General features: G+C 30.1%; 3 protein-coding genes and 1 long non-coding RNA gene across 7 annotated transcripts in view; 2 read left to right on the forward strand and 2 right to left on the reverse strand.

Annotated features, from left to right (window-relative positions):
- The window catches only part of LOC111621688, a 3,254-nt gene extending 2,195 nt beyond the window's left edge, over positions 1–1,059 (forward strand). The window contains exons 2-3 of the long non-coding RNA XR_002756127.1: positions 415–502; positions 635–1,059. This is a non-coding gene — a long non-coding RNA (uncharacterized LOC111621688). The remainder of the gene's footprint in view (positions 1–414; positions 503–634) is intronic.
- Positions 1,060–8,793: 7,734 nt separating this feature from the next.
- LOC111621705 (lipopolysaccharide-induced tumor necrosis factor-alpha factor homolog) lies at positions 8,794–34,020 on the reverse strand. 4 transcript variants are annotated; one of them, XM_023363926.1, is made up of 5 exons: positions 33,795–34,020; positions 32,983–33,018; positions 14,069–14,118; positions 11,269–11,422; positions 8,794–8,998 (listed from the first exon to the last, which is right to left on the reverse strand). In XM_023363926.1, exons 3-5 carry the CDS (start codon positions 14,079–14,081, stop codon positions 8,896–8,898), a joined length of 270 nt encoding a protein of 89 aa, XP_023219694.1. In that variant the 5' UTR covers positions 14,082–14,118; positions 32,983–33,018; positions 33,795–34,020; the 3' UTR covers positions 8,794–8,895. The 4 variants fall into 4 exon arrangements, with proteins under 4 accessions (XP_023219694.1, XP_023219696.1, XP_023219697.1 ...); XM_023363928.1 differs by lacking the exons at positions 32,983–33,018; positions 33,795–34,020 and adding an exon at positions 22,073–22,149; XM_023363929.1 differs by lacking the exons at positions 32,983–33,018; positions 33,795–34,020 and adding an exon at positions 14,241–14,881.
- Positions 34,021–35,247: 1,227 nt separating this feature from the next.
- On the reverse strand, positions 35,248–37,788 carry LOC111621703 (lipopolysaccharide-induced tumor necrosis factor-alpha factor homolog). Its single transcript, XM_023363925.1, has 4 exons — positions 36,982–37,788; positions 35,722–35,770; positions 35,493–35,655; positions 35,248–35,398 (listed from the first exon to the last, which is right to left on the reverse strand). Exons 2-4 carry the CDS (start codon positions 35,738–35,740, stop codon positions 35,302–35,304), a joined length of 279 nt encoding a protein of 92 aa, XP_023219693.1. The 5' UTR covers positions 35,741–35,770; positions 36,982–37,788; the 3' UTR covers positions 35,248–35,301.
- A 31,479-nt stretch (positions 37,789–69,267) lies between these two features.
- Positions 69,268–72,089, forward strand: part of LOC111621706 (chloride intracellular channel exc-4-like) — a 9,752-nt gene continuing 6,930 nt past the window's right edge. Inside the window, exons 1-2 of the mRNA XM_023363931.1 lie at positions 69,268–69,584; positions 70,073–70,174. Of these exons, the coding sequence (XP_023219699.1) occupies positions 69,534–69,584; positions 70,073–70,174 (153 nt within the window). The 5' untranslated portion in view covers positions 69,268–69,533. The remainder of the gene's footprint in view (positions 69,585–70,072; positions 70,175–72,089) is intronic.

Genomic DNA, 72,089 nt, shown 5'->3' on the forward strand with positions numbered 1-72,089 from the left:
AGAGGGGTCTACTGGTACTTATGCCTAGTAAAGCCCCTCTAACTGTTTATTCAATATACATTTATTACACATCGTTGGAAGATAAATGCCTCTTATATACTATAGCTTAGGGTCTCTAAGGATGTAAATACTTTATTAATTATTATTTATTACATTTTTTTTTCTGTTTGTTTTATTCTATTTATTTTATATGGTTTTTATTTAGTTATGTTCTTATGGGAACAATCCGTTTCAATCTGACTCCAGAGATATATATCACTGCTTTTGTAAATTAAATATTTTCTGCAGAATTCAATTTGATTTTTAATAAAATACAACTATNTTTGTATTTTCAAAAAAAAAATTTCTTGAAATTTAATATTATTATTATTATTATTATTATTACTATTTTTTATTTTTGAAATTCTTCAACAGATGGCGACACGTTGAGACTTCATTTGAAATTTACATTAGTTTCTTCTGATTGGTTTCTACTATTAACAACGGCCATTTTTATTTCGAGGTAAAATGTATTTTTGGCTCTGTACTTATTTTTATTTTTCAAATTTAATAGAATTTTTTTTCTTTAATACAAAAATCAAAGTTAGAAAAAGATAACTTTTAATCTTTTTTTTTCCTCTCATTCTTGCCAAAGATCTGAATAGATATTGTCCGGAAACTGAGGAGACTAAGCGTATAATGGGATGAAAAGTCATTCTATCGATCCAGATAGAGAGAGAACTATAAATTGATTCAGTAGAATATGACATAAGAGTATTTATTTATTTTTTTCCCCGTGCATAAAATAAAATAGGTCACGCCACTTAAGAATATTTTATGTTAATACATCAAAAATTTATCTAGAATGTCGAGTTATCTGCATATACTCCATGTTTGTTTTTTTTTTTTGGAACATCGTGAGGATTTTACAAATAAGGAGGTTTTACGTGCTCGATATATCACCTTGCAAACCGTCCTTTAATTTTAAATTCTTCTAAAATTATATAATGTATTCAAATTCGTGTCTTTTAATAACTTCAGATATCATTCGTCAATTAGAAATAAATTCTAAATACAGTCGACCCCCTATAACACTGTTGATAATTCCGTTTTATATGAATTTCATATTGTACGAGTCACTTAGATTTTACAAATACGTGTGCCGGGTTGTGAACGGCTCACGTATTTGTAAAATCTAAGTGACTCGTACAACATGAAATTCATATAAAACGGAATTATCAACAGTGTTATAAGGGTCAACTGTAATATAAATCAACGAGAATGTTACCCTTATTTGAATGAATTGGATGAGAGTCAGAGGTTCGAAAGTTCGATAATTTTAATGGTAATTACCAGAAAACTATTTTTATAGGTTTTTTTTTATGGGATTAAAGAAAGTACGTGACGTTTTTAATAACGAGTCACGAGTAGATACTGTAGTAATACAGGATAATAGCTAACTAAACTGACTTAACTCGAACGTTGTCCAGCAGAATAAGAGACTGCTATCTTTTATTACCTAAACTATTCCTCAAAAATAATTTGTACTTAAATTATTTACAATAAATGACAGTTAAATACTGAAATTTAGCAATATAGGAAATTCCTCGTTAGTACGAAATTCAGGGGACGACTTCGAATTATCCGAGATTTACATACACGTCTGTATAATATTCCAAATGTCACATAAATGATGTAATTTATTCTGAAACCCAGCCGTATTTTATAAAATAAGAGATAAAAGGGGTAGTTCATATGTGAGGTGACATCCGAAAATATGTTACTGTAAAAGCAAAGTCATACTGACCAGATGTTGTTCTTGGTCTATTGTTCTATGGAGGTGTGAGGTATCAGACAGAAGCCGCTTTGAAGGTCCGAAGGTGACCACTCTATCAAGAAATAAACATCTCCATTTTCAGACACGAATAGGGAGATTTAATGTCCTGATTGAACAATAAAAGTTTTTTTTTATAATTAAAATAATATAAAAGATTAAAGTCGAGGGAAACAGGGATGGAGAGGAGTCATATTTAGTCGCGAAACTGACCTCTTCTGCGGTTTCGAATTGTCACCATGTGACGAGTAGAGACCAATGAAAAGGCGGCTTCAGGGGCAAAACTTATAAAACTGCGAGAATCAAGGACGTGACGTTCTTGGTTCGCAGTGTTCCTCTCAGGGATTCTTGTCATCCGGACGTTCTCCCACGAAAGCTTGTTAGACATTCGGGGAACTTGTCTTCGCCCTCCCGTGCCATCAAGATAGCTCAAATACACCTTGTAGTTAGAAGACATCGGTTCAAATAGTGCTGTGCGACCCGTGGCCGACGTCTTCACGCCACCATCGCCGGAAGAAAAACTACCGTCAGAACAGTTGAACTTTTTGTGTACGGACTTGTTTCCCGACTTTGGAGAGGTGTTACGCCTTTTTAAGGATTTGTTGTATGAGAAATTTTTATGTTTATTAAACGGTTTACGATGGAAAACCTGCCTTAGTGAGTCATTCCACTCTCGCTCGACTGTCCTCACATTTCCACCCCAGTCGGCTAACCTCTCAGAAACACTTCGAACTAACGGAATTCCTTAACGTGTAAATATCTACACCTCGACCGGTATTTCAAACTATCCGAGTTCGAAATACCGGTCGGGTCGTATTTCTCGACCCGAGGTCGAGAAATACGAACTCGGATAGTTCGAGTTAACAAGGATTTCCTGTATAATTTTCTAAACTCTAACATGTAATATAAGATATTATATTTTAAAATATTAAATGAAGACAATAACACAAAGAAAACTAGGATAAATTAGAAACACAGGGTCTCAAGAATGAAGACACATGTTTATGTTAGCTTTATTTAACAAGTTACCAAACATTATAATAAACATTTAGATTTTCATCCACTTTCTTCAGATGGCACCATTTTTGATCTCGCGTATTTTGGCGAGAAAATCTCACAGAACCCCACAATCCTGAGAGAACCCAGGATTATGGGGCACTTAACTTATTTTAGGGCTCAATCGAATTGAAAATATATTATTTAAAAATATAGGACTTCCAATAACTAGTTCGAGGAATGTCCTTTAGATAGCTGGCCGACAGTTATTGTTTACGTCCCTGCTGGGAAGTGTGATATTTGTTTCCCTCTTATTTACTACAGTAAAGACTGTGTGTCTTTTCATATCTCGTATAACGCTCGTTTTATAATCGACCACGACATCGAATATAACAGAAAATCGTCTCCCTCTGTTATATCGAGAATCGCGATATTGTAATTTATTTCTTTGTCGCTAGACGATAAAGTAATAAATTATAGTGAAAGCTCGAAATTCGCGGGGGATTACGTTCGAACGTTTACAGAAAGTAAACGCTTTGTGCCTTTAATGACAGAGATGGGACCGCTACTCGATCAGAAAAATAGAATTATAGTCACTCGTTCAAGACACGTCCAGTAATTAGTCGAGCGGCAAGAAATTTAGTAACGTACCGTGTGAGGAGAGTGAAATTTAGTCCATCCATTTAATTCTATTTTCTGGTCAAGTAGAGGCCACCACTACGTTCACTAACCAACCAAATACATCCGGACAGAATTGCTTTTAGTCGAGTCCATTAATTCAATGATTTGCTTCAATGACACTGAATACGTCTACTTCTGTCCATCTGTCCATCTTGCAGCTCGCTACTACTAATCCGGACACTTTTAATGACTATTAATTGAAAAAGCTGTTTGGTTTCAAGTATTCTGATGCTCATTAATTAATGCTTGTTGCACTAAATATGGATTTGTTTTATAAAACAACTTAGCACGTGAGCGACGCAATTATCCAGCTAATATACAATGACATAGTCTATTAAATTCTTCCTATACGGATTATTTTTGTATTCGTTACAGTTAAATACTTATAAGGTTCTTTATCTTTAAGAGGTCAGTATATGGAATCGTCCAGGAATTACGTAATTCTATTTTTATACTTTTTAAATACCATTCCATCCTACCGAAACACTCCAAAACACATCGCACGTACCCCACAATTAGGTAACACATATTCTCGGTCAACCCCTTAATTGTACTAAGGAATAATACCCTCGTGATCAAAAAGTAGCACCACAAAATATGATGTAATATTGAATCAGTTAAGAAAAAATTTACTAATGGGGATCCGAGATCGAATCCGAACGGTCTATGCATCTCAGGGATTTTTCGTGAGCGGTCTTTCCGTGTTCCTTCCATCTGGCAGCCTCTATTGTGAGTCTGGCCGAATCTATAATGGTTATCATTAAAAAGTCCTCTTAGTGCTCATAGGAAACACTTAAAAAATGAAATAAAAAAAATTTACACACGCCTTTATCACTTCTGCCATTGGTCTGATCTCTTCAATTGTTATAGAACCAAGCATAACAGTTTAAAAAAAAAAACGATATTATCGAAGTATAAAATCCATAAATCATCTACACGTTCATACGTTACAATGCTTATTTTCATATGTATTTTATCTGATTTAATATAACTGTATTACCAATAGAAAAATAATAATTGGACTAAATATGGCGGATGGGTGCTTCAAAAAACGAGGATTTTCGAAATACAATAATTTGATAATTTTGCGTGTATCTAACTTGTTCAAAATGCTTGCCTTTTCTGATAATCATTCATGATTCAATATATTATAAAAGGATATTTCAGGCACGCGATTTATTGTCATCCGGCGATACTGCAATAGTGACGTCGGCGGCTTGACAATTGTTACATCCTCAATCTCGAGAACGGAGTTAGATAGGTGAAAGACGAGATTGGGGACAAAATGCCACGGTTCTTCTCATATCTGGCCGGAAGTTACGTTATTTCAATTCAAAAATTTGCCCCGAAAGGTGTTAGATGACCAGCACGACTTATATCAGAGACAACGATCCGCCTTATATCAGAGACAAAGAATTTACACCAAGTATAAAGCAAAGCACGAGAATACAACGAATAAGTTAATGTCGAACAAATTAAATTTAAAAGATAAATCAATTTCGAGATATAATGCAAACAGTAATTCTAATGATAAACTGATAATACCATGGCTACAGTTACGTCTATACAGATAATGTTAGTTACTATACAAATAATGTCGAGCACCTTCAATTACGGTAATTAATTTCAGTAGAAGGAGCTCTTATTATCAGAAAAATTTCGGAAATAAGTTAAATAGAAAATTCATTCTGTTATAGCACTTTTACCTTTATCGGCTTCTTGTATATAACAGAAGGAAAGTATGGCAATCGGTAAAACAATGACCCCCAAGAATTTTACATTTTTGGACTTGGGACATTTTGAAACATCGAGAAATTCAAAAAAAAAGAAAAAAAAATTCCGGCGTAATTTCTGTATGTATGGATGTTAGTGTGTGTGGGGGGGCACAATTTTTTCGCCCTCTTTGAAGTTTAATAACTCCTGTGTTTCTTGTCGAAATTTTCTGAAAACTTGCACGGAGGTTTGTTTATTAGGGGGGATTGATTTTATTAAATGTTGATGATTAAAGGTCGAGGAAGTGAAGAGATAATGGAGGTCGTGTGTATCTCGAGTATGGTCGAACTTAATGACGATTTTACTCGTTATTATCATTTGCAAGCTTTTATAAAACCCATCCCTACCCTTAAAATTAAGCTTTTTTGCCGTTTTATAATAGTTAAAAATATAAGATGCTTTTTACTAAAATATGATAACGGATGGCGCCACCAAAATTTTAAATGTTACCGGAAAACTCGTTTCTGGTATACAATATTCTTTGTCTATATATATTTTTAACAGTTTATTTTGTTTTATAAAAACTCAAATAGTTATTTATCTAGCTAAATATATAAATGAGAATGTTTGTTCGCTATACACTCCTAGGCCGTTCGACCAATTGCTACGAAACTCGAAAGTTACGTTTACATACTTTTAACTTAGATAATGTCGTACATCACACACCAAAATATCTCTTGCATTTCTGTACATCAATTAATTTCTATCTATTGATACATTCGATTTGCTGATTTACACGTAGCGCCATCTGTTGGAAAAAAATCAACAAAATAATAAACTAAATATAATTCTTAGAAAAAGGATATAATTTAAATATATATATATATATATTATATTCACTTAATTACTGCGACAATGATGCAGCGCGAAATAGACGCGCTATATACTTACTGAGACAGGTATGCATAGCACTTTCCTGTGTACAATCGAAAGGTGTTACCCTGTGAAATCTCTAAGTATTTAATTTTTTCATTTCTGAATGGTACTTTCTTAATTCTAATAAGCGCCTTCCAGTAGCCGAATGTATAAAACCACCGAACACCGATAGTTGTGGGTTGGGCATGGCCAACAGGCTGGCTACATGCAGTTTTCGGGGTTTTCTTCACGTTAGTAACACCTTAATAGGGTCCATCCTCCCATAAAAGTCTTCCAGGGATGCATTCCCCTTGATCCCAGATCGCTCGCTTAAGTTTCGATTTAAAAATCTGTTGTTCTTGGTGGGTTGTTCATTTATTAATACTTCTTCAAAAACTTGATCGCATCTATTTTTTACACTATTTCCTCAAGTAATGATTTCAACTACTAAGTGCAATCTGTGATTACTGCATTTGACTTCAATAATTGCCGCAATGGACGTAAACCATTGCAATAATTATTGTTCTATTCAATTTTTTCCTTGTAGTAACGCCTGAACATCTCCTTCATGACAGGTGTTCCATTGTAGCACTGGAAATTTTTTGAAACTGTTTTCAATACTTGTTTATATATGCTGCCAAATCATATTTAAATAATTTGGTGGAACCTCGTCTCGAGTTTGCTCAAAATTAACAATGATTAATAATATTAAATAATACTATAAATAAAATGAGTACAAAACGATAGAAAAATATTCAAAAATTAAACATTAAATATTGATCATTTATATTTTTTGGATAATTAAATAGGCTGTACAAACATACTTTTGCCATTTGGAACAATGGACAGGAGTGGCTCGAAATTTTCTAGGGGTAAACGATCCCCTCTGGGGGAATTCACAACAAATGATTGTAAACCAAAATGTGTCCTGACGTGGATGGGTCTCCCCTATAATAATTTTGTGTATAAATATGAGAATGCCTTCGCTTAAGATGAATCTTAAGTGAATGCATCTTAATGTACATAGTGTGTCTCAACCTAGAATACACCTAAGTGTATGTATTCTATATTTGAGACACACTAGTAACTGAGACACTATGCAAGAAAGAGAGAAGAAAGTTATCTTAACTTTCTTGCTCTCTTTCTTATATTTAAAATTAATGTTGATGGTTCCTATCCTGTAACATAAAAATTACATTTGTTTCAAAAGAATGCATGATGGAATGTTTTCAAACATTGTATAATACTTGAAACATTCCATCGTGGATTATATGTAATTTAATTATAGTTATATCAATCGATAGCACTTTATCATGTATTTTTTTTATTTAGTTAAACTATTAGAAACTTAAACAATTACATAAAAATAATTTTAACAACAATATTAATGCATTGATTACATTTATACAGTTTCCAATTTAGCTTTTTAAGTACTTGAAAGTACTGTACTGTACATTAGTAAACAAATTATTTCATTAATTCCATTAAAGAAAATATTCAATTAGTATTAAGTTGTTTTTTAATTAATAAAAATTAAAACGTTAAATAGCATTATCAGATTACATAAATTGTTTTTAATTTTAATAAATAGTATATACCATATATCACAACTATACTGCATAATTTGATTTAACAATATTGTGAATCAGTTAATTACAAATTATTATGAGAATATATTATGAAACAATTAATGGATGCATAAAACAATAGTTAATGAAATATTTTTCATAATATAAATTATAATAATTACAATTATTATTAGTAAAACACTGTAAGAAAATATAATTTTGTTAAAGTAGGAGCAAACTGAATTCATTAATTAGAAAATGATTTAGCTAATAATACAAAAATAGCAAAAAATTTGATTATATTTATTAATTATTGTTCTAATTCAGAATTCAATTTACATCAATAGTAATTTAATTAAGTAGATTTTTAATTCCAATTGGCTGTGAATGTTTCTAATCTTTGGAATAATTTTAATGTTAATTAATTTTTGTTAGGTTTTCACATATTGACAATTTAATAACTATTCAGTAATGCAAACTTAGAAAAATTTATTGATAAATATGATTTAATTTCATTGTATTATTTGATATAAGTTGCATTTTGTATGACCTTAAACTTTTATGATCACGTATAATTTAGTATACTGGTATTTTAGAATTATTATGTTCTTGAATAATACAAATTTAAATATCAAAATGTAATGTAATTTTTTGATTAAAAAACAACACTTTTGTATATTGGAGATATATTAATGTTAGAAAATATTAAATAAAAGATCCTCTATTAATAATATATTTTACTTTAAATATTGTATATTTATAGTACAAAATACTGTATATTTACAGTATTTTGTACTATATGTAGCCAAAAGATTCTATATACTGTATTTGGAGCATAAAATCTGAAGTAAAAAGTATAGAAAGAAATTGTAAATATTGCAAATGCTTCAAAAGATTAGAATTGTATAATTTTAATAGTTTTTAATAATTATTTTTAAAATTTATTGTCAATTTATTCATTTTTCTATATTTGTACTATCAACATACAGTATATATTTTGTAAATATTCGTATGCAAAACATATGTAAATTTACAGTAACTATAAAGTAAGCAGGATTACTAAAATTATTTGTTGTATATTATTTCACAAAGTACTTATTAAGAATCAACTATGAAAAATTTTGTACTTTATTTTAAAAATTTTAAATTGTTAAAAATAATTTCATAGGCGACTTTGTAGCAGTGAATATGGCATCCTAAGTATTTAAATTACAGTGCTTTACTTATTCCCAAAGTACTGTTACAATTAGGACAGGTGTGGATAGTATCTTTACAGGTGTCAATCACTAGTGGAATCCAAAAGCATGGGCAACTGTTAAAAAAATTATAAAAATTCTTAATTGTTAAATTGAAATTATAGAAAAATTTATGAAAGAGAAAGAATATTTTTCGTATAAGATAGGCATCCATAAATTTGAATAATAGCAAAATGAAGTTGAGAGCATCCTCGAGATCTTCAACGTCATAATTCCAGCCAACATTTGTAGCTAATATTAATGCTAAATAATACTAACATTGAAAAAGTATCAGTATTTCATCTGCTACTAATATACAGTGTTACACATAATTAAGATATAGTTTTATATCTAGGCTTTTAAAACTTAAATTAAAAATTTGACTTCAATAATATAAAGTTATTTAATTTTATAATGAATTATAAATTCATTCCTATAAATCGATTATAAGAAATTTATTGAAGTCCGAAAATATTAGATAATAATAACAATAGAGATTTTAAGTAAAGGACAATTTCATAAATACAGTATGTGAGATAATTCAAAAGTAACTGGCATTTTAAAATATTGATAATATTGCGGATTATCATTTCAGTTTGTAAATAAATGTCCCGTTTTCATAAATAAAACGAAATTTATTCAACAGTTGACATAATGTAAGTAACAAATATCCTGACTGAATAATAGTAAGTTACATATAGTATATAGTGGATATGCACGTTGAAAATGCTAGCAAATTTCGCTCGATGGTCTGAAAATTTCGGAAATATTCCTATTTTAAAGTGTGTAAATCCCTCTTTAAGTAAGAAAAGCTGAAATCTGATAATTTTGCAAGTCGTGTTGCAAGAAAATGAAATTTTTAAAGTGTTTCTAATTTTTTATTTTTTAAAAACATGCAAAAGTAAATAAATTTACAGGTAATAATGTCTTGAGTATCTTATAAAACTAACAAATGATTATATAACTGACATCATTGTCTTATTATTTAATAGCCAAACATTGCAATTACAATATTTCAATAAATTGTTTATTGAGTATAACTTGGAAAGATAAGTCAACAATTCAAAAACAAAATACTGTATATTGCGAATTCAATCAAATTTTAGTTAATATGTGCACAGAAATCCCGTCTTGGTAGAATTATAAACTTGTTTTTTAGCATTTAATAACATATACGTCCATATTATGATGCTACTTGTCTTCAAATATTATGTAATTTTTAATAATATTACATACAGTCGACCCCCCCTATAACATGGTAGATACGTTCCGTTCTTTGTGAAATTGATGTTCTACGAGTCCTTAAATACATGAGCCAATCACAGTCCGGCACGTATGCAGTTTACGGACTACGGCCGTTTGAAAGGCTTTCTTCCATAAAATTAATCGATTCTAGACTAATTCGAATCAACATTTCCAAAACACGTATAATTTTTGGAGAATAATTCATATAAACTATGCTATAAATAAAAATTGTAGGATTACTTACCGAGCGTGCACCGTTCGACGACGCCATTGCTTAAGCTCGTTTTCGTCGTGGAGCGGTGCATCGAATGGCGCTCGCGTGCTTCCTGATAAGTTATTTTTCTGCGTAAAATTCGCTGAACTTCGGAGACATTATTAATATAAATATAATTTTTATGGCCGTTAAATAATAAATGGTTTTTAGTAGGTCCTCTGCTCATTTAAACTCAACAGTTTGTGCAATATCCGCTATTGGTCTAGATTCGACTAATCCTGTCGCGACACGAGTCGGCGATGACGTTTTACTGAATTATACGAGTCTCTTTTGGCGTGTTTATACGAATATGGTCGCAATTTTTTGCCGTGTTATATGAATCCGAACTATATGAACCCGTTTTATAGGGTGGGTCTACTGTATTGTAATTCATGTTTTACATATTCTTATTTTTTATATTTCACATGACATCATATTATCAATTGAATAAAAATCAAAGTTCGTTTCGAATACGCGAATTTCATTATATATATGAAATTTTTGAATATTTCTTGAAATATCTCTTTAACATTTGTGATAACAACTGGATAATTGAGACTGGAGTTTCAGAGACTAAAAATAGTTAATTAATTGTTGTGTATGAGATAAAGCTCTATAACAACCTGCTATTTTTTACTTTTATCTAAATATATTTTTTGTCAATAAATTTGCTGCTATGGTTACTTAATGTCTATTGTTAAACTAAATTCCACTGTCTTATAAATGAGCATTGCTCTTTACAAAATTTTTATGTACTTGTGAAATATGATGTAAATTAAAATGCCAATTCTTTCGAAAGATTCTGTATTATAATAATATAATTTATGCATAAAAGCAAGAATAATTTACCATATTAAACAAACTGCAAAAGCTGCCAAATAAGTACAACCACCACTCTCTTTTACAGTCGATGTAACAACGGTATTTCTACAGTTTGGACAGAGGGTTTGAACAGGTGTATCACGAAATACCGGCTGCTGTACAATTACCGAAGGAGAATTCCCTATTAAGAAAAAGAAAAAAAAATTACAAATTTTAATGCTAATATTTCATATTTTCCAAAATTAAAATCTATTCAAATATCAATATAATGCAATAAAATTGTATTGAATATAGTGAAGCAAAATACTATTTTTTAAAATATAAATATAAGTATTTTTCTTATAGGAAATTTAATGTAAAATTTCATTTCTCATATAATATTTTGCTTCACGTGTAACTAACAAACAATTAGCTTTATTAAATATTACAAAATATATTTAATGTTCGTGTCATCATCAGAAGTAAAAAGGAACAAAATAATATGAAAAGAATTTAAAAAAATTCGTTTTAAACCCTAATTATCTTTATGTATTATTATTACTTGACCTGTAAAATCTAAGATACAAATTTTAATAAATTAATTACAGTCGAGTTAAAATAAATAACGAAATTATAATTTTAAAAAATAATTATGAAGTGAATGATATTTGAAGTAAAATGATAAATTTATACTGCATATAAGAATAATAAATCCAATTATTCTTTGAGAGACCAACAGGCAGAAAGAACTGTATTTACTTCTCCAATTTCTGAAATTTATTTCATCGCTCTCAAGTCGATTTACCTTCTCATTTCCTGCTGATTACGCTATATATCTTTGTTCGTGTTTGTATGCATAATGATTCGTTTATTTTGTTGGTCTGATGGTTCTGTATTCAATTTTGAGTCAATTATCGACCAAGTTTACTAATATAAATTCGTCTAAATCTCATTGTGATTTTATAAAAATTTAGTAAAATTCAATATTTTGTAATATCATTTTATCTACTTTATATAATTTCTATATAAAATAAAATACACCTTTTCTTGATTATAAGCAAGTAAATCTTCTTAAATTTGAATATAGAATGTTAACACAATGTGAAGAAGAGATTATAAGTCAAGAATAATTTTAAGAATGAATGGAAAAATCTCAGAAAGTTCAGAAGTACGGTTGCCAAATATCACGCTTGTTTTGCTATTTATAAACATTTTTTAACAATAGTAAACATTATTAATTAATTAATCGAAAATGTAAGGTAGAATATTGTTTAAGTTATTGTTAGCAGACTCCACATCCTGAATGACGAAATCCTTGCATGTAAGAGTATCACTGGAAAATCATATGATTAACACAGTCAAATTTAATTGATTGTTTCTTGTTACCCAGGGAAACAACATTCACTAAATATAACTTATAAACTTAATTACTTCTCCAGTTTATAATTCTTTATATTATTGTACTAATATGTAATAGGTAGATTCATATACCTTTTAAAATATGGTCGATATTTTTACTTTAAATAATTTACAGCATGAACTCAATTTCAGGAACATGTCACGAATCATAATAAATTGCCCTATTATACATATATATATTTATTTAAAAAATATTTTGTAATGATTTAAGATAAACGTTGTCTATAAATCATTATATTGAATTTTAATGTTTACTTTAGTTGGAAAGCAGGTAAATAAGTAAGCACGCAAAGTGCATCAAGTTAGGCAGCAGTTAAACAGCTATTATGCTATCATCATCATTAATTTCCCTGTTAAATGAAGTCGGATCTCTTTATTTCTAATGCTTTGATATAATTCAATATGGCAGCGTTTAAGCAAAACACATGATAAAAATGATAATACTGAAAAAATTGATATTTTATTATAAACATTTTTACTAAATTATCGATTGCTAATGCTAACGATTATTGATCGTCGATCGATCGTTTACAGAAAAAAAATTCGGAGACGAGTTGCGTAACTTTCCCGGCCAAACTTTAAAATTATATGTGGTTCCATCTGTTGTAAATGCCAATAACGAGTAAAATCTTCATTAAGTCAGATCCCACTCGAGATATGACGCATGACACCCCCCTCTATTTCCCCACCTGCTTGATCTTTAGCCACCAAAATTTAATAGCATCAATCCCTCTAATACATAAACCTCCCTATAAAGTAAATTAAATCTGAATTTGAACAAATATTCTGATTACAAATATCAAAGCTAAACAGTTCCAACAGAAAAATAATGACTAAAAGTTTTACTAAGTTTTATAAACAACAATAATATTATTAACATTTAACACGAATAAGAGAATGTTTAGCTTAAATCTCTTGTAAATTTTAATTATACCATTTAGGAAAATACTGTTTTATTATTGTTGAATATACACACGTGTCCAAAAGCACACGAACTGTAGACGAATATGGCAATAACTGTATTACACGGGGTTGACGTAACACGGCAGAGAATGGATGAAAGTGCTTACCAATACCCAAGCTGGGAGACCTGTTAGTGTAGAATATGTCCACCTCCACTCTATGAAATTGCCACCGACTGGTTGATTTTTTCTAGTATTATCTCTAGCAAATGTGTTCGTCCTTAAGTTTTGGACACGTATGTAGTAAAAAAATTCTACAAAAATGAACTATAAAAGCTTCTTTTTAATTTGTATAATGTGGATAGATTAATATTTAAAAAGTAACATAATTTTCAAATATTAAAATAAGACAATCATTACTTAACAGAATGAAATATTATGTAGCGCCAATTGAAAAATTATCGTGATAAAAAATAATAATAGTAATTTATTTAAAATTTATATAATTGCAATGTTTATTTACGTACCAACATAAGCCATTTGTTTCTCCAATTAAGTTCCTACTCGAAATGAAATTCTGAAAAAAATTATAAGAAAAGAATTTAATTAATCGTGTTTACAATAGATGGCAATCTATGCTACATACAATATCAATATACCGGTATTATTTATATTGTTATATTAATTAGAATGAACCACCCTCTATATAGCTTCAATGATTACACTATGCTGGCTTAACGACTTATTTCTCCGAACGTATCCCAGTTCTTAAGCAGTGAATACCTGTAATTCTTTGTTATATTCTAATGTTGTACGAGCAATTAATTATTGTGACGTCACAATGCCGGGCTGCAATTTTTAATCATATTTTTAATTTATTTAATTTAAAATATATGCTCTCCACCTCAAATTAGTAATGGCTTGCCCCTGTACGCCATACTTCTCCTTTAACGGTGCCAGTCATCTATTCGGGAGAAAATTTTTGAATTGAAAAAACGTGACTTCCGGTTTTCATCGAAAGTTATTATATAGTTAATCGGTTCCTGCCCGTAATGTTTCCATAACCGGTCTCGTCTTTCATCTATCTAACTTCATTCTCGAGATTAAGGAAAGACAGATGGACAGACGTCAGACGGAATTTGTATTTTTTGTTTTTTTTTATGCTGATCGGTGGTGTTTATCAGGTTTTTAATGTTTTATTTAAACTAAACGGGATGAATTTGATCGATAATAATTGTTATTAACAATGGATAAGTTAATCAACCAATCATAATCTCTATTTCTCTACTTTTTGCTAATGTAAACGGCATTATTTGAATTCTAGTACATAAAAATGTATTAGATACATCTTAAATAATGTATAAAATTGCCAATAGATACTCTCTGTATTATTTGAATATGATTTATTTATTAACACAATTATTAATTGATATAAAGGCTATGTTATGTTATTGAAAAATTGAATAATTTACAAGCATTCTTTGTTCATATAAATGATATATCAATATATTCGAATATTATATTTAAAGTTGAACATTTTATAACTAAAATCTGAATGAGTAATTCTTTGACATGGTTCTCATGCTTGACAGGACCGAAATAACAGAAAAATATTGTTCTAGATACATTTATTTATTGATGGAAAGAAGGAAATATTATAGAAATAGAAACTTATTTCAATAAATTTAAGCAATATTTTGGTAGGATACATAAACTATAAAAAAGATATCAATATTTTTAAATACATTATCATACATTTTCATAAAATATTATAAAAGGGAGTCAATTTAGATATGTGATTGATTAAAAATACATTTAACTAGAAAGAAACCGGTTTTAAATATTCATAAAATATATATAAATTTAATAGAAATATTTTAACATTTATTTATTTATTTTCACTATAGAAAGTAGGTTAACGTTAAACGTATGAGAGATAACCACCCTTAAATAATAAAAGTAGATAAAATAAAATAAAATAATAAGAAATAAAATTAAGAATATATTTACCTTTGTTTTAAAAATCTAAAAGTCATTGTAAAATTCCACTAAAATCTAAGTTTATATTTTTTTTTATATAAATATATTTTAATTGTTATAAAGTGGTAAAAAGCTTAATTTTAAAGGTAGGGATGGGTTTTATAAAAAATTGTAAATGATGATAACGAGTAAAATCGTCATTAACTCCGACCCTACTGAAGATATGACATACGACCCCTCTTTATCTCCACACTTTTAACTACCAAAATTTAATAGTATCAATCAATCGAGATGTGTCATGGCTTGGAAATAGTAATATATTAAGTATTTTTGTATTATTACTTTTAAGATCTGATCTGTCTTTTAGGCATTACTAAGAGTGAAATAAAATAAAAATGATTAAGTTTAAAACTAATAATTTCTAGTAATAAATTAAAGATTCTTGAAATCTGAATATATTTTCGTAAACTAAATCTTAAGATATTAAATATAATATGAAAAATATTTTATAATATTTAATTAGATTTAAATATAAAAGAAATCCGGAAACGAGTTGCGTAACTTTCCCGGAGAAAAATATTTATTGTTAAGAAACACATTAGCAAATTAGCGATTTTTAAAATTGTGGCACCATGTGTTAAGAGACTTTTACTTAAAGAATAGCTTTTGTATTATTAATTATAATAGAAATTTTCTGAAAAAATTTTCCAAATAAATACATTTATTTTTTGATAAACTAAGAATTTCTACGAATCAGAAACGTTTCATAACTTGAAAGCTTTTTGAGATATGACACCACTCCTTTAATATCTCCCAAACTAATGGTCCGATTTTCTTAAAACATTTCCTCCTAATACACAAACCTCCTTGCAAAATTTCAGAAATTTTCGACAAAAGGTACAGGATTTATTAAGCTTCAACTTGGGTAAATAAAATCGTGCTCCAAACACCCACTAACATCAATGCATACAGAAAAAAACCATGAATTTTTTGCATTTCTCGACTTTAAATTAATTGATTACTGGATTAGAATAAAACAAGTCGAAAAAGACTTAAAATTAATCAACAAATAAATATTACATTGCTTATTTGTGTTTATTTCTCAAATTAATTAATATTCGTCCTTCCTACAAAAAAAATTGCATTAGAATAGACTGTTAACGAGTCAAGGTTTGCATATTTTTGATAACTCTATGTAATTCCCTAGTCATTGATAGAAGAATATCGTAATGAATATCAAACGCTCGAAACTTATTCATAGTGAAAGCTTTTGTTGTTGACATTATGTAGAACAATGTGGCAATTTGACCTTCCGCTCCAAAAAATGGAACGAAGGTTTTCCTCGCCCTTCACTAAACATTAGCATAACAATCGTGAATGTTATCAATTGAAAAATTATTTTAAAGATGTCGTAACTTCAAAATGCCTTTATTTGTTTTTAATAGAAAAGTATAAAGTGTTTTTATGGTTAATTACAGTAAAACCTGTCCAAAACGGAACATGAATGAAATGGAAATCTCTGTCTAACGGAACGAATTCTCTTCTGTTAAAAAAAAACTGTTTAAAATGGAAATCTACCAAACCGGAAAAAATATTCGGTACCGTGCGATTCCAGTTTACGCAGGTTTTACTGTATTTGGAATTTTAAATTATTTTATGGTGTGTCGTGGCACTTCGCTTGAAATTGAACTTTCTTGTATAAATCATAATTAAAGCTTATGCATTACTAAATATATGAAGTTTATTTACTAATTTACTCAAAAAATTTTATATAAAAATATGTAAATCGAAGATATTTTGCATCCAATTAGATACTGTAATAGTTTAATCCATAATTAGAATGCAGTAGCAATGCAATACTGTTAGTTGTATAAGAAATTATTATGTATTGGAAAAAAGTAGTAATTTCTAAAGAATTAACTGAATATTAACATAATATAAAGTTATACTGAAACCATAATTAACCCTTAGTGAACGATAAAGTCAAATTTACTGTTCTGGATCCTTACAAGAGTATTGAATGGTTCCAGTCACAATATTGAAGAACCGATTTTGTTAAAAAAAATCATAAAAGGGCACTCAAAGAAAGTTTTGGTTAAAAAAATCATATAAATATTCAAACTTTATAGTAATATTTTATAATGAAAAAAAAAATACAAATACAGTAAAACCTGCACAAAACGGAAACTAAACGGGAAATATTCTTGAAAACGCAGTGATTTTCTGTGCCAAAAGACCTGTTCAAAACGGAAAATATTCGGTACCGTACGAGTCTGGCTTACACAGGTTTCGCTGTATACATCTATTCCCAATCTTGCTTTTTTAAATATATATTAATTTTATAAAAATCCACCCGAACGAAAATTTTACAAAAAGAGGGTATATCCGGGAATAGGAAATGCATTGTAACTCCAGTTAACTGTAAAATATTTCAAGTTTTTTCCTCATCTTCCATCTCTTTCCACATCTTCCTCAATACACTGTTTACTGACAAATAAACTGTTTACAACGATCACAATGTTGACCTATCCATTATGTTAAGCTTAACCATGAGTTAACCTCGTGTAATATTATCTTATTTAATTATATTATTAATAGTTAACTAGCTAACCGGGTGAAAAGTAATAAGGACAAACATTAAAATGAAAACGTATTAAAAATTTGGTTATTTCAGCTGTAGGAAAATGCTTGATAGGATCCACAACTTCAATGGCACAAAAAATAAGCAATTTACAAAAAAAGAGAGCTTATTTTATTCTAACATGATTTATTATTAACATTGTTTGTAGGTAAATATAGTAAACACAAGGTAGCATAGGAAACATAAAATCAACACACAGGACTTTCTGGTGTACTGTACTGTGTTTAAAAAATAAATCAACTCTTGATTTCTACAAAAAGAGTAACAATAACACAATTTTAATAAAAAGTTAAATTAAAAATTTTCCAATAAACTGTTTTTTCCCGTGTAAAAAAAGATGTATAAGAGGATAGGTGTATAACATAAATAATAAATATTTGATTTATTTACATCCTATTTAATGTCTTTATATTGAAGAAAATGAATTACTTATCAGATGAATAACAAAAGCAAGCCTAAACATAATTAATTGTAAACATGTTTGTATTAACGAATTGTTTACGTATTATACAATTTTAAATATAATCACCTATGTAAACATAATATTTTTAAGCTTATATGGTTTATACCAGAATCATTTGTTTCAAATGCAATCATTTTACTAAGAAAAATACACTTTTTTATACTAATATATAATTAATTCGTATTAATATCTTTTTTTAAGTGAATACACAGAATTTAATGTAGTCAAACCTCGATATAACGTCCTCGCAAAAGCTCTAATGAATACTTGTAACGGATCTTCTCCAAAGAATCCTTCAGTATGTGAGAATTAATAAATATACTTGCAAAGGACGGTGTTAATACTAAATCTCGTAACTTTCAAGTATATTATAACCACGTATAATTCTTGTTTGAGATATTTCGGTTTAGCGCCTTGTTCGATTTAGTGCCAATTTCAGAAGCGAACCAATGGTGCTAAATCGAAGATCGGTTGTATTTGAAAACTATTTATAATTGTCAATTGTGAACGTATGATTCCTATAAAATGTAAACAGTACCATCCTATGTTTATAAAATAGCTGTATAAAATACATGAAAATATAATATGTAAAAATGACAAGTTTGATTTATATCTAAACTTCTGAAGAAGGAAGTGACTAAGCAAAATGACGATTTACGGAGAACTGAAATAAATCCGAAAGATCAACAGCGCTATAAAATATAAATCGCATAAAATCTCATATATTATTTATTGATTAATATTTTAAAGCAAACGAAAAATAAGATTATCATTAAAATATGCAACGAAGCGATAAAACATTTATTATAAAATATAGTTTAAAGTGGTTTTATTTTAAAATAGCGAGGTTGCGGTCGACGTTTTCAACGCGGAAACGTGTACGTCGGACGTTCAGCGCCGCCATCTTGTAAGGCTAGAAGTTTAACAATGGCGTTTGGAAAGTCAGTAGAATCATGCTGGACGTTCCAAACGCCATTGTCAAACTTCTAGGCTTACAAGATGGCGGTGCTCAACGTTCGACGTACACGTTTTCGCGTTGAAAACGTCGACCGCAACCTCGCTATTAATATCTTTCTATATATATAACAGAAATAAAATGAACTCTTAAACACATGAAAATATACAGCAAAAATATCCATTTTTCTCATATGAAAATATATAGTAAAATCTGTGTAAACCGAAATCGCACGGTACAGAATACTTTATCCGGTTTGGCAGGTTTCCGTTTTCAACAGGTTTTATTGTATTACAGATTGAAGAGTTATAAAAATATAATTCTTAAAGGAAAAAAGTTCTTAGTTAACAAAACGTTTCCAAAAGTAGATGAAACAATTACCATTAAAAATATTTTATATCTAGTATCAAAGCGTAAAAATATTTTTACAAATGAAAAATAAAATATCACAATTAAATATTTATATTTTCCTTCAATTCCTGTGTATATAATCCCCTGAAACACTCCTCGAGATTCTATAATAAATGGAAAGTAAACATTCGCTATAGAAATTAGTTTATATACGTAACTGTACGTATGAAAAGCCTAAATATCTTTATATAACTTCTGAAGAATAAATGAATATTTCAAGATGAAACAAACACATTCAAAATAAATAATGCAAATCATAAAAATATTTTTTCTCCGGGCTATTTTGATAGAATTCTTTTAAATGACTGCAAATTTAAGAAAATAGCACTATAATGAGGGCCGTCGAGAGGAGGAAACTGGGGATTTTTCCCTGTGTCCAGAGATAGGGGCCCTAATGGTTCATACTACCATAAAATTAATGTTATTTTTGTTAAAAAAAAAAAAGGCAGAAGGGGCCCGCACTACTTCTCGACGACCCTTGATATTAGTATTAATAAATACAGTAAATAATAAAATTTTATGTTGTTAGTGTAGTCTTTATACAGCTTGAGCTTTAAATGTTTAATTTTTTAATAGTATTTTATAAACCATAGTTATGTTATTTTAAATATGTTTAGTATATTTAATTCTATCGAATCATTAGCGAATATTTTCCAAAAAATACTTATAAAATTTAAATTATTTAAGAAATAAACGGGGTTTTTTAAGCCGTAAAGAAATATTAAGGGGTACTAAAGAAAGACAAAAATAAATCAAGAATAAAACCAGATTGCGGTTTAAAATTTCTTGTNTTAAGGGGTACTAAAGAAAAACAAAAATAAATCAAGAATAAAACCAGATTGCGGTTTAAAATTTCTTGTAATTTCTAAATTTATAAGAAATTTCTTGTAACAAATTACAATAGACATATTTTAATGTACGTTAAAACGATTATAAGTAATTTTAAAATATATTAACTCGTTCTTTACGTTTCTGAGGAATGTGAAGTTTCTACCCGCCTAGTTACAAATGGTTTTATTCTTTCTGTTTTTTTTGGGGAGTCAAATATTTCATTTCATACATCATTCTTTACACTTTGGGCGTTACTTGTTACTTGTTTGAATTAAAATACTTTCATTTTAGTTTCGTGTTTGTTACTTTGTATATTTATCTAAATAATAAAGTGTGATACAAAATTATAATAATATTTTGAATATTTTATTAATGTTTCTGCAATACTTAAGCAACACAAGTAAGTTGCTTAGAATTTATATCCTGTTAGACAAAATCAAAACAATTTTGAATACTTTATTCAATTTTCAGAAGTAACGAATATAGAAAACTACATGATAAGCTTTGTATAAACGGTAAAATCCCTATATAGCGCTATTAATGAATCTTTGTAGACGGATTTTCCCATATAAGTATTAAATAAAGAAGCCTGCAGTATGTGTCAATTACTACATATAAATGCACGACAGTGTTATTGCCAAATCACGTGACTTACAAACTAACCTCATTACTACATATTATTATTATTGTTTGAGTTGCTTCGATTTAACGCCGCATTCGATTTAGTGTGTTTCGGAGGTGTACGGTAGCGCAAAATTGAAGTTTAATCGTTTATAAGCTTCATATATAAATACTGTATATAAGTTTTAGAAAGTTATTCCTATTCAGTGTGTGTGTAAGTGTGTGTACAGAGCTTCATTTTAATTTCCTTCAAAGATTAGACAGTCCATCATAATATTTCGTTTATATACATAAATAAATAAATGTTGTAGTTAATTTATTTATTTAGACATACTAGGCAGAGCCCATGATGCGGGGTATACAATAATTCGTTACATGTACATTACAAAAAATATCATAATCCATCCATTATTACAGAGAAAATTAACATATACATAAATCAAAACAAAAATTATACAAGTATTATTATAAACATCAAAAAACATCAAAAATAAATATCTAAAAAATGAATATCTGAAAGCCAAATATCCAAATATAAACATATAACATAATAACAAAAAATCATCATGGGGAGAACTATCCAACCAAAAACATCATTATATAAAGAAAAAAACATTAATTACACCCACCTATAAAAGAAAAAGGATTCAATTATCTTATCCAAAATGTGGATAGTCTCCCAACACTTCTTAGCCACAAGCACACTNTGTAGTTAATTTATTTATTTAGACATACTAGGCAGAGCCCATGATGCGGGGTATACAATAATTCGTTACATGTACATTACAAAAAATATCATAATTCATCCATTATTACAGAGAAAATTAACATATACATAAATCAAAACAAAAATTATACAAGTATTATTATAAACATCAAAAAACATCAAAAATAAATATCTAAAAAATGAATATCTGAAAGCCAAATATCCAAATATAAACATATGGTTTATACCAGAATCATTTGTTTCAAATGCAATCATTTTACTAAGAAAAATACACTTTTTTATACTAATATATAATTAATTCGTATTAATATCTTTTTTTAAGTGAATACACAGAATTTAATGTAGTCAAACCTCGATATAACGTCCTCGCAAGAGCTCTAATGAATACTTGTAACGGATCTTCTCCAAAGAATCCTTCAGTATGTGAGAATTAATAAATATACTTGCAAAGGACGGTGTTAATACTAAATCTCGTAACTTTCAAGTATATTATAACCACGTATAATTCTTGTTTGAGATATTTCGGTTTAGCGCCTTGTTCGATTTAGTGCCAATTTCAGAAGCGAACCAATGGTGCTAAATCGAAGATCGGTTGTATTTGAAAACTATTTATAATTGTCAATTGTGAACGTATGATTCCTATAAAATGTAAACAGTACCATCCTATGTTTATAAAATAGCTGTATAAAATACATGAAAATATAATATGTAAAAATGACAAGTTTGATTTATATCTAAACTTCTGAAGAAGGAAGTGACTAAGCAAAATGACGATTTACGGAGAACTGAAATAAATCCGAAAGATCAACAGCGCTATAAAATATAAATCGCATAAAATCTCATATATTATTTATTGATTAATATTTTAAAGCAAACGAAAAATAAGATTATCATTAAAATATGCAACGAAGCGATAAAACATTTATTATAAAATATAGTTTAAAGTGGTTTTATTTTAAAATAGCGAGGTTGCGGTCGACGTTTTCAACGCGGAAACGTGTACGTCGGACGTTCAGCGCCGCCATCTTGTAAGGCTAGAAGTTTAACAATGGCGTTTGGAAAGTCAGTAGAATCATGCTGGACGTTCCAAACGCCATTGTCAAACTTCTAGGCTTACAAGATGGCGGTGCTCAACGTTCGACGTACACGTTTTCGCGTTGAAAACGTCGACCGCAACCTCGCTATTAATATCTTTCTATATATATAACAGAAATAAAATGAACTCTTAAACACATGAAAATATACAGCAAAAATATCCATTTTTCTCATATGAAAATATATAGTAAAATCTGTGTAAACCGAAATCGCACGGTACAGAATACTTTATCCGGTTTGGCAGGTTTCCGTTTTCAACAGGTTTTATTGTATTACAGATTGAAGAGTTATAAAAATATAATTCTTAAAGGAAAAAAGTTCTTAGTTAACAAAACGTTTCCAAAAGTAGATGAAACAATTACCATTAAAAATATTTTATATCTAGTATCAAAGCGTAAAAATATTTTTACAAATGAAAAATAAAATATCACAATTAAATATTTATATTTTCCTTCAATTCCTGTGTATATAATCCCCTGAAACACTCCTCGAGATTCTATAATAAATGGAAAGTAAACATTCGCTATAGAAATTAGTTTATATACGTAACTGTACGTATGAANTTTAATTCTGAGTTCATTTTGCATACTTAAAGTTACTACTGTCGATGATATACGACTCCAATCATAATATGAACGTACAACATCACTTCATGCATTATTTAAATTCGAAAACTATATTTTCTACTTGAATATACAGCAGAAAAAATTACGATTTAGAATTTTTATTTTCATGCTTAACCATAAAATATACATATTTTAAAGGAAACTAATCATATTATCTTTAATTCACCACACATTGGCAGGTCTTATGAATACAGAAAAAGAATTATGAATGTTCAAAAATGTTTCTAGAATACAAACTGCCTTTTGCTGTGCCTCTAAATTTATGTTTGATATTAATCTGTTTTTTTTTTTTTTTTATTTTTTTTAAATATGAATGAAACTACTCTTTTACAGCAGATTTCACTATGAGAAAATTCGCTTTGTTTTAAGAAGTTCTTAATAAATGTAGGGGAGACCGGGGCAACTTCGGCATACGGGGCAAGTTTGTCAAGCGCTTTTTTTTTAAACAAATTAAAAGGAGACTTTGGTTATAGGTTAGGCAGTTGAATTTTATTGGTGGCTTGTTGAATGTAGTGTTTTTATTGTTCTCCAACAAGCGTAGTTGAATTATCAAGCAAATTTTCATTTTCGTTCAATTCCATATAATATTTTTTTTCCATTTATATTGAATTGGCAGGTTTTGTTATAATTCCATGATAACGAAAGTTACTTTTCCTGTTAGAAGGATGTAACTTCAACTTATTCACGTGGCCAGATCGTGGCTTGGCATTCTGTTCTCAGGGTTGTACTTAATGTTTCGAAATCATGACTAGCGGGGTAAGATCGGCAACATAAAGCCACATTAGAAGCAAAGGATAAAAATCAAACAGATGATAAATGAAAACATGTTTGCATTTGTTATTCATGTATATATGTCTTTGAACTTGCATTTCGTTGTAATAATATTAAATGGGTGTTGGATTTGTATTTCTTTGTTTTAATAGTGAATTCCAACTTATACATTGTTAATAACATAATTTTATATACGTGCCTATCTTGCCCCATTACTGTTGCCCCTATACCAGGGGCAACTTTAATAAAAATAATTAAAATAATTACAACTTTACAAAAAGAGAGAAGTTGCCGATCTTGCCCCTATACCCGGGGCAACTTCGTCAATTTCTCTCTTCTTGTAAAGTTGTAATTATTTTAATTATTTTTATTTCCAAACTGATTTTAACCAGTTCTATAGTAAGGTAGCATTCCAATAGACAATATGCAAAGCCTTTTTTTTCAGTTTACAGCAGTATTTATTACACAAAATTTAAGTAAAGCTTAACATGCCGATCTTGCCCCGGTCTCCCCTAAGCTTGAAAAATAAATTTAATTTCTCGAAAATTGTAGGAAAAGTTTCATGATAAATATTTCAGTAATTCGACTTCAAAGTCATTGAGAAATTTTTATTTACACGCATTAAGATACGACAAGAACTTAATTGAACCTAATGTTAATTATATATAGGAGAAAATTATATTTATCTGTTAATTATGATATCGAGCTTTAATTAGCTATTGTAGAACATACTATCAATATTTATAGTAAATGATCGCGAAAATAGATACTTATTTTAAGCTGTTTATAAAATAAAGTACAGGATTAACGTAACATAATTAAAATTAATGCAATTTTACAAATAAATCTGCTTATTTAATTATTAAATTACAGTAGACCCCCCTATAATGCTTAGATACGTTCCACGCTAACCGAAAATTACGTTGTAGGAATGATTAAATACATGAGCCAATCGCAGCCCGATAGGTGGGAACTTTACGGACTAAGGCTGTTTGAAAGGTTTTCTTCTATAAAATTAACCGATTCTAGACTAATTCCACTCAACATTTCCAAAACACGTATAATTTTTTGGGAATAATCCGTATAAACTACGCTATAAACAAAAAATTATAGGATTACTTACCGAGTGTGTACCGTTCGACTACGCCGTTGCTTAAAGCTGGTTTTCATCGCGGAACAGCACATGAAACGGCGGCCGCGATTTCTAATAACGAATTTTTCGCATAAAAATAACTTGACCTTTGGAGACATCATTAATATAAATAATTTTTATGGCCGTTGAATAAGAAGTGTTTCTTTCACAAGAAATGTATAAAATTAGTGCTGTATTAGACTTACGGTACCTAATTTACATACTGTACAGACGATAATAAACTCAACTTACTAGCCTAAAATCTCCGTAGCGTGTTGCCAGGCGGCAGAAAGCATATATATAATTATAATAAAGTTACAATAAATTAAGTTAATATATAATTATATATACAGTACCTAATTTATATATAATTAATATATAATTATATGTACAGTACCTAATTTATATATAATACTAAACAGACGATAGCAAACTCAATTTAGTTGCTCCGTAGCGTGGCGCAGGGTCGGAGGAAAGTAGTTCGGCTGCTCATCCACTATTGGTCCAGACTCTATCAATCTTCTTGCGAAACGACGTTATAGGAGGTACGTTATATGAAAGTTGCTACAATTTTTTCGCTACGTTATAGGAATTTCCGTTATAGGAACGTACGTTATACGGGGGTCGACTGTAGTTAAGAATGTAAGATAATAGCACGTGTTAGACTTCCATTAACATTCTAAGTAACTAATTTACAGGTAAAACCTGCCTGAAGTTCCCTGCAATACGAAAATCTAAACGGAAAAGAAATTTTGGAACCGAATGATTTCCTGTATTAAATACTACTATAAGCCAGAAACCTGTCTAACGCGGGAACGGAAGACATAACATAACTCGAGTCGAACGGAATTTTTCGGTGTAACAGCAGCTAAATTTTAAATTCTAATTAAAACACATTCCGAGGATATTGAGTTTTAACACTTAATTTTTGTTTACATGAATGAAAACGACCCTCCGTAAAACAGTAACCTATGAAAACGGAAGACTTCTCACCGTTTTAGCCAGGTTTTAACCATACAAACCTATACATTCTTCATATTTTTTACACTATTTTTTCCAGATATTTTAATTTATTAATAAATTATTTAATTAAACAAATATGAAGCGAAATATTTTGATAATTCGTGTTTCGTTTGTTTTTCTATACGACATGGGGGATCTGCCGAGAGGGGATGCCTCCCGGGAGTAATTTCTATGGAAAACTGACTCCTATTTAGATGCTAAAAACTTGAAAAAACCCGGAAAACTTCCACGTGGAGAGGAGCGAACCCACGACTAACTTGCCAGTGTTCGTAGCTATCATCCACTCGTGTGTTTCGTACATAAAAAGTAATTCATTTCCTTATTTTTCATATAAGTTATTCCATTTGTCCAACTTTCCACTTACTTTTTTAATAAAAGAAATCGATTTATTCATTCAAAGAAATTTATTTTTATTCCTTTCGTGACTACACGTTTTATTTTTTATTATACAGGTTTCGGATCCTGTATAATAATACTTTTATATTCAGAAACTAAGTAAACAAAATGTATCTATTTTTGAAAAATAATTTATTTTACATTTCAATTACTTAGAAAAAAAATTTAAAATTTCTCTAAATAACACGTATCAGTACTGATACTCTACGATGAATCAATAATATTTGCTTTCAGAATTTCAATGTTTTAAGCCGTCCTTTGTTATTTCATTTGTCTTCGGAAGGATTTTAATTATATAAAAGTAATATTTTATTTTAAAATTAAAAAAAATGTCCAGTTTTTTTTACAGATTCGACCTTCGAGAGAATTTTACTATTAAATAAAACGATTACGTGAGATTTACATTACTTGGTTTTCAATCACGTGATACGTGGTTGTGTGGGTAGTCGTATGACGTCAGTGGTGGAATTTTTTTTGCACGAGAATCGGAAAACAGCTTAACGCCTACGTGGTATTTTATTTATTTATTTATTTATTTTTACGAGTAACAGCATGACAGGTGTATAGAGAAAGATGTGATGATAAGTTTTCCTGTATGGAACTTTTAGGTCTAAGTGTTTTTGGTTTTGCCCCCACTTACATAATCTACAATCTGCAAACTTCCTGTCTAAATCGAAGTTTTGCTCTTAAAATTCATTTCATATTTATATGCAGACTCCGTAATGGAGACTCTCAAAGTACACAGTGCATCGATACTTTAAAGAGAGTGAGATTCGGCCACCTAAAGGTTAATCCAGCAATAAATATCTGAACTTCGAGACAATCTTGCTGGTTAAATTGATTCCTTGTGACGCTGGAAAGCAATGGCGCGTTATACTATGGGTAGAAAAGACAATTGCTTGGCTCCTCCACCAACAAAAGGGTCATAAACCAATCTTTTATTTAAAGTCATTACTGTACTAAGAATATCGAAATTTATATTTAGGCAATATCTGGGGACTCTAGATTGTCGGTACACTGGCACAAAGCAAAGGTCACTTTAAAAAACGAACGAGAATACCGGAGAATTCCCCAGAATCCCCCGAATAAAAATGTTCGAAGTAGGGACAAATGAAAAACACTATAAATGGGGACACTTCTTGAATCTATAACTAGCCACTGCTGGAAAGTGGAAACAGAGATCATTGAAAGTGGCACCCGTTTCACAGATACACGATAGGAACCACAGCGGAAGAGACTACCAGAATTTGATTTCCACGGAGACGAAGTAACCTTTTTTGGCTTTAGTAAGAAAATTGACGGAAACCTCTCCAGTTGGGTGACAGGAGGACTCCTAGTTTGTCGAAAACTAAAGAATTTTGTCTGAAAAACTTTCATCAAAGTTTTCGTTTCCTCCCCAGATTCCTCTCATAAATCATCTCTTTGATGGACGGTAGTGATGTGGGAATAGTAACTATCGTTGTACTCGTTACTCGCAAGGATCCAAAGTAAGGAATAATGTTACGACACAGCAAAGGAAAAATATGAAATAAATGTTTAATATCGTTTAACGTCACTTATTTAGTACGTAGATAACTTTTAATATCCCCCTTAAGTCTTTATTGATTTAAGGAATTAAAAGAGGATGCTTTGCATAATAATTCGGGTTCGATCGTAAAAAATCAGGACTTTGAAGGTTCGATTATGCCCCGAAGGTAGTAGACGAGGGACGATAATTCCCGGAATTTTTGGATTTTCCAGTTAACGTCTGAATAATAGGGGAGAATAAACAATTGCAAACATGTGCAGTTGAAACCATTAAGCTGCTCTTCCGTGTGCCGTCAGAATATTCACTTTTGTGTGTTGATGTTTATCCGAAAAATCGAGATTAGCGGACTTAATTTCTTATATTTTTATCAATACGTTCTTATGACACTACGTTTATTAATGAATAAGTTGACCTACTTACATAGCAGACTTCTCTACCAGTTATATTCTTAAATCTATTATTTGAAATTTTACGCTGGGGGTAATAACGCCATAGTAATCGAAATTAACCCATGTGTTTTAATTGTAATTTATATTATATGTAAGCGTTAAAAATTCTTCCCAGATGCCATTAATAGAAGCTTGCACTGGAAAGTATATTTCTTCCTTATCAGTAGTGAAAACAATAATAATTACAATAAGCAACATTTGACTATTTTGACTGGGAGATTAATAAATATTGTAAAGCTTAGCATTACTTTTCTAAAATTTTTTGTGACTGTTAGATAATTCTGTACTATACTCTATGACGGCACTACGCCAGATGTATGGTGAATTGGTAGGGTATTTTTTCTTGGTGAATAAACGCGTTAGGACAATTCACCGTGCTTTTTTATGGTCCTAAATGAAAGAACAGATCGTATAAATTAAATTTTTGTGGAATTTTTTGTGCCTGCTCTATCAGTATTCGGTAAGAGCCACTTTTTTTCTTAGGGGTAACGCCAATTCCTCACTTTCCCTACCTGGGGTCGTCAATAATAAAACAATTACCATAGCCGTTAAAGCATACAAAACATATTATAGATTGTCATAACTAATTCAGAAAATTTATTTCAATATCTCGACCCTAGATTCAAACAAAACAAAACAGAAAAAATAAAAACTCGTGAAATGAAACGAAAATAAAACGACCCAATCCAAACTCTGTCAGTACATTTTCTCTTCGTGACTAACAAATGTCTGTGATTAAAAACCTTAACAAAAAAAACTCAATTAAACTAGGCATAAACTATAATTAATTGGACTGTGCTCAAAATATAAAATAGAATAATTTATATATATAAAAAACCCTAATTAACGTAATCATAAACAATGTCTATTCAGACCAAATAAAAATAATAAAACTCACGAAATAAAATAAACAAAAATGCTCTAAAGCTGTTAAGAATTGTGCTCAATAGGAAAAACCCTATTAGTAGCAATTTCAAACATGGTTCTTGATACTAGCAGTAACTACTACTGAATAGTCGAGCATCAATAGTAATTCGTTACTACCTATTTAATACCTTCTAGCGAATAATCGAGTAACGAAAGCTGAGTAATGAATAACCATTATTTTAGGTTCAGTTTCTCATAATGGTAACGGGTTCGCGCGTAACTAGCAAGTATTATTGATTAATAATGAATACCGATATTCTCTGCCTGTTACCCAAAAGTAACTGATTTGCACACCACTAGCGAACATTCACCCGGCTCTCTTTAATTAGATGAAATTCTCATCGAAAGTCTAAGAGGTCATCTGGAAGTCGACTCTCCTTCCTGGGAATGCATTTCTCACTTCTCATTGCTTTCTCCGTTTTGTTTATCGTTCTAATTATGAGAATCCCATTACAGATCTTTGGTAAATGATTGGCGAGACGATGTAGACATACAATCTAGTAGTTGACACTTTCGTCTGACGCGACGTCTACATTATCGGATTAAAAGACTAACTTGGAAAATTTTCAACATTTTTATATTAAAATATAACTCTAAAACGTTAATCCCACGATTTTATGAATATTAAACGTTTCACTTGGTAATACACCATATAATCAACAGACAGAAAAATTAGTTATACTTTAGTCTTGTAATCAAAATTATCATTGAAATTTGAACCATTTATTATATAACTTAGACTATACTTTACCAATTACTGTACTTCTAACTAATAATTTCTAATGTATAAAACTTTCAGTAATATCAACTCAAATTTTTCTTATACGCTTTTGATTTGTCTCTGTCTGGTCAAAAATAATCTGGCCTTATAGTATGTTAGGAAAGGATTTATTTAAAATAATAATAATTAAAGTAATAAAATATTTATTTTATTACTAAGTACTTATAATATAAGCAATAGTAAAAAATTCGACTTCATTAATATATTATATTATTATAAATAAAACACAATATTTGATGAGAGAGTAGTTTTGTAATAAAAAAACTTTCACATTAAGATAACAGTATAGCATAATTGTTATTAGAATCCAAGTTAATTAAATAAAAGTTTGAACATTATATTAGTCTTATCTTTGTATACATATAGTATAAAAGTTCTAACTTTAACTATATAATATATGAAGTTGCATGGGAACTTTTTATATATAGTGATCTTTTGATGCAGTAACTGATTTACACAGTTTACTGTACTTACAGTATAGTATACTAATGTGATGAACTGTGTTACTGCATCAAAAGATCACTAAATAAGAATCTCACGTAGTGATTACACAAAAATCACTATATAAAATGGCGTAAGCTATATGTATATAAGTAATGTAAACAAATTAAAAGAAGGCTGAACAAAAGATAAAAGTAAACAGTATATTAGCTCTTTTTGCCTCTATGTCCTTACTATTATCAATTTTTGTTTGTATCCTTGTCTACTTTGGACCTTGTTTATTAATAGGACTTATTACACTGGTGTAGCTTCAATTTAGCAAATAGAGGAGATCTTAGTCAAAAAGTCAAAACAAAATATCTTTATTTTCATCTGTATACATTGTTTTTGTATTTCGGTCTAACTATCCATTTATTAAAAAGATCAATTTTTGTTTAAAAATGTTTAAAAATTGAAATATAAAAAAACTAAACGCTTATTAACGTTCTATATTGAGTCATGATTCCAACATCTATGACTTTTAACTGTACTAGTTTATTATATTTTAATGTAAGCGTCTATATATATCATATATCAATGTATTTTATATGCTCTCAGGACAATAAAAAAAATGTTAACTTTTTGAAGAATATTAGAATTTGTTGTAAAGGATGGAGGAAATCCTTTGGTATAGTATATATAATTATACGTTTAAAATACACTTTCGATGTAGTGAACTACCAATTACTGAGTAAACCATTCACGATGTCGAATTCATTGTATAGTGCACACAAGATAATTGTTTCAAATTCCATTTGAAAATTATTTCGATTTCAAATATCAAGAAATGTTCCTATTTTCAATACTAAAATATATGAAAATAAATTAGAAACAGAATTCTATTTATGACTATGTTAATAACAATAAAATTTATTAAACTGCAAATATTGTACAATATTTACGTAAATATTGTGCAATAAAAATAATCTCCCCTCTTCTTGCATACATGGAATGCATACATAAATATAGATAAACTTTTTTGAAAAATTTCACATTTCGTAATTTTGTGTAGACGTCCAGAAACAGAAAAACAATAATAAAACAGAGTCGAAAATAGAACCGAAATCATTAAAGTAATTATTGTTAGACTATAGTTCTGTTTATAATAATTGTTTTATTACAACATTTTGTATTATTATCCATTAAGAATATTTAAATTTTTGTTATTAATATCTTCTCTTTAAACATTCTTCCACTCAAATGGTTACTGAGAAACCAGAGATAAAGAAATAATGTTTCCGTTACCTCTTGCTTCTCATTGTTCATAGACTGTGTTCCAGGAAGCTTGTAAGTAATACATTTAATTTCATGTATGAATCTCCATAAATCTGACTTCTCAGCAATCATCAGAAGATACGTGTTACTTGTAAAAGTAGATGCTTATGCGATCAAAATTCAATCAGAGTTTATTGCCACAATACTTCGATTTTAATAAGAAACACCCTTTATATGGTGAAGAAAGTAATAAAATACAGTTTTCTGACTATTTTTACTGTAAAGTTTACTAAAAAAATTTTATAGTAATTAACTTAAAAACAGATAATTACATATACAGAACTATATAGTAAATACATTTTAAAAATTAATTTATTAAATTTACTTACTTGTAAAGATGAAAGTAGATTCGTTATTGGAGTTGCCTGTAAACAATTAAAAAAATTAATTCATTTTATAAAATTTAATTACATGTTTTTATTTCTATATTTGTATTTTAGTATTAATTACATGGTAAAAGCTTATAACAAATCATTATACTATGTAATGATTTTCTAATTTTTTATTATAAAGTCATATTATTAAATATATATGAATCTATAATAATTTTATTATTATAGAATCATATATATTTATTATTAACTCTCGTTATATTTCAGTTATATATGTGAAATACTTTATAATTATTAGATTATGTATTGCAAAATATTAGGCAACACATGTTTTTCGGATTGGAGAATGAATATTAAGCATAGATTCGATTGTTGCTAAGCATAAAAAAACCACCTACACGTTGTAATTAGAATTAGTTAGACAGAAATATCAACTATAGTATAATGTCATAACGATTTAAATAAAGATAAATTATAATAATTTTGTATAAAATTAATTTTTCGAATTTATATAATAAAAACACACAAAAATGTAAAGTCTCTCAGTACAATTATACGTTTATTTATTACCAAAATTGTCATATAATAAAATAATACAGATTAAAACAAGCCTTTGTATTTCGAAGCAATGTCAATATTCTGTTTGAATTCTATTTTAAGATTTGTGTCCTTTGTAAGTATATTTAAAAATTAGTGAAGTAGTTAATTGGCATAATCGTGTAAGGAATTGTTACGAGAGGTATTTTATTTTCGAGGAAAAAAAAATCACAAAAGGAAACATGGGGGAAAAAAAGAGGTAAAGAACTTACCTGCCAACTTGAATACCTTCTACTCTTTTACTGCATAAGCTCTTTACTGACGTCACTTATTATCATATATTCTATTGGTGAATTCTCTTTGATGTATCACATTTTATAGTCTTAGGGCGTGACACATGCAGGCTATTATAATATTCATCACGATAACTTCCGTTTTAAAGACACTCGTTTCGTTTATTCGTATTTAATTAATAATTTAAATAGTTTAATTAGGTGCCTACGTCACAAACAGAACACAAAAAAGTATTGTGATTTAAAAATTTTAAAAATCGCATACATATAGGCCTATATATATAAATAAAAGTACGAAATTAACTTTTTAACACTAAAAATAGCTAAAATTTATTTTTAAATTTTATATAAAAATTCAAATATTTATGCCAACAAATAAATCGAGTTTAATATAAAAAAACAAAAAAAAACATTTACGCACATGTTTAATCATGAGCATATTAGCGCCCTCTAAATTTTGAAATACGAACTAATAAATTTATAATTAATTAATAATGTAATTAACGACACAATAATAAAATGACAAAATTTAAGTTGTATAATAATAATAATAGTAATAATAATAATACATTTTATTTGAAAATATAAAGGAAAGTTTCGTAATCGTGTACAATAAATACAATGGCATTTGGGTCATCGGAGAAAGCGTTTTAAAGATTTCTTTTTGTCACGTTGTACATTATATAAATATTAACGTATACATGCACAACTGTAAGAAAAAATATCATAATTTTTAGTTTTTCTTCTTAAAGTAGACTTCGTGTAGAAGTATTGAAGAGATGACCCGATTCGAATTATGCAACAATTTCAAAATACAGCGATACAGCACAATTGTTTTAAATGGTGAAAAATGGCGGAAAAAGTTTATTTTTTTTTCAATTTTTTTTATATAGAAAGTAATGGCGAATAATAATAATAATAATAATAATTAAAACTTTGCTTTAAGAAAATCTTTTAGAAGAGTATAAAGATAAGTTCGCTATTATTAAAAAAATAAAATATACGAATAAATTCATATATATATATATTTTTTATAAATATAATATCATATAGCGCTCGTGTTGAACATTAAAAAATCTCTCAGAAATCGTATACTGCAATTTATAAATTAAAAAAATACATATACAAACATTCATATTTTTTGGTATAAAAAATCATTTTTTACAGATAATTAATTAAATATAAATATTTTTTAACTTTTTTTAATGTTTTTTTTATATAGAAACAACGAACATATATATATATATATATATATAGGAGGACTTGTTTATCAGTAACAAAAATACTGTGCAATTGTCCAACTTTGGAATTCTCAGAGCATTGGATATCACTATATAAGTTACTCAATTGAGTATAATGCCTCATGATATTATATTCTTGTTAGTGCTTATAGAATTGCTTGCAAGTTTCATTTATATCTGTTTCNAAAAAACATTATTTATTTTTTTTTTTTGGTTTTTAAACTTGGTAAAGACGTGAGTAAAAGTTATGAGCTTCGACTCCTCATAGCCAAAGTTTCTTGGCATTGTGGACAAGTGTGAATGATGTCTTTGAAACAAGTCATAATGAATGGTAAGCAACAACTGAAATGAAAAAAAATATAATAAAAAAACTGGTTACGTTCATTCATTCGACCCGTTTAAAGCGAGAAAGAGATTTCAAAATGGCATCATTTACCATAATAATGGTGTCAAAGCGCTTGCCATTAGATAAGCAAAGGCTCCAGTAACTTTAGTAACTTCTGTCATTACTTTTTTCCTGCATTTTGGACAGACCGCTTCCACTGGCTTATCACCAACCTCTGATGGGAATCTATGGTAAGATTCCGTTGGAGACGATACTGTACAGGAGTAAATTTCTACTTAATTTTAAATTATCCAAGTAGAAAATTTGTTAGACGTATTACCTGATTCTTTATCTTCCATAACGCTTTCTGCTGCGGTGTGTATATATTCCTACATTGGGAAATGGTTGAGTAAAGAAGAAAAAAAGCAAATTGCAAACTCCAGATTTTCAAAAATATTCAAAAAAATTATCATATTTATCGGCTAAAAAAACACGTTCGAAATAAATCGCAAAAACTCTCAAAGAGGTAATTCATCAAAGAGAAATTACTCTAATGCCCAGGGGGTATATATATGAAACGAGATCTTTTTAAAATTTAAATTAATATAAAATCATTTATTTTGTCTCCTAAATTGTACACAGAGAGAAATTCTACGTACTTATTATTAAAAAAATCACGTAGGCCTAATTATAGCTAAAATAGTTATGTAAATTTCTTCATAATTCGCTTTTGTAATGAGTTTCAAAATAGCTTAAGTAGATAGTGACTCAGTGTTACTGCAATGAATAAGTTTTTAGGTCGCTATACTTTCGAACAAAGAAATGGCCATAAAATTTTCTTGTAAATTTATATATCTTTTTTTTTTTAACTGGCACAGAACAAAAGAAATGTCTTGATAGGCATGAATCTTTTAACTATGGTAAGAAATAAACATAGGCAATAATAGTAATAATAATAATGGTAAATTATCTTACCTGGTTAAACGAGAGACAATAAAGTCAATTCGATGTTTTCTGTTTGTTTGGCTATTTTCAAATGAGTCAAACTGAGGCTAAATTAGTTAATTTCCCATAGGATAGTATAATTTGCAACGAACAGACAAAACGTTAATACAATTTCGTAAATAATAAAGAATCTTGCATCCACACTTTTACTTATTAAAATCAGCCATTTTTTAATAAAAATACAAACATTTTTTTAGTAATTAACAGCCGGTTGCAAGTTGCAACCGCCTGTTAAGAAACTAACATGCTGTAACAATAATACACAAACGTGGAATTTATCGATCTGTTTACATTTCTATCAACAAAAGTTTCTATCGATATTTCGAACTATTTATCGCCGCAATAAGGTAATTATTACTGCACTAAAAAAAAAAACAAACAAAAAAAAAGGTGAAGCGTTAACAGCGTCGATACGGGAGGGGGAAGTTTATGAAAGGCATAAGTATGTAGAGTAATTGCTCTTAAACAATCGCTTAACGGCCGTTAAAAGTTATCTTAAAGATGATAAACTAACAGCGAGATACTTAATTATTTTACGAGGCAGGAAAAAAAAGGAAAAGAATTTAAGTCGTTGTTCGTTTTCTCGGTTACTTACTTTTTCAAGATCTCTGGAGAGAAGAGTATAAAAATAGTCCAAGTTTTCCTTCCAACGATTTGATTACTCAATTCAATGTTGAATGCTTAGAGGATATTGATCTACCATATCTCATGTTGAGATACCGAGTTCCTAACTGAACTTTATGGAATCTCTTGGGCCACACCCTAACACAAGCACAATGGAAACTGGCTGGTTTAACATTCAATCGATAAAAACAGTCACTATGGCGACGTCTCTTGTTAGGACCAGACTATGTTTACAACATTCTGTGAAGTGCCTGGCAAATTATTCAAAGCTTAACACGTGATACTTTACAATTGTTTTCGATACATTTTATCGATGTCCCGATATTGTTTGATTAGAATTAAATGAAAATTCGAAGGTGTTTAATGTGTGATAACGCTTACAGTATTGTTTCTAATAGGATTTTTAAAATATTTTTCTTTTACAGTATTGTCCCGGTATGGTAATTGTATTATAATTTATTTATAGCGTTTGCACTATTAATAATTTTGACACAAAATCTAAATTGTGTGAGAACGAAACATTCGTTGTAAGAGAATGGGATCGTTAGCAAAAGGCCAACGATCTCTTATCGTATTTTCCATATAAAATTTCATTATAAATAAAGAGAGCCATACACGAAAATGCACTCCAAGCTAAACAAATATTATACGTAATAAAAAGGTATAAAAGGCCCCAGAATGTTAAACAAAAGTTAAGATTATTTAACAAATAATTTTATAAAACGTGAAAGAAAAATATCCAGTAAATCAATGGAAGAGCTTGAAATATCTCTATTTAAACTTAAGTATAAATATATTAAATAAAAAGAATTCCATTAAAGTTTTAATGGATTTAGTTTTATCAAAAAACTTTGATAAAACTAAATCCATTTTAAATTTAAGAGGGAAAAAATCATTGATAAACCAAACACCAAAGTCACGATATCAATATACATATTTGAGTCACGAGATATTTCGTGTACTTAAAGAATTTTTTTCTTTTTTAAGATTTAACAAATAAAAAAAAAGATCGTGTGTCCAAGATTAACAATTCAATAAAAATTAATCAAATAATTCTTTTAAAAATGAGATTCTTTAGAAAATTCACTAAGTAATTCTGTTTCAACAAATATTTCCATATTCAAAAGTTAAAATAAAAGTCAATGATAAAGCATTTAATTAAAGAAGTGATATTTTAGAAACTCGTGTAGAAACATTCTACCTTAAAAAAATCTTCTTCTCCCTGGGACACTAAGGCCCACCAGTAGCCGAATGGATAAAACCATCAAACACTGGTAGTGGGTTCGCGCCTGGTCATGGAGTTTTCTCGTTTTCTTCACGTTAGTAACACCTAAAGGTGCCAGTTTCCCGTAAAAAGACCTTTCTGGAGGTATTTCTTCCCCCTTTGGCAGAATGCCACGATATATGAACGTATGCCGTATATGAACAAAATCGAACCCTGGGGCACCGAAAGGGCCTCCTTTCAGCAAGCCGATTATGGATTTGAAGGACGGGGCCCGACAAATCCGAACGGACCACCTGAAAAGTCCTGGAGTTATTTCGAACCGTCCGGATTCGATTCCGGATCCCTGTGGTAGGCTTATCCGCTTGTGGTAGGTACCATCTTATCCGCTCGGCCACCCGCCGTGTAAATCTAGCTTATTTAATTCTTGCCGTCTTGTATCGTTGTGTATAATACACAAATCGATTTAATTTAAGTAGGTTACTTCGTTTCTGGCTTTATAAGAAAAATCTATCAAAATTCACATTCAAATTATATTCAAATTAGCATCAGCGAAACGTTTTCGACGGGATTATTTATTCATCGCCGCTTTTTAAGTTAAAAGATTTTCTGTGTTATTCTTTCGTTATTTAAATTTATTATTCTACCGCATTATAAATGCCATGTGACTTGGCTTTTTTTTTCTTCTCTTTTCTTTCAATTTTCTAAAGTAACGCCATTTAAGAAACTTTCTCCTTTGTGTTTCATAACTGACTTTAGATAAATTGCTGATACAGTATATTCGTAAATTCTCGATCGAGTCGTTTTTGTGTAATTGAAATTCCAGATCGATTCCCTTCTTGAACAGCCAGTAAAATGCTCTCTGTAATTGTTTGGAAAATTAAAAACAGAAGAAGAACATCTTGAGCGTAGATTCTGGATCTTGTGATCCAGATGTTTCCACTTTCCTTTGCTTATCAATAATATCATCGGGATTTATCGCAGATGTTCCTTTATTTATTATGTAAAATTTTCTAATACTTTATACACAATTTAAATCAATCTTATTAGGTTTTTCTTAGGATTGGAGACAGTGGGCCTTTTTTATCTCTTAGTAGGCCCCTTTAGCTTTCCCCTTTTCTCCGGACCAGGGAAAAATCCCCAGCTTCTTCTCTCTCGTAGGTTCTGATTAGGGATATTACTGTTAGGATTGGGGACATGACTGTCGAGAGCTTGTAGGGCCGGAGATAGAGGGGGCCTCTTTTGTCTTTTAACAGGCCCCTTTAGTCTTTCGTTTTTCAAACAAATGAAATGCATAGAATGTCTTTTTTAATTTGTGAGGAATGAATCTTCGATATTCATTTCGTTTTTCTAAATTAAGGCTTTAAACAAGGAATACTTTATCAAATATTTTGTGAATTTTTGTTCTAAAATAGCTAAAATGATGTTCTCGACGAGTCTACATCGTGACTACAACTGTTATACTACTATAATCTGCGACAAGGAAGTAGATTTTCTAGTCTTATCACCAGACAACTGTATATGGGTCAGTAAAGAGGCGAAAGTGTCAAAATTATTCGCACGTCTTCTGTCGATAAGCAACCAAGCAGAAGAAAGCCAGTCACATTTCATGGATCAATGCTCTATAAACAGCCCATTCACTCGCAAACAATTACATATACCATAGAGAGCATTATAAACTCTAACAATAAACATTATCATTCGATCTCCCTAATAAGCATTTGAAATTCTTCATTAATTTCACAATAACAATTACTGATATACTTTCCTTTTTTTGTCTTCTAAATGAGCTACTTATTTAATTATCTAATCTCTTTAATGCAAAAACATTTAAGTACATCCATTTTTTTTATATTGAGGATAAAAGCGTTTATTTAATGCATAAAAAAGTTAATTGGGTGTTTGTTTAAGAAGGAAAAAGCTTATAAATTATTGTTCTAAATGTAAAAAGTATTTTAAAATGACTTATTTTTTAACTAGAATTTTACTTATTTACAGCATAAGAGTGTAAATAATAGAAAATATGCGAAGATTAATCGATTTTTTCCTTCGTTTATGTTTAAAAGTTAAGATAAACTAGCAAGTTGGAGGCGAAATTTTGATTCTCTCTCGAATTAAAATCTAGAAAAATTTGATTTTCTGTTATTCTAAATCAAGTGAAATTTAAATTTCCATAAATCATTAGCAAATGAATTTTCTTAATCATCCAAGAAGAAAGTTTTTGTGTGCCATTTCTGGCTTACATCCAAGTAAGATTTTTAATCATTTTTGCTTACATAAATAAATATATATTTTTTTCTTTGTTTGTTTCTTAGTTAATTGCTCAGCATTGCAAAATATTGCCTTAAGTGAATAACCATACAACGAGAGAATAGCATGCTTCTTATCGAGAACATATCTTCAGTTAAAGGAAAGTCACACAGTATAAAATATGTTTGCTCCATTGATTTCTCTATTGTCTGCAGACGTTGAACTCTATTTTAGTGAAGAATGAAAGCCGAATTAACTAAAATAACTATAAAATAAAATCTTCTTAATGCGACACAAACGCTAATAAAGCGATTAAGATGGAAGGAAAAGAAAGGAAAAAGTCGTCAAAAATTGCCTCTAACGAACCCGCAATTATATTTTCTACTCCATTAAAGTCGAATTTTTGAGACCAAAACTGAATTTCTTTCTTTTTCTTTTTGCTCGGAAGCCATTTTTTTAAAACAATAGAAAAATTGTAAACAGGAAAAACAAAAAATAGAAAGTTGCGACGAAACGTGAAAGATCCATCGATTTTAAACTGCAATCTTTCAGAAGAGGATGGCTCAACCGGAGTTATTTATTCTCCTTTTTTTTAGAAAGTTATTAAGAAAATATAAAGTGCAAAGTTTAATTTTTAATATTTACATCATTTTTCTTTCGTACAGAATTTGATATTTTGATGTCATCAAAATTGCTGAAGTGGTAGACCTTGGAGACGATAAGTGAGGTCACGTTCGTGGCACAATTTACTCGTGACCTATATGAAAATATTTACAAATATTAACGTTTGAGGTGATTTAACAACGTGGAATAAATATTTAACAATTACTAAATTTACGGTTTTTTCCTTTAAAAAATAAAAAATAATCGATTAATAGAGCAAATAACACAGTACGTTTACATAGAGCCATAACGGTCTAAAATATTTTATAACTTGAAGCAAGCATTTTTCCTACCCCAAATTTCATTTAAAAACACAAAATGAGGATGTTTTTAATACATCTTAAACCAATTTTATACCATAAAAGCTCGTAAAAGTGGGGGGGAGGATTTCAGCTGAGTTCCAATTTTGTAACAGAAGAACCTTGAGAAAGTAAACTATAACACAGTTTCTACGGAGGGGTAAATTATCATATACTAAAAACATACTTTCCGAATTACATAAAATGTGTTAAAAATCGTGTTCAATGCCGTTGTACCCGAATGGTGTCAGAGCGACTAACAGGTGATGCTTATGAAACATCGCTTTAGTATTTTTTTTCAAACGATGCTCGGGGTTAATAAGGCAGCTGGAGCGAAATATCGTCCGAATCGTTCATCCATGCTGTTTATATGGAAATGCTTTTTTTTAGGTTATTTAAAATTCTCCAGGCGTTGCGAATTCTTTTCATTGTTGTTCCGTTATCCTTCAAATATCTTTAATAACAATGAAATTTCTATACTAATTAAGGAAGTGAAATCATTTGAAAATATATTTTAAACGTAAACATATATGCTCATATAAGATCTTTGAATAATAGTAATTGGTCGCGGGTTCGCTCCTAATCAATAGCTTTTGGTTTGGTTTATTCCAACATGAGAGATGGACGACGGATCTTTTAGGGAAACTGGCCCTTGATGTTGTCGAAACCGTGTTGTATTTGCTTATTGTGTACAGGCACTTATTTAGGCGTTACGGCCAGCCGAACCCACGACCAACTAGTGTTCGGTGGTTTTATCCACTCGGCCACATCAATGGGTTGGCCATGTGGAGTTTTCCTGATTTTCTTCGTGTCTAACACCTAACTAGGGACTAGTTTCTCGTAGATCACGTGCCTAACACCTAATTAAAGCCAGTTTGCCCGTAGAAAATCCTCCCAGGAGAGCCTATCTCTTGGCAGGTCGTCCTGTGTTGGGTTGTTCTTTCATTAATTCAATCCAATTGAACAAATCACCATTGTTATGAATTTAATCGGGTGGAAAAATGTCAAACGAATATTTCCAAGTAATTTTAAGACATTTATTAATGAGAATCGCCTATTTATCTTTTTATATGATTAATCCTTGCATGCGTTTTTCTCGTTTCGATTCCATTAAAGATAACCAACCCATCCTAAAAACTCAGCAATAAAATATTTTTATGCAAAGTTTGCATGTTTAGAATTATAAACCTTAGTTTATGTAAAAAAATTTATAATTTATAATTACTAAATCGATAAAACCGCACGATTTCCTAAGTAAAAGGAATTGCGTGTACAGTATACATTAAGAAACAGAGAAATAGAAAAGGTTAGAAACGACAGAATTAATTTTAATTCAGCAACAGACCTACTTTCGCAAATAAGATTATGGGATTCTTTAAATATGTAGATGTATCAGTAGTGGATTATGTTCTTTTGAGGCCATAGGCGCAACTTTGTTATATGGTCCTTTTTTTATGTTAAAAAAAACAACAAAATCCTTACAATACTAAACTTTAAAGGCATATTGTCATTTTGGTATATAATTTTTCAGGCTCCTCGAGACGACGAGGCCCTAGGTAGTGGCACGTTATCCTATGGACAAACAGGGCAATTACCTGGGCCCCAAACCAATCTTTCCTCGAAACATTCCCCCGAAGAAAAACTGCCTGAAATCAATCCTGTACATGAGGCCCTCTAGTTCAAGTTCGACAGGCCCCCATGAAACTATAACGCGCCTCTAGCCCTAAACGCGCGCCTATTGGGTAATCCGTCACTGAGAAACAGGATATGCTCAATGCAAGGGCTTTTGCACAAATTTTTCCGGGGAGAACGTGGAGACAAATAATTACATCAATAAATTTTTATTTAATTATTTAATTTTGGGGGTTTTCACAAGTAAATTATAGAATACAGCATTGCAAAGATACAAATTAAATCAATACAAAAAAAGACAAAGATTAAAGGTGTAAGATTACACATCTCATTCACTTTTACGATTATAATTTGAAGAATTTTTACTCGATTCCAGGGAAGGACAAGTGCCCCTTTTGATCCCATTTACGGGCGCCAATGGTTCAATGCGATGTCTTTAAGGATATATCCAGTGGTGATATTCAGCGGGTTCGCACAGGTTCGGCCGAACCCGTTGTTAACATTTTCAAAGTTTTCCGAACCTTGTTAAACACATGTAACATTTCTCAATGGTTTTGATTCTTTTAAAAAATATATTAATTAAAATATACGTATTATACTCTGTAACACTAAACTAGAGCCTTCCGGTGCACCATTTGAGCGAAAAAAAACTGTTAAGGAAAAATTTTCTGTTAGCGAACCCTTTGTTAAATATTTCGAATATCACCACTGGATATATCACCGGATACGCAGTGTGTTTGGATAAATTCTGAAAAACAAAATTGAGTTCTAAACATGTATATAAACACTGTACGGTAATAAATACATCATCATTTATTTTAATTTAGTTATTTAATAGTTGTTTCCCTCTCTCGATGATTTAAGTAAGTTTAAATGAACACAAGCTCTCGAAAATACAAGATTCAATGCCTAGTGCAGTGTGTTGTTTATTTATTTCTATACGGAAACGTAACACGTCAACAATCTGACGAAGAGGACGCCTCCCGGGAGGACTTTCTACGGGAAACTGGCTCCTACTATTAAAAACAATGTTACAAACGTGAAGAGACCCCAGAAAACTCCACTTGGTCAGCTCGTTGGCCAGATGCAAACCCACGACCTCAGTGTTCAGTAGTTTTATCCACTCGTTCACTGATGGGCAACTGAATATAGATAGATATGTTTATTGAAAAATAACAAAAAGCATTTCCATGACTCAAAATTCATTACAGCCAAATCAATTTTGTGCATTTATATTGTTATCAGGCGCCCACCTGTGACCGATGGATAAAGCCATTGATCACTGGTCGTGGGTTCGCACTCGACGAACCGGATGATCGTGCAGAGTATTCCGGGTTTTCTTCACGTATCTAAACATCTAAAAGCCAGTTTTCCATAAAAAGTCCATCCGCAGGCACTCCTCGTTTGCGTTGCCTTATCTAATCCATCCTACAGCCCTAGAAGCAACAAAAGGTCGAAGGTTCCCCCACTTACTGCCTATACTTTGCTAAATTATATAAATATACGCTTATTTTAAATTAATTTGCTGTAAGATAATTAGAATATAATATCTAAAGACAACAAAGATTTTAGGTGCATAACTGAATCTATAAATTTTATTTAATTAACCGTTTAAATGATTTATGATAACAAAATTAGGATTTAAATCGATTTTATGAATCAATTAATCATAAAAAGACTTATCCATGATCAATTTCGTATGCTAATTCAAATATTTTTTTAATACTCGAACCTTTCTTAAAATTCTCATTTCCATAACTTATTCTATCAGAAAAAACTCCACGTAAAATAAGACAGGTCATCAGTTAGAATTATATCAACCCAGTTCATGTTTATGAAAGTCGCATGAGAGAAAAGCTGAAAAATTATAGGCAGATTTACATATTAAGCCATATGTAGTTATATATAGTAAGTATTTCATGCTCCATATATGCTCAGTATGCAAATAACTGAAAATACATAATTTTATGAAATTTGTATGATTTTTAATAATGATTTCTGGTGTTATTCTGGGCAACTCCTGCAGAACAGCACTTGTTTAACGGTCCTATGAATTGTGTAAAATAAATAAATAAACGATATAATTTTTACTTTACTAATTTATCCAGATTATAATGAATATATTAAAGATATGTTCTTTCCAATGAGCTTCGAATGATTCGCCCACCAGTGGCTGAGTGAATAAAACCACTGAACACTAGTAGTTAGTTGTGGGTTCGGGCCTCGCCAACGGACTGATCACGTAGAGATTTCCGGGTTTTTTTTCACCTGTCTAACACCTATGTAGGGACCAATTTCACGTAGAAAGTCCTCCCGCGAGGCATATTCCTTTGGAAGATCGCCCACGTGTCAAGTTGCCGTAAACGAATAAAACAAACTTCGAATTCTTCTTCAAATAACCGGTCACACAAATAAGGAGATAATTTAGAATTTAGAAAATAGAATTTAAATGGCTATCCAACTATATTTTCCTTTTTTTAAAAGCATTTTTATACAAGTGATTATGCTATAACCACCGAAATAACTATTCTCAATTACTAAAAATCAATTATTCAATACTCGATTACATTCTTATCACACGCAAGTTGATCAATCACCACACAATCCACTAAATAATTATTGATTGTGTTATCACCGTTATACCAGTGCTGGTCACGGCATAAAATATATATACAAGTTATGTTGTTTTATATTTATCGCCTTATTTAACTATTAATTAAACTTAGTACAACGTAAAGTTTGAAGACCTATTAAAAGGGAGTTCTAAAATATGTTCGATAGACTAATAGTTAATCTTAACATTATATTCTCATCTAGAAGCCTCCCTAAATCCCATTAATTAATATCAAATAAATCCAAAACAAGATCAGAATCTAAGATCTTACACATACCTAACAGACTGTTACCAAATCAATCAGGCTCACCAGTGGATAAAACCATAGAACATTGGTAGTTAGTTGGTCGTGGGTTGGCCAACGGGCTGGTCACGTGGAGTTTTTCGGGTATCCTTCACGTTAGTAACACTAAAATATGGTCAGGTTTCTCATTAGAGGCATTTCCTTCGGCAGATCGCTCGTGTGTCGCGTCGCCGTATATCAGGTGTGTCAACTCATTTAAATAATGGACCATTAATGCGACTGATAAGATTCACGCGGGCCACATCACATTTACAAATTTTCTTAAAATTATAATTTGAAGTGAGAATGCAAGAATATAAATAGAGCAAATAAAACGTATTATGTAGTTTAGTGAATTCAACTCAACTATAAATAATTGCTATAGTATTGCTTTTATTTAAACATTTATTTTATTTAATATACATATTTATAAAACTAAAATTGTTGGACGGAAACTTGCCAGCGCTAGCTTCCTCCTCCTAGTTTTCTAATATCTGGATTCAAAGACTGAGAAATATCTTCATTATGGAAGATAGATGTTTATCAGTTAATCTTGATCTGTCAGTCGTTTTATTTAATTTCAGAAAAATCACATCGGTGGCCGCCGGTTTGACACCCCTGCCGTATACAAATGAAACCCAAATCAATTAGTTTATTATCCCATGTTTCATCTTTTGCTACATTACCAATGAATCATCAGCAGAAATTTTGTTTACTCAGAAGAGTAGCCAATAGATTTGTTCCATTGCATCATACGGTTTTATTTTATTTATCTGCGAGTTTACTTCACAATTTCGTTCAAACTTATGGTCATAATTAGTACTAAGCTTTAATATTGTTGAATTATGAGTTCTAAGTTGCTAGAAAGATGGTATCAGCCTACTGCTCTAGAGGATTCGGGATCGAATCCTAACGGTTCCCGAAAAGTTCTTGCGAGAAAAGTCCCCCAAGAATTTTCTGGATTGAACTATCTCAAATATGTTGGGCCCCCGTCTCTCCCCACCAGCTACTTTCATTATGAGCCTGAAAAAAAAATTTATAACTCTTCCATACTGTTCTTGCTTCTCAGAATCCTTTAAGCTATAATCCACTAACGCCTCTCTCTGCCCAACAGTGGTCCAATGGAACCGCAGGTGGGCAGAGAGAGATTGTGAGGCACAAACGGATCGTGGGTTCGCGCCTCATCAAAGGGTTGGTCAGGTGATGTTTTCCGGGCTAACACCTAAATAGGGGTCAGTCTACCATAGAAAGTCCTTCGGGGAGGTATCCCCCCTGGTAGATTGCTAAGTGTTGCGTTGCTTTATTTCATCCAATCCTCTCTCTTCCCCGTCAAAATCATCACAATCTCTCAAGACGTGTTCGAATTCTCTGTTACATATATTTTGAAAATTAAAAAATCAAGTTCTATTAAATTCTACATTTGCAATGAGAGCAGCCCTACATAAGTCAGGCGTATTTTAAACATCGACAAGCATTTAAAATATAGATATATTCGCGTGTGGATTATAAATATCATCAGCGTATTAAATAAAAAGTTATTATTATTTAAGTTAAAATTCGTAAATACTATTTATTTATAAAAAAATTTTCTTAAAATATTCATATACTGTACACGCAACAAGTTAATGTATTCACACTATCCAATTTAGTATTTCACCTTGTGCTGTAAATCCTTTTTTCAAAATACAACTTTCAACCGATGATAAAATTCGATATATTTACCGAATCAATAATTATTTCGCTACAAAATTTTTTTTTCGTCATTACATTGAATGTACGCTTAACTGCAACGATATTTTAATAAACGAAATGGAAAAATCAATAAAAGTTTAATTTAATTGTCCCAAACCATTTGATGTAACGTTTATGTGAAACAGAAATGAACTGAGTAGTGATTAATTTGTATATTTCCGAGATTTTACCGTATTATTCTATGTATCAGCGGTTCTCAACCTTTTTCTCTCTCGATTCTTCTATGTACCAGTACTGTACAGACTTGAAGAACTAAAGGATTCTTCTCGCGTACGTGTAAACATAAATAATTTGCTGTATTTGATTGTATAGTGTTAAAAATCTATTTATCAAGCCTATTAGATACACAATTTCCGTTTAACCGGGCGGTTAGCCCACTTATTTGACATCGATACGTTGTGTGAACCAAATTACAATTTCGCAAAAAATCCAAATGGTTATTTTCAGTAGTTATTTAGAAAGAAAACGGTTTCTCCCTATATTTGTCACCCTATTTTCAAGCAATAAATTCATTGCATTTCTTTCGATAAACTAATGTTGATCTATACGAATTGAATCTACATACAATCAACTATTATAATAATTACACGTCAGTTTGACAAATGGCAACCATTATCATATATTTTCGTTTTAATCGATTAATACTCATTTATCTACGAAAAACCCGTTTCCTAACAACGATTTCCCTATTCTTAAACTGATAAATTTAAAATTATCAAAATGCTTTCACCGAAAAGAGGGACATATTTATCTCTACAACACTTAACAACATTCGAACCTTCTTATGCGTTTAACATAAAACTGAAGCGTTTTTTCGGGATCAACGACCCGGAAGTGACGTACAGTACGTAAAAACTATTCTAAATTCCGAACAAGAAGGGTTCTGTTCAGAACAACTAACATTCACAACTGGAAGATTTACAAATAGTTACTCACAAAAATAAAAAAAAATATTTAAATTTAAACTTTCGAATTCAAAATTTAACTCGTTTCATTTACAATCGAAGTCTTCATTCCGCTGCTACTTTCGCTTATAACTTATTCAGTTGCCCATCAGTGAACGAGTGAATAAAACCACTGAACACTAGTAGTTAGTTGTGGGTTCGGGCCTCGCCAACGGACTGATCACGTAGAGATTTCCGGGTTTTTTTTCACCTGTCTAACACCTATGTAGGGACCAATTTCACGTAGAAAGTCCTCCCGCGAGGCATATTCCTTTGGAAGATCGCCCACGTGTCAAGTTGCCGTAAACGAATAAAACAAACTTCGAATTCTTCTTCAAATAACCGGTCACACAAATAAGGAGATAATTTAGAATTTAGAAAATAGAATTTAAATGGCTATCCAACTATATTTTCCTTTTTTTAAAAGCATTTTTATACAAGTGATTATGCTATAACCACCGAAATAACTATTCTCAATTACTAAAAATCAATTATTCAATACTCGATTACATTCTTATCACACGCAAGTTGATCAATCACCACACAATCCACTAAATAATTATTGATTGTGTTATCACCGTTATACCAGTGCTGGTCACGGCATAAAATATATATACAAGTTATGTTGTTTTATATTTATCGCCTTATTTAACTATTAATTAAACTTAGTACAACGTAAAGTTTGAAGACCTATTAAAAGGGAGTTCTAAAATATGTTCGATAGACTAATAGTTAATCTTAACATTATATTCTCATCTAGAAGCCTCCCTAAATCCCATTAATTAATATCAAATAAATCCAAAACAGGATCAGAATCTAAGATCTTACACATACCTAACAGACTGTTACCAAATCAATCAGGCTCACCAGTGGATAAAACCATAGAACATTGGTAGTTAGTTGGTCGTGGGTTGGCCAACGGGCTGGTCACGTGGAGTTTTTCGGGTATCCTTCACGTTAGTAACACTAAAATATGGTCAGGTTTCTCATTAGAGGCATTTCCCTCGGCAGATCGCTCGTGTGTCGCGTCGCCGTATATCAGGTGTGTCATGGCTTGATCAATGGCTTTATCCATCGGTCACAGGTGGGCGCCTGATAACAATATAAATGCACAAAATTGATTTGGCTGTAATGAATTTTGAGTCATGGAAATGCTTTTTGTTATTTTTCAATAAACATATCTATCTATATTCAGTTGCCCATCAGTGAACGAGTNATTAACAATTCAATAAAAATTAATCAAATAATTCTTTTAAAAATGAGATTCTTTAGAAAATTCACTAAGTAATTCTGTTTCAACAAATATTTCCATATTCAAAAGTTAAAATAAAAGTCAATGATAAAGCATTTAATTAAAGAAGTGATATTTTAGAAACTCGTGTAGAAACATTCTACCTTAAAAAAATCTTCTTCTCCCTGGGACACTAAGGCCCACCAGTAGCCGAATGGATAAAACCATCAAACACTGGTAGTGGGTTCGCGCCTGGTCATGGAGTTTTCTCGTTTTCTTCACGTTAGTAACACCTAAAGGTGCCAGTTTCCCGTAAAAAGACCTTTCTGGAGGTATTTCTTCCCCCTTTGGCAGAATGCCACGATATATGAACGTATGCCGTATATGAACAAAATCGAACCCTGGGGCACCGAAAGGGCCTCCTTTCAGCAAGCCGATTATGGATTTGAAGGACGGGGCCCGACAATTCCACCTGAAAAGTCCTGAACGGACCACCTGAAAAGTCCTGGAGTTATTTCGAACCGTCCGGATTCGATTCCGGATCCCTGTGGTAGGCTTATCCGCTTGTGGTAGGTACCATCTTATCCGCTCGGCCACCCGCCGTGTAAATCTAGCTTATTTAATTCTTGCCGTCTTGTATCGTTGTGTATAATACACAAATCGATTTAATTTAAGTAGGTTACTTCGTTTCTGGCTTTATAAGAAAAATCTATCAAAATTCACATTCAAATTATATTCAAATTAGCATCAGCGAAACGTTTTCGACGGGATTATTTATTCATCGCCGCTTTTTAAGTTAAAAGATTTTCTGTGTTATTCTTTCGTTATTTAAATTTATTATTCTACCGCATTATAAATGCCATGTGACTTGGCTTTTTTTTTCTTCTCTTTTCTTTCAATTTTCTAAAGTAACGCCATTTAAGAAACTTTCTCCTTTGTGTTTCATAACTGACTTTAGATAAATTGCTGATACAGTATATTCGTAAATTCTCGATCGAGTCGTTTTTGTGTAATTGAAATTCCAGATCGATTCCCTTCTTGAACAGCCAGTAAAATGCTCTCTGTAATTGTTTGGAAAATTAAAAACAGAAGAAGAACATCTTGAGCGTAGATTCTGGATCTTGTGATCCAGATGTTTCCACTTTCCTTTGCTTATCAATAATATCATCGGGATTTATCGCAGATGTTCCTTTATTTATTATGTAAAATTTTCTAATACTTTATACACAATTTAAATCAATCTTATTAGGTTTTTCTTAGGATTGGAGACAGTGGGCCTTTTTTATCTCTTAGTAGGCCCCTTTAGCTTTCCCCTTTTCTCCGGACCAGGGAAAAATCCCCAGCTTCTTCTCTCTCGTAGGTTCTGATTAGGGATATTACTGTTAGGATTGGGGACATGACTGTCGAGAGCTTGTAGGGCCGGAGATAGAGGGGGCCTCTTTTGTCTTTTAACAGGCCCCTTTAGTCTTTCGTTTTTCAAACAAATGAAATGCATAGAATGTCTTTTTTAATTTGTGAGGAATGAATCTTCGATATTCATTTCGTTTTTCTAAATTAAGGCTTTAAACAAGGAATACTTTATCAAATATTTTGTGAATTTTTGTTCTAAAATAGCTAAAATGATGTTCTCGACGAGTCTACATCGTGACTACAACTGTTATACTACTATAATCTGCGACAAGGAAGTAGATTTTCTAGTCTTATCACCAGACAACTGTATATGGGTCAGTAAAGAGGCGAAAGTGTCAAAATTATTCGCACGTCTTCTGTCGATAAGCAACCAAGCAGAAGAAAGCCAGTCACATTTCATGGATCAATGCTCTATAAACAGCCCATTCACTCGCAAACAATTACATATACCATAGAGAGCATTATAAACTCTAACAATAAACATTATCATTCGATCTCCCTAATAAGCATTTGAAATTCTTCATTAATTTCACAATAACAATTACTGATATACTTTCCTTTTTTTGTCTTCTAAATGAGCTACTTATTTAATTATCTAATCTCTTTAATGCAAAAACATTTAAGTACATCCATTTTTTTTATATTGAGGATAAAAGCGTTTATTTAATGCATAAAAAAGTTAATTGGGTGTTTGTTTAAGAAGGAAAAAGCTTATAAATTATTGTTCTAAATGTAAAAAGTATTTTAAAATGACTTATTTTTTAACTAGAATTTTACTTATTTACAGCATAAGAGTGTAAATAATAGAAAATATGCGAAGATTAATCGATTTTTTCCTTCGTTTATGTTTAAAAGTTAAGATAAACTAGCAAGTTGGAGGCGAAATTTTGATTCTCTCTCGAATTAAAATCTAGAAAAATTTGATTTTCTGTTATTCTAAATCAAGTGAAATTTAAATTTCCATAAATCATTAGCAAATTTTTATCTTTAGCTGAATTTTCTTAATCATCCAAGAAGAAAGTTTTTGTGTGCCATTTCTGGCTTACATCCAAGTAAGATTTTTAATCATTTTTGCTTACATAAATAAATATATATTTTTTTCTTTGTTTGTTTCTTAGTTAATTGCTCAGCATTGCAAAATATTGCCTTAAGTGAATAACCATACAACGAGAGAATAGCATGCTTCTTATCGAGAACATATCTTCAGTTAAAGGAAAGTCACACAGTATAAAATATGTTTGCTCCATTGATTTCTCTATTGTCTGCAGACGTTGAACTCTATTTTAGTGAAGAATGAAAGCCGAATTAACTAAAATAACTATAAAATAAAATCTTCTTAATGCGACACAAACGCTAATAAAGCGATTAAGATGGAAGGAAAAGAAAGGAAAAAGTCGTCAAAAATTGCCTCTAACGAACCCGCAATTATATTTTCTACTCCATTAAAGTCGAATTTTTGAGACCAAAACTGAATTTCTTTCTTTTTCTTTTTGCTCGGAAGCCATTTTTTTAAAACAATAGAAAAATTGTAAACAGGAAAAACAAAAAATAGAAAGTTGCGACGAAACGTGAAAGATCCATCGATTTTAAACTGCAATCTTTCAGAAGAGGATGGCTCAACCGGAGTTATTTATTCTCCTTTTTTTTAGAAAGTTATTAAGAAAATATAAAGTGCAAAGTTTAATTTTTAATATTTACATCATTTTTCTTTCGTACAGAATTTGATATTTTGATGTCATCAAAATTGCTGAAGTGGTAGACCTTGGAGACGATAAGTGAGGTCACGTTCGTGGCACAATTTACTCGTGACCTATATGAAAATATTTACAAATATTAACGTTTGAGGTGATTTAACAACGTGGAATAAATATTTAACAATTACTAAATTTACGGTTTTTTCCTTTAAAAAATAAAAAATAATCGATTAATAGAGCAAATAACACAGTACGTTTACATAGAGCCATAACGGTCTAAAATATTTTATAACTTGAAGCAAGCATTTTTCCTACCCCAAATTTCATTTAAAAACACAAAATGAGGATGTTTTTAATACATCTTAAACCAATTTTATACCATAAAAGCTCGTAAAAGTGGGGGGGAGGATTTCAGCTGAGTTCCAATTTTGTAACAGAAGAACCTTGAGAAAGTAAACTATAACACAGTTTCTACGGAGGGGTAAATTATCATATACTAAAAACATACTTTCCGAATTACATAAAATGTGTTAAAAATCGTGTTCAATGCCGTTGTACCCGAATGGTGTCAGAGCGACTAACAGGTGATGCTTATGAAACATCGCTTTAGTATTTTTTTTCAAACGATGCTCGGGGTTAATAAGGCAGCTGGAGCGAAATATCGTCCGAATCGTTCATCCATGCTGTTTATATGGAAATGCTTTTTTTTAGGTTATTTAAAATTCTCCAGGCGTTGCGAATTCTTTTCATTGTTGTTCCGTTATCCTTCAAATATCTTTAATAACAATGAAATTTCTATACTAATTAAGGAAGTGAAATCATTTGAAAATATATTTTAAACGTAAACATATATGCTCATATAAGATCTTTGAATAATAGTAATTGGTCGCGGGTTCGCTCCTAATCAATAGCTTTTGGTTTGGTTTATTCCAACATGAGAGATGGACGACGGATCTTTTAGGGAAACTGGCCCTTGATGTTGTCGAAACCGTGTTGTATTTGCTTATTGTGTACAGGCACTTATTTAGGCGTTACGGCCAGCCGAACCCACGACCAACTAGTGTTCGGTGGTTTTATCCACTCGGCCACATCAATGGGTTGGCCATGTGGAGTTTTCCTGATTTTCTTCGTGTCTAACACCTAACTAGGGACTAGTTTCTCGTAGATCACGTGCCTAACACCTAATTAAAGCCAGTTTGCCCGTAGAAAATCCTCCCAGGAGAGCCTATCTCTTGGCAGGTCGCCCTGTGTTGGGTTGTTCTTTCATTAATTCAATCCAATTGAACAAATCACCATTGTTATGAATTTAATCGGGTGGAAAAATGTCAAACGAATATTTCCAAGTAATTTTAAGACATTTATTAATGAGAATCGCCTATTTATCTTTTTATATGATTAATCCTTGCATGCGTTTTTCTCGTTTCGATTCCACTAAAGATAACCAACCCATCCTAAAAACTCAGCAATAAAATATTTTTATGCAAAGTTTGCATGTTTAGAATTATAAACCTTAGTTTATGTAAAAAAATTTATAATTTATAATTACTAAATCGATAAAACCGCACGATTTCCTAAGTAAAAGGAATTGCGTGTACAGTATACATTAAGAAACAGAGAAATAGAAAAGGTTAGAAACGACAGAATTAATTTTAATTCAGCAACAGACCTACTTTCGCAAATAAGATTATGGGATTCTTTAAATATGTAGATGTATCAGTAGTGGATTATGTTCTTTTGAGGCCATAGGCGCAACTTTGTTATATGGTCCTTTTTTTATGTTAAAAAAAACAACAAAATCCTTACAATACTAAACTTTAAAGGCATATTGTCATTTTGGTATATAATTTTTCAGGCTCCTCGAGACGACGAGGCCCTAGGTAGTGGCACGTTATCCTATGGACAAACAGGGCAATTACCTGGGCCCCAAACCAATCTTTCCTCGAAACATTCCCCCGAAGAAAAACTGCCTGAAATCAATCCTGTACATGAGGCCCTCTAGTTCAAGTTCGACAGGCCCCCATGAAACTATAACGCGCCTCTAGCCCTAGACGCGCGCCTAGTGTGCCTATTGGGTAATCCGTCACTGAGAAACAGGATATGCTCAATGCAAGGGCTTTTGCACAAATTTTTCCGGGGAGAACGTGGAGACAAATAATTACATCAATAAATTTTTATTTAATTATTTAATTTTGGGGGTTTTCACAAGTAAATTATAGAATACAGCATTGCAAAGATACAAATTAAATCAATACAAAAAAAGACAAAGATTAAAGGTGTAAGATTACACATCTCATTCACTTTTACGATTATAATTTGAAGAATTTTTACTCGATTCCAGGGAAGGACAAGTGCCCCTTTTGATCCCATTTACGGGCGCCAATGGTTCAATGCGATGTCTTTAAGGATATATCCAGTGGTGATATTCAGCGGGTTCGCACAGGTTCGGCCGAACCCGTTGTTAACATTTTCAAAGTTTTCCGAACCTTGTTAAACACATGTAACATTTCTCAATGGTTTTGATTCTTTTAAAAAATATATTAATTAAAATATACGTATTATACTCTGTAACACTAAACTAGAGCCTTCCGGTGCACCATTTGAGCGAAAAAAAACTGTTAAGGAAAAATTTTCTGTTAGCGAACCCTTTGTTAAATATTTCGAATATCACCACTGGATATATCACCGGATACGCAGTGTGTTTGGATAAATTCTGAAAAACAAAATTGAGTTCTAAACATGTATATAAACACTGTACGGTAATAAATACATCATCATTTATTTTAATTTAGTTATTTAATAGTTGTTTCCCTCTCTCGATGATTTAAGTAAGTTTAAATGAACACAAGCTCTCGAAAATACAAGATTCAATGCCTAGTGCAGTGTGTTGTTTATTTATTTCTATACGGAAACGTAACACGTCAACAATCTGACGAAGAGGACGCCTCCCGGGAGGACTTTCTACGGGAAACTGGCTCCTACTATTAAAAACAATGTTACAAACGTGAAGAGACCCCAGAAAACTCCACTTGGTCAGCTCGTTGGCCAGATGCAAACCCACGACCTCAGTGTTCAGTAGTTTTATCCACTCGTTCACTGATGGGCAACTGAATATAGATAGATATGTTTATTGAAAAATAACAAAAAGCATTTCCATGACTCAAAATTCATTACAGCCAAATCAATTTTGTGCATTTATATTGTTATCAGGCGCCCACCTGTGACCGATGGATAAAGCCATTGATCACTGGTCGTGGGTTCGCACTCGACGAACCGGATGATCGTGCAGAGTATTCCGGGTTTTCTTCACGTATCTAAACATCTAAAAGCCAGTTTTCCATAAAAAGTCCATCCGCAGGCACTCCTCGTTTGCGTTGCCTTATCTAATCCATCCTACAGCCCTAGAAGCAACAAAAGGTCGAAGGTTCCCCCACTTACTGCCTATACTTTGCTAAATTATATAAATATACGCTTATTTTAAATTAATTTGCTGTAAGATAATTAGAATATAATATCTAAAGACAACAAAGATTTTAGGTGCATAACTGAATCTATAAATTTTATTTAATTAACCGTTTAAATGATTTATGATAACAAAATTAGGATTTAAATCGATTTTATGAATCAATTAATCATAAAAAGACTTATCCATGATCAATTTCGTATGCTAATTCAAATATTTTTTTAATACTCGAACCTTTCTTAAAATTCTCATTTCCATAACTTATTCTATCAGAAAAAACTCCACGTAAAATAAGACAGGTCATCAGTTAGAATTATATCAACCCAGTTCATGTTTATGAAAGTCGCATGAGAGAAAAGCTGAAAAATTATAGGCAGATTTACATATTAAGCCATATGTAGTTATATATAGTAAGTATTTCATGCTCCATATATGCTCAGTATGCAAATAACTGAAAATACATAATTTTATGAAATTTGTATGATTTTTAATAATGATTTCTGGTGTTATTCTGGGCAACTCCTGCAGAACAGCACTTGTTTAACGGTCCTATGAATTGTGTAAAATAAATAAATAAACGATATAATTTTTACTTTACTAATTTATCCAGATTATAATGAATATATTAAAGATATGTTCTTTCCAATGAGCTTCGAATGATTCGCCCACCAGTGGCTGAGTGAATAAAACCACTGAACACTAGTAGTTAGTCGTGAGGTTCGTGCCTAGCCAACGGGCTGGTCACGTGGAGTTTTTCGGGTATCCTTCACGTTAGTAACACTAAAATATGGTCAGGTTTCTCATTAGAGGCATTTCCCTCGGCAGATCGCTCGTGTGTCGCGTCGCCGTATATCAGGTGTGTCAACTCATTTAAATAATGGACCATTAATGCGACTGATAAGATTCACGCGGGCCACATCACATTTACAAATTTTCTTAAAATTATAATTTGAAGTGAGAATGCAAGAATATAAATAGAGCAAATAAAACGTATTATGTAGTTTAGTGAATTCAACTCAACTATAAATAATTGCTATAGTATTGCTTTTATTTAAACATTTATTTTATTTAATATACATATTTATAAAACTAAAATTGTTGGACGGAAACTTGCCAGCGCTAGCTTCCTCCTCCTAGTTTTCTAATATCTGGATTCAAAGACTGAGAAATATCTTCATTATGGAAGATAGATGTTTATCAGTTAATCTTGATCTGTCAGTCGTTTTATTTAATTTCAGAAAAATCACATCGGTGGCCGCCGGTTTGACACCCCTGCCGTATACAAATGAAACCCAAATCAATTAGTTTATTATCCCATGTTTCATCTTTTGCTACATTACCAATGAATCATCAGCAGAAATTTTGTTTACTCAGAAGAGTAGCCAATAGATTTGTTCCATTGCATCATACGGTTTTATTTTATTTATCTGCGAGTTTACTTCACAATTTCGTTCAAACTTATGGTCATAATTAGTACTAAGCTTTAATATTGTTGAATTATGAGTTCTAAGTTGCTAGAAAGATGGTATCAGCCTACTGCTCTAGAGGATTCGGGATCGAATCCTAACGGTTCCCGAAAAGTTCTTGCGAGAAAAGTCCCCCAAGAATTTTCTGGATTGAACTATCTCAAATATGTTGGGCCCCCGTCTCTCCCCACCAGCTACTTTCATTATGAGCCTGAAAAAAAAATTTATAACTCTTCCATACTGTTCTTGCTTCTCAGAATCCTTTAAGCTATAATCCACTAACGCCTCTCTCTGCCCAACAGTGGTCCAATGGAACCGCAGGTGGGCAGAGAGAGATTGTGAGGCACAAACGGATCGTGGGTTCGCGCCTCATCAAAGGGTTGGTCAGGTGATGTTTTCCGGGCTAACACCTAAATAGGGGTCAGTCTACCATAGAAAGTCCTTCGGGGAGGTATCCCCCCTGGTAGATTGCTAAGTGTTGCGTTGCTTTATTTCATCCAATCCTCTCTCTTCCCCGTCAAAATCATCACAATCTCTCAAGACGTGTTCGAATTCTCTGTTACATATATTTTGAAAATTAAAAAATCAAGTTCTATTAAATTCTACATTTGCAATGAGAGCAGCCCTACATAAGTCAGGCGTATTTTAAACATCGACAAGCATTTAAAATATAGATATATTCGCGTGTGGATTATAAATATCATCAGCGTATTAAATAAAAAGTTATTATTATTTAAGTTAAAATTCGTAAATACTATTTATTTATAAAAAAATTTTCTTAAAATATTCATATACTGTACACGCAACAAGTTAATGTATTCACACTATCCAATTTAGTATTTCACCTTGTGCTGTAAATCCTTTTTTCAAAATACAACTTTCAACCGATGATAAAATTCGATATATTTACCGAATCAATAATTATTTCGCTACAAAATTTTTTTTTCGTCATTACATTGAATGTACGCTTAACTGCAACGATATTTTAATAAACGAAATGGAAAAATCAATAAAAGTTTAATTTAATTGTCCCAAACCATTTGATGTAACGTTTATGTGAAACAGAAATGAACTGAGTAGTGATTAATTTGTATATTTCCGAGATTTTACCGTATTATTCTATGTATCAGCGGTTCTCAACCTTTTTCTCTCTCGATTCTTCTATGTACCAGTACTGTACAGACTTGAAGAACTAAAGGATTCTTCTCGCGTACGTGTAAACATAAATAATTTGCTGTATTTGATTGTATAGTGTTAAAAATCTATTTATCAAGCCTATTAGATACACAATTTCCGTTTAACCGGGCGGTTAGCCCACTTATTTGACATCGATACGTTGTGTGAACCAAATTACAATTTCGCAAAAAATCCAAATGGTTATTTTCAGTAGTTATTTAGAAAGAAAACGGTTTCTCCCTATATTTGTCACCCTATTTTCAAGCAATAAATTCATTGCATTTCTTTCGATAAACTAATGTTGATCTATACGAATTGAATCTACATACAATCAACTATTATAATAATTACACGTCAGTTTGACAAATGGCAACCATTATCATATATTTTCGTTTTAATCGATTAATACTCATTTATCTACGAAAAACCCGTTTCCTAACAACGATTTCCCTATTCTTAAACTGATAAATTTAAAATTATCAAAATGCTTTCACCGAAAAGAGGGACATATTTATCTCTACAACACTTAACAACATTCGAACCTTCTTATGCGTTTAACATAAAACTGAAGCGTTTTTTCGGGATCAACGACCCGGAAGTGACGTACAGTACGTAAAAACTATTCTAAATTCCGAACAAGAAGGGTTCTGTTCAGAACAACTAACATTCACAACTGGAAGATTTACAAATAGTTACTCACAAAAATAAAAAAAAATATTTAAATTTAAACTTTCGAATTCAAAATTTAACTCGTTTCATTTACAATCGAAGTCTTCATTCCGCTGCTACTTTCGCTTATAACTTATTGTTAACGCTTCACATTCTTAACTGTAATAAACTTTTCTTTGTTACTTCTCTCTCTCTACAAATCCCTCTCACACACCTCCGAAACTTCTTTTTACTTACTACATTATAATCTAAATTCATAGTGTATACACTATAGTTGTCCATCGTGCTTATATTAGTAACTCCTCTACACAACAACTTTGAGATATACTTCATGATATCTTTTCTTTCTAACAACTCTCCTATGTTCAACCGTTCTTTACCTCAGAATTCTGCATATTTTCTTAGTTAATGTCATTTAACTTCATATATTTCCGATAAGTAATTATTTTCCATTTCTTGTCCTGTCAAATATCGTATCTTACTTCTTAAAAGCTCTCTCTTTTCCAAAACTTCTGAGACTTATCCATATTCAAAACATATGTCCATTGGTGCATTTAGAAACATAGCACCCCCAAACTAATAGTGCCACGTTTGCACTGAATGATTCTATTTTATACTTTTAATTATAGTTTTACAGATTTTTAAATATCGAAAAGGTCAAAGGGTACTGCTATAGAAAAGCCACCATTGGTAGCCTACCACCGCTCTGTTTATGCAAAATATTAACATTACTTAACTGGAGTCTTATTTTCACTAATTCCTTTATGAATTATTTCTAATGATACATTAAATTATCATATATTATTTTGTATTGTTGTACCCAAAACTCTTGAGATCCTATGTCCTAGCCTAGTGAGTCCAATGGGAAATCCTCCATTGCATCTATCATTAGTTTCAATTCTTTATAGTTTTCTCATCATCTCTTCCATTTTCTTTTTTTCCTACAATTCCCTTCGGCCATCTTTTCATTTTTAAACTTACTTTTCCTGGAATCTGTGCTATATTAAACTTCGAAAAACTAATTTCATTTCCCAAATCTTCCTTATTGTCGTTAATATCATTAATAAATTGCTCTCTTCGATATTTTTTCCACACAATTAAATGTTCCGCATAACTATTAATGTATTAAAAATGTCTTCCTATAAAGGTTGAGGTCTTCCTCTATACAAAAGTATAGAAGTTGAGCTCTATACAAGAAGTTGAGGTCTTCCTCTATACAAAAGTATAGAGGAAGACCTCAACTTCTTGTACCACTAATTCAACTTTAAATCGTGAAATTCTATAGTTGCCCTTTTTGTATCTATAATACTTTTCTTTACTACAGCTTTTCTAGAATTTTTTCTAAAATCTTACTCTTGTAACTCTCCACTTAACAACTTCGTTACTGTTTACATATAGGCCTATTGATGGATATAAACGTTTATAACCTAGATTTTATATTTTTAACAAAATTAAAAATGCTATAAAAGGTATTTCTACAAGCAGTTTCAGTCAAGATTGCATTCCTATTATACATTATTATATTATATAAGAGCATCTCTCCTGCAGCAACAACTTCTATCATATTTTCCCCTTTAATCTTAAATTGTCAGTATATCCTGAAACAATAGCATTGTTCATTTATGATAATAGTTGCTATAAAAAAACACGTTACTTATGGATCTATAACTACTTCAGCTGCCACGCTTAACATCTGACTATTGTACTTATCAACATATTTATTCAGATATTATAACAAAAGCACTTCCCACGCCTTTTCAAACGATTTGCCCCATACATTAGTCTAAAAATTTGGAAAAATGTCTAAAAAATTAAGAACAAAACTCGCTGTTACGTGTTTAATTTCGATATTTATAATCAAAAGATTGCATATTTTCAAACTGTACAGTACATGACACTAAACTCTTTCAAACTACACATTAATATATTAATTAAATGTCTATCCGTCGGAAAGGGTATTTTATAACATTGCTGTCGGTATATCAAAGTAATACTTAGAACATTATTTTTTGCCAAATTGCCACTCAATTATTTATTGCTCACATTTATAAGCAATGGCAACATATCTACTATTAAATAGATTAATACTTGAAATTAATAGGCTTTATTTATTACTGAAGAAGTTATCCAACCTTCCACATTTTTCATCTAATATAGCGCATTGCTAATTGGGTTTACCTGATATAACGAATATTTTTTTTGACAGATACTGTTTTTTTATATGTCCTCCCCTTTATCACTATTGTGTTTCTATAGATTTATAATTCATGGAGTCAGGTTAACAATCTTGATTATGCAAATCAGGATTCTTAATCCACGGATCTACTGAAGGTCCTTAGATTTCAGAGAATTCGTGAGGTTGAATTACAAAAAAATTAAATATTTATTTTCAATAACTTCTATTGTTACTTTACGTATTACTAAATCACATTTTTTAAATATTTTGATAACTATATTTCTATATAATTGATTTGTTTTGTAATTTTATTTCATTAATTTAAAACTATTATTATGAAAAGGTATGCATATACTACAACACACTGTCAAAGAGGTATTAAGCACAAAAAGAATTAAAAACTGGTGTAAATATTTTTTCTAATTAAGGAAACCTTTACTGGCAATTGTCTAATTCTGTAAAATAAATGGATACATTTTGTATATAATATTACTGTTGATAGAACATTTCAGTTAGATGTTATTTGACTTTTCGAAGAAAGTTTGAAAGTTGTTACTGTTATATTAAATCACAGATTCGTTATTTCCTTGTTTAGAAGATATTTTATTTGATTTCGCGTTTTTAAAATCTTATCTCTTTACTACTATTTCTTCTAATTCTAGAAATGAATAATGAGTGAAATCAACTCGTATACAAGTGATAATTTCTCACCGATGATAGATGCTTGTGTTTATCAATCTCGAAGATAACTGTGTAAGTGAACGTATATGCAATTTTAACTTCTATATCATTTGGGAAACGAGTAAACTTGCTTTGTGATTAATGTAGCTTTGTATTTGTACTGTCAATGTGTTTACAATAAGAAGGTGAGAGATAAATGTATCCATTCCTCCGAAATGTTATGAATGCGTTGAAACTTAATTGAGGTTAAAATTAGAATTTTCATTTATTTCCGCCTACTGCATACCAATTATCAGGTGCATAAATCATATAACTCTGCATACACAGTGGCAGATTTCCCATTAGGCCCACTAGGTCCATGTCTAGGCTTAAGAGTTCGGGGCTCAAAAATTCAAAATAACAACAAAAAATAAAGAAGAAATACTTTTTTTTAGAGAAACAAAAAAAACAATTCATATAGGAATTGATGCAAATTAAAAGACATATCAGTTAGTAGTATTAATATAGAATGTTTTGCATGAACAGAGTGATAGTACTAATGACGAGTTTTCAATAGCAGTGCAGTTATTGCAGAATTAAAATTATAAAATAGAATGATTATTCAGTTCAAAAGTGGCCCTATTTGTTTGCTGGGCGTCTGCATATAGTAGGCCTAAGGCTGCTATATTTCTATACGTTCCACTGTGCATACATCCGAGTATTTACTTCTATACAGTGTAGAAGCGTAGAGAGGTTATAAACATCATATCAAAATATGAAAAACACATTTATTTTATTTTTAAAATAACCTGAATTTTAAAAAATAACAATAAAAATTTTTGAAATCAACTGACTGGAATAAAATTTACTTTAAGGTCGATATAAAGAACGGAAAGTTTAAGTTTCAACTGCTTTATCGGTCATCTATGTTCTGTGAAATAATCTTTAACACCCGCTAGGCAGGACCTAATTTACTGTTTTTTTAACGTCTAATGCTCCGGGAAACAACAGGCTGCATTAATCGAAACGCAAGAGTTCGATCTGAGAAAACCTGTATGAGAAAAACATAATTAGATCTAATCGATTTGTTTTAGAATTTTTCAAGTTGCTAGGAAAGTAAACAATGCAACTAGTAATTACGAAAATGATCTATTATTTCTATTCTCATATACAACAGAGTCAGAAATTAACTTATTATATTAATTAAATATAAATTTCAGTATTTAGATTTTATGATAAAATTTGCAGAAATGTAATAAATCATTTAAATATATTTATTAGGCAAATAGAGTTTGTTCCAACAAAGTTGAGATGATTTCGATACTTACTCAAAATTAAGAAATTTGTAAAATAAATCTAAGGTATATTTATTCTATACGTGATAGGTTGAAGTTCATAAATAAAAAAAAATCGCTAGTGATCGACGATTGAGAAGAGTAAAAACATAAACAAATAAGCTCCTTAGTTAATCAATATACATATCTTTATATTCTTGAATATACAGTATATACAGTCGGTCTCAAAATAATATAGTGACTACCCTTACAAAAAGTAAGGATGACTACTTATTGAAAGTGCACTTTTGATACAGTGAATAGTTTATCTTGGTCATTTGAGAATTTACTAAACCGTATGTCTACTGTACATATTTTTGTAAAATCAAAGCATATTCTGAAAAATATGATTAAAAATAATACTTGAAAACATCGCTGTTTTTCCACTTGAAACGTAAAAAAGCTTATGAAATTTCACCAACTTTAAATCCTTTTTGACTATCTACTCCTCCCTCTTACATTTTGTCACGAATTTTTAGATAACCCCATACTGATGTCACACTTGATTTACCACCTTCCGATATTAAGATCAAACATTTCTGTAAAACAAATCTATAGTTTTACAGAGTTAATTTAGTCATATTTCCTGTCAAGGTAAGACTAATTTTAAAAACTAAGCAATAGAGATAAATAAATTCACCGATTTACCACAAAAATCTGAAGATATTGTATTAATTTCTACTATATACCGGTATATCTTTGTTATATCTTTACTTGTATTATATATCTGTAAAAGTTAAGTTGCCGCTGTCCTTTTATATTAAAAGTTTTACTAGAATACTTCCAACAGAGCATATTTAGAACAGCTCTTATAAAGTGTAACTATCATATTTAAATAAGAAAGAACTTACTGGTCAAAATACTTCTGCATAATAATTTTGGTAAAAATTCTACTAACACTTCTCAAGCCCATGTAACAAAACTTGTACAGTACATATATGTTCCCCTCTTCAGCGCAGACACGATATTTGAATGACCCCTTTACAGAGAAGCAAAAATAATTAATTTTATATAAAACTGAAATGAAGTAGTTGTAGTAACTTAATTTAGTACAAGTTAAAGCTACAAATTTTGCATAATTTAATATAAACAGCTATAAAAACCCTCTAATTTATTATTTACGAGAAAGATATTAAAACATTATGAAAATTTGTAAGGACAAACTTATAATTAAAGAAATAATTTAATAGAAGTTTACTTTAGTTTCTGTAAAATAAATTAAAGTTTAGGTTTTCTAGAAAATTTATTAATCTATAAATAATTCGAAAAATCAACCTAATTTTTAAAAATTTATTATCCAATATTTATTGGTATGTGTAGTGAATTTAAAATTTTTCTTTTCTCAACACAATGATTTATGATCCTGTCAATAGCTGATTTAATGACAGTTATGGGAGAATAAATTTATCTGTCATACGACCAATGAATTACTTTTCAATTTAGTAGAGCAAGACAATTTCTAAATCAATCAACTATACAGAATATAATGAATCTAATCGTAATTTATAGAAGTTTATATAACTCCAGTTCTCTACTTTAGTCTGTTGTATTAATTCACAATGTGATACATAACTGGAAAAAAACAAATAACGATAATTATATTTTCTTCTAAATTTCTACTTCAAATAAATGTAAAAATAAATAAATATTAGAATAACATTGAAAGACATGTTTATTTTATCTCAACTTAAATCTATCTACAAACGAATCTTTAAAACAATACATAATATAATCCTAATTAGGATTATACTGATGTTTCAAGACTATGAATGGAACAAAGAAGTTCCGTTCATAGAAATTTTTATATTATAAATAACTTAAATTGCATTTTATATATTTCTGCACGCTTAATTTTACTTGTACAATAGAAATATACGAATGACATTATTTTTAAGAGGTTGACGGATTTTATCCTGCTGTCAACAGTACACAAACAGATGTGGATCGCAACAATTATCAGCGCCTTTGGAGTGGCACCCTTAGGCCGAAACACATTTATTTTTATTTTAACAAAGATTATGTCACTGTCAAACCGAAGCTCGAGGCAAATAAGATTTTGTGAAAATATTACTGTACTCTGGAATTAAATACGTCTAACAGTTGTAGTTAGTGAATAACTGACAACACACACGTTTAAATTATTTTAACCTGATTTTATAATTTCTTCTTTGATAATGGTCTTCCAGAATATTCTATAGATCAGTGTTTCCCAAACTTTTCAAGGACCAGTTTTTTTCGTTTAAATCCCAGTATTTTTGTGAAAATAAAAAGTTAAAAATCATTATAAAATGAAGCGAGCGGGAATTCAAATTCATTTTTATTTTAATTTTTAGACTGAATTAGAGAAACAATGGGTTTGTGGGCCGTTTTCAAGTGATTTTTCAGGCTGATTTCCTGCCACTATATGTTTAAATGAGTGGTTCTTAATCAGTGTTCCGCAAACCTGCCTCGAGTATTCCACGAAAAAAAATTTTGAAGTTTTTATTGCAAATTTATTTCAATGTAAGCCTATTACAATATATTACCATGTTCGTAGACAATTACATGTTTCTATATTCTTCAATACATTAAAGTATATTAGTTTATTGCATTCATTGTTTCCTGAAAATAGTAAACGTGGAATTGCTTATCGATTTTTGAATATATTGATGCTAATTCTCTTGTAATAAAAAGTATACGAATGGTGTTTCGCAGCCTCAGAAAGGTTGAGAACCACAAAGGTTGGTTTACCGTAAATAATAAAGACAAATTAATTATATGTTTTTTAAAGACTTTTTAAATAGTTTTATTTAAAAAGTCTTTAAAAACGTAATTTTAAACTTAATATAAGTGAAATCTCGTTGCAGCTCAGTGGTAGTCCGCGAACCACAATTTGGATAACACTGAAATACATCATGAAAATATCAATAATTTAAATGATAATTGTTGATAAATGTATATTGAGTGTATGAGAATTCAATTTTAAATACTTATTTACGTATGAAAAAATATAATAGGTTTATATTTAATGAACAAAATGTTAAATTTGATTTAAGCCTAATTTAATTCTAATTTAATTGGAATTAGGCTTATATCAATTTAGGTAAAATAATGTGTGTTTTTTTGTTTATTTTCTTTATTTTAAAGATAAATTTATTGGAATTAATAAATTTTAAGTTCTGATACTGTTTACGAAACTTTAATATCATAAAATATTTAAAAATAGTCAAAAGAAAATGAACTTACATTCAATTATAAAACAGACGATTTTTTTAAATATTTAAAATTTTAAGCGCCCCCTTAAGGAAGAAAACAATTTTTATTTTATTTTATTTAATTATTTAAATTTAAAAGCCGATCAGATTTATATTATCGGCATAAAATTCCAAACATTTTTAGTATAAAAAATAACTTAACTTTCGTTATTTTAATACGCAATAGTTTAAAAGAATAAAAGGGGAACTTCTCATTTAAAATGACAGTACCCGTTTTCGGATCTTTTTACGTTTACTTTTTCCCTTTTTCATCGACCTCAAATTTAGCCAGATTTTTTTTTTTTTTTTGTAAAGTAGAAACAATTATACCTAAAAACTTTGTAAGGTTTGAGACCTCGTAAACCTCAATAGAAACGAGTAATAAACCATACCGTAGCATGTTACATTTGTAAAATCATAAGAGTTAATTTGTCTGTGTTACGTATGTAATGGCTTAACGCTCTTCAAAGGGCGTATTTTTATATAAAAAATATAATTTAATATAAAGCAAACGCTTTTATATTGGTTGAAGAACCTTAACATTCACCAGCGATTAAATTCATACACAAAAAATTAATTTAAAAAAATATTCTTAAAAAGGATATTTAGAAGAGTAAAAATGAATGTTTCAATATATTATGAAACCATTGAATGAGTCATGTATAAAGGTTTATCATTGAAAAAAAGAAAAATATTATGAATAGTCTAATACGGTGTTTCCCAAATAGGGGGTCGCGAACGATATTCTCAGATAATGTCAGGGTCTTCTTGTATACAAAAAAAGGGGTCGCCGAATAAAAAAGATTGGGAAACACTGGTTTAATTAATACCTTAATACAAACCAAACAAAATAAACTTTATCTTTAAGGTCATTTTAATTATTGCATTTAAATGGCATTTTACAGATGAACTGTTCTCTTGACTCTTTTCATGTTAATCAATTAATCAAAGGATTAATATAGTTTTTATTCATATAGCAATTAGCCTAAATAACAATCTGTTGTTATTCTCTGTTAAATATATATATAGGCTACATATAAGATAATAAATGTACGTAAGTGATTATTTCTCTACTTCTGTACTATCTTTTACACCTGTTAAATATACATTGTTCTTCACCAAAATGATAATAATTTGTTTAATATTCTAATTGTAATGTACAATTAGAATAAAATTTAGTACAAATTCTATTTTAATTGAGTACAAATAGTGTTTACATATTGTTCAAAATATATTTTTTTTAGCCATTTTTAAAACAATGCGTGGGCATAACATACTTTTGTCATAGGTCTACTATATTTTGTATAGAAATCAGGCAGTATATGTTATACAGACCTACTTTACGTAAATTATTACTACTACTACTACTTAAGGCTAAAGTTCCATTTTATACCAAATATAAGTCAATAAGTAAACAATAATTTTTTTAATTGTTACATAGACTAACTTATATAATCGCATAAATTATTTTGATTTGCACCTATAGGGCTTTTATTAAGAAAAATATGAATAAATCTAACGTTTTTTTGAATAAATAAATTTGTAAATTAATCATTTTTTATCTAGAATAAGATCTATAGAATATCACACCCATTTAAAGTACAAAAACTCAAGAGAATTTTTATTCTATTCATTAGAAAGTAAATCGCATATTGACCCATTTAAATTTTTAAAACCTAATTAATCCGATTTTGAAACTGTTTTTCTTTTTTTTCTATTCGAATAATAATTATTATATGATTTATTTATGACAAAAATTAATCATTTATTTTTAAAACCATTTTATTCTTATTAATTTATGCGATGTTTATCTGTATTTTTACGGGAAAATGAATACAGCGCCCGTACACACAGTATAGTAGTACACGTCTACGACGATCAATGTCGTATCTTTAGACAATACTTGTCTGTGTAATTCTAATCAGATGTGCGTAAACAATTCAAATTTTCAATATTATCAAGATATGATTGTAATTTTATCGTTTATCTAACGTCCTTTATGATAACAATGAAAAATTTCTCAACTTAAATTCTTTTATGATTATCATTTGTTGCTTACGTACGACGCCATTTTAATTGTCACGCGATTAAAAATTATTTCGTCGTCATCGTCGTTTAAAGTTTTTAATACGTATTATTTAAAAAAGAAAATTTTTTTAAAATCGTTTTTTTTACGGTTTAATAAAACCGACGTCATGACGAAGCCGGTGTGACGTAATGGAAAGAATAGGCGGATGGCGCCTGCGCTCTGTTGTCAAGGTAACGGACAGGTAAGAGGGAAAGGTGACGACAAACCAGGCGAGTCCGTTCCGGGAGATTGAACAGCAAAGATTGTCCGTTTCTCCTCGTTAAACGATGGAAAGTTACGAATACGAAGACATACCCGAAATCGAACTGATTATAAAGGTAATATTTTCTTTAATTAATTCCCATTCAATTCGTCAATAACAAATTACCCGCGAAACGTTGTGACAAACTTTCCCAACTTTTACTCGCAAAAAAAAAAAAAAAAACGGTGTTAGTGGGTCTCCGAATTGGCAAATTAACCGTCGAATAAACCCGAAATAATACGTGTAAACACTCCATTTGAGACTTTATATTCATGTAAAATAATTTTTTTTAATCAATTAATTAAGTTTTATACATTTTAAAGTTAAATATAACATTTTATAACATCATTTAATACCTGCAAGTACAAAGTTTGTGTATTTATATGCATAACTTACTTTCAAATTAATTACAGGGAGATTGAACTGTGTTCAGTTAGATCCTGTGTTATGTTTATTTTTAAATTCTCAGAATATTTTTAAAATATTTGTAATATGAAGTATTGAATAAAAATAACTAGCATACTTTTTTAAGTAGAAAATTTAAATATTTGATGTGATTTTTAGGCTTCCACAATAGATGGAAGAAGAAAGGGCGCCTGCCTTTTTTGCCAGGAATATTTTATGGACCTTTATCTATTGGCGGAATTAAAAACCATAGCTTTAAAGGTAAGTGTATATATAATATATGATGTATAATATTTTCTACTTAGCATAAAATCAGCCTAGTCAGCCTGAAAATTAAATAGTCATTACCACTTTTGATTTACAATACTTGTCCTTGAATTCTACCTACACACAAAAAGTAAATCCTATTGTTTAATATGACAAAAATCTTGCAATAAAAATGTGATTTTTAAAAAATGTTTAGAATATAATAATAATAATAATTAATACTTCTAAACTGATTTTTAATACTTTATAGTTACAAAAAGAGCATTTTTTTTTCTTAAATTTTAATCTGTTTATAAAGTATGATCTACAAATTTATCTGTTGCAATCAGTTAAAACAATTGAATGTCCTTGTAATCTGCTTGCTTAAAGGATTTATAATATTGCATTCATTGTAATATGTAAAAGATTTATGATGCTTGAAAGAGATAGGATTCCTTTCAATACTTAGTCTTTTTTTATCAGTGAATAAATGATGTAGCTGTTATGACGCATATCATAATTATAGAATTACATACAAAAAATAAACCATAACTTATTTGCAGAATGATTGCAAAACAACAACCGTATCAACCGATTTTAATAAATTTAATGTAGCAATTTATGTATAACAAGACAATAAGTAGTTTAGCATTAGTTGCGATAGTTGTTTTTCGCTCGATTTGTGTAATTTATAGTATTTACCAGTCGGATATAACAAGTAACGCGACAACTTGCAAAGAAAAATGTATTATGACTTTAAAAATATTTATTTATTTCAAAATATGTTTATGTAAGTTGTCATTAAATAATTTATCAAATTATGTAAAAACTTGTCTTTGCTTCATGTACAGATTTTTATTATTATATAAGTCGATTTCGAATGAAAAAACAGGTTAAGAAATATTAATAATTATGATAAATAAAAATGGAATTAAATTTTTCTACGATCTTTTCATGTACATTATAAAAAAAGTGTCATTACCAAATTCAAATTAATCTTACTCAAAGCTAAAAATAGCCTTTTTATCTGATAAAATTGCTTAACAACTTAAAAAAAAAACACATTTAACTTTAATTATTTTAATGTTCTGATTATTTTTTAAAAAAATTTAAATTTTTCGCTCGAAAAATGTCAGTTGCACCATAAAAAGTACAGTATTTTATTTGCATGGGAAAATAATTCCACTTATGACTAGTTTTTCTGGAAAATATTTATTATAAAATAATCTGTCTACTGTTTCTCTCTTTCTACTATAATTGGCATCAGACATTATTTCTCATGCTTTGCTAATCAGCCAATGAATAAAACAATTCAAGGACATAAAAGTGGCGGCATTCAAACAATGAACGAACCTTTTCAGAAAGAACTTTAAAAAAAAAAAAGTTTTATGACAATTTGCGAAAAGTTCGAGCAACAGTTACCACATTAATATAGTGATTATTTAATGTAAATTTTAGAAATAATACCTTTAAATTGTTTCTAACATTCTTGAGATGAAACTGTTCTTTTGTATTTTACTTGAAGCTTAAAGTATTTGAACACTTAATGATTTTTAAACTCCAAGAAAGCAGTTTTATCTTTAGTTTTCTTACATTGCAAAAGTATAATAATATATTTGAAACATTCTCTTGTACAAAAATACACTGAACATTTCTCTTTGCTTAATATAATGTAAAACATTAATTTTACAAAAGAATATTTTATAAGAAGCAAATTCTTAAGCTTATACTATGCTTTGTTGAACAAAAGTTAAATAAGATTTTATCTTTTAATTAAGCTTTAAACTTTGCAAATAACAACTCTACTTTCTTTTTATCATTTAATGAATTTATTGAACCTTTGCTAATCGAGCTACATGCTATCTATTAACATCTTAAATATGATGACAAATTATAAACTATAAGTAAACATTGTCATGTTATTAATTGT

This window comes from Centruroides sculpturatus, unplaced genomic scaffold (assembly GCF_000671375.1).
Source record: "Centruroides sculpturatus isolate CEXI.00-Female unplaced genomic scaffold, Cexi_2.0 scaffold352, whole genome shotgun sequence".
NCBI lineage: Eukaryota > Metazoa > Arthropoda > Arachnida > Scorpiones > Buthidae > Centruroides > Centruroides sculpturatus.

What these genes read in the sequence shown, in the direction of transcription:
- LOC111621705 (XM_023363926.1), bottom strand. An exon ending in TTTGCAGTTTGTTTAATATG is followed by an intron (nt 8,999 to 11,268) that starts GTAAATTATTCT and finishes TTTTTTTAACAG; the next exon opens with TTGCCCATGCTTTTGGATTC.
- LOC111621703 (XM_023363925.1), bottom strand. An exon ending in GCTTTGACACCATTATTATG is followed by an intron (nt 35,399 to 35,492) that starts GTAAATGATGCC and finishes TTTTCATTTCAG; the next exon opens with TTGTTGCTTACCATTCATTA.